The sequence below is a fragment of the Bos javanicus genome, chromosome X (genome assembly GCF_032452875.1).
Source record: "Bos javanicus breed banteng chromosome X, ARS-OSU_banteng_1.0, whole genome shotgun sequence".
Classification (NCBI taxonomy): Eukaryota; Metazoa; Chordata; class Mammalia; order Artiodactyla; family Bovidae; genus Bos; species Bos javanicus.
Window position 1 is genome coordinate 96380548 of NC_083897.1, and position 72089 is coordinate 96452636.

The 72089-nt window shown below is 39.9% G+C and overlaps 1 protein-coding gene across 3 annotated transcripts; it reads right to left on the reverse strand.

The window, feature by feature from the left end:
• Positions 1-31469: 31469 nt before the first annotated feature.
• Positions 31470-36610, reverse strand: LOC133243406 (spindlin-2). 3 transcript variants are annotated; one of them, XM_061410281.1, is made up of 2 exons: positions 36521-36610; positions 31470-35854 (listed from the first exon to the last, which is right to left on the reverse strand). In XM_061410281.1, the coding sequence occupies exon 2, from the start codon at positions 35830-35832 to the stop codon at positions 35056-35058; it is 777 nt and encodes a 258-aa protein (XP_061266265.1). In that variant the 5' UTR covers positions 35833-35854; positions 36521-36610; the 3' UTR covers positions 31470-35055. The 3 variants fall into 3 exon arrangements, with proteins under 3 accessions (XP_061266265.1, XP_061266266.1, XP_061266267.1); XM_061410282.1 differs by having other exon boundaries at positions 31470-35834; positions 36521-36602; XM_061410283.1 differs by having other exon boundaries at positions 36484-36560.
• Between the last annotated feature and the right edge of the window lie 35479 nt (positions 36611-72089).

The following is a 72089-nucleotide window of genomic DNA, read 5'->3' on the forward strand; positions in this document are numbered from 1 at the left end:
AATTCTTTATTACTCCTTTAATTTTCATATTTATAACATACTACTACCTTGCAAAAAAGATCCTATTTTTAAAGCAAATTTCATATATATATATATATATATATATATGTATGTATATATATTTTATAATTTTTGTGATTGATTTTGTTTTCTATTTTTAATATTGTATTTTTGAGAGTCTAACTACTCTATATTTTTTTACCTTTGCTTTTTGGTATTTGTTATCAATTTTGTACCTTTAAGAATCTAATCTTCAGTATCCATTTTCACTTTAGGGGTGTTATTACTGGCTTGATTGCCCTCTCCCTTTTTGACTCTCCCTTTTCTCCCCCAAGTAACCTCTATCTCCTCCATCCCCTTTATCTTGTCTACTTAACCCTGTGAATCTCTCTGGGTGTTCTGGGCTGTGGAGAACACTGAGGGAACTGATTACTGGCTAGAGTGGTCTCTCCCTCTTTGACTCCCCCTTTTCTCTCCTGGTCACCTCTATCTCCTTCCTCCCTCTTCTCTTCGACATGTAACTATTTGAACCTCTCTGGGTGTTCCTTGCTGTGGAGAATTGTTTCACCATTAACCTAGATGCTTTATCATCTGTGCTGTATGGATGGAGAAGTCTTGAGGCTACTGTAAGAATAAGACTGGAAGCCAGAGGCAGCAGGCTTAACTCCAAAACTTGAGAATATCAGAGAACTCTTGATTCCAGGGAACATTAATCGACAAGAACTCACCCAAAAGCCTCCATTCCTACACTGAAACCAAGCTCCACCCAAGAGCCAACAAGTTTCAAAACAAGACATACCATGCTGGAGAATATCCAGCAAAGCAGGAACACAGCCCTGAGCATTAAAAGGCTGCCCAAAGCCATGCCAAACCCATAGACACGACAAAACTCACTACTGGACACTTCATGGCACTTCAGAGAGAAGAGAACCATTTCCACCCAGCAGGACACAAACGTAAGCTCTCCTAACCAGGAAACCTTGACAAACCACTAGTTTAACTCCACCCACAGGGAGAACAATAAAAAGGAACCACAAACGTCCTGCATACAGAAAGGGCACTCCAAACACAGCAATCTAAACAAAATGAAAAGTTGCAGAAACATTCAGCAGGTAAAGGAACATGATAAGTGGCCACCAAACCAAAAAAAAAAAAAAGAGAGAGAGAGAGACAGAGAGAGAGATGGAGAGTCTACCTGAAAAAGAATTCAGAATAATGAGAGCAAAGATGATCCAAAATTTTGAAACAAAATGGAGTTACAGATAAATAGACTAGAGACAAGGATTGAGAAGATGCAAGAAGTGTTTAACAAGGACCTAAAAGAAATAAAAAAGAGTGAATCAATAATGAAAAATGCAATAACTGAGATCAAAAGCACTCTGGAGGGAACCAACAGTAAAATAATTAAGGCAGAAGCTAGGATAATGGAGATTGAAGATAGAATGGTGGAAATAAATGAAGTAGACAGGAAAAAGAAAAAAAAAGTATTAAAAGAAATGAAGACAACCTCAGAGACCTCTGGACAATGTTAAACACCCAAACATAACCTCAGAGACCTCTGGGACAATGTTAAACACCCAAACATTCAAATCATAGGAGTCCCAGAAGAAGACAAAAAGAAAGGGCTTGAGAAAATGCATGAGTAGATAATAGTTGAAAACATCCCTAAAATGGGAAAGGAAATAGGCACCCAAGTCCAAGAAACCCCGAGAGTCCCAAACAGCATAAACCTAAGGCAAAACACCCAAGACACATATTAATCAAACTAGTGAAGATCAAACACAAAGAACAAATATTAAAAGCAGCAAGGGAAAAACAACAAAAGATACACAGGGGTATTTCCATAAGGATAACAGCTGATCTTTCAATAGAAACTCTTCAGGCCAGAAGGGAATGGCAGGACATACTTAAAGTAATGAAAGAGAAAAACTTATAACTCAGATTACTATACCCAGCACGGATCTCATTCAAATATGAAGGAGAAATCAAAAGCTTTACAGACAAGCAAAAACTGAGAGAATTCCGTGCCACCAAACCAGATCTTTAACAAATGCTAAAGGATCTTCTCTAGACAGGAAGCACAGAAAAGGTTTATAAACTCAAACCCAAAACAACAAAGTAAATGGCAACAGGATCATACTTATCAATAATTACCTTAAATATAAATGGGTTGAATGCCCCAACCAAAAGACAAAGACTAGCTGAATGGATACAAAATCAAGACCCCTATTTATGCTGTTTACAAGAGACCCACCCAAACCAAGGGACACATAGAGACTGAAAGTGAAGGGCTGGAAAAAGATATTTCATGCAAATGGAGACCAAAAGAAAGAAGGAGTAGCAATACTCATATCAGATAAAATAGACTTTGAAATAAAGTCAGTGATATGAGACAAAGAAAGACACTACCTAATGATCAAAGGATCAATCCAAGAAGAAGATATAACAATTATAAATATATATGCACCCAACATAGGAGCCAGAGAAGGTGATGGCACCCCACTCCAGCACTCTTGCCTGGAAAATCCCATGGACAGAGGAGCCTGGTAGGCTGCAGTCCATGGGGTCGCAAAGAGTCGGACACGACTGAGCGACTTCACTTTCACTTTTCACTTTCCTGCATTGGAGAAGGAAATGGCAACCCACTCCAGTGTTCTTGCCTGGAGAATCCCAGGGATGGGGGAGCCTGGTAGGCTGCCGTCTATGGGGTTGCACAGAGTCAGACACGACTGAAGCGACTTAGCAGCAGCAGCAGCAACATAGGAGCATCACAATATGTAAGGCAAATGCTAACAAGTATGAAAGGGGAAATTAACAGTAACACAATAATAGTGGGAGACTTTAATACCCCGCTCACACCTATGTGAGACTTTAATACCCGACTCACACCTATGTGATCTATGGATAGATCAGCCAAACAGAAAATTAGCAAGGAAACACAAACTTTAAATGATACAGTGAACTGGTTAGACCTAATTGATATCTATAAGACACTTCACCCCAAGACAATGAATTTCCCCTTTTTCTCAACTGCACATGGAATCTTCTCCAGGATAGACCACATCCTGGGCCATAAATATAGCCTTGGTAAGTTCAAAAAAACTGAAATAATTTCAAACATCTTTTCCTATCACAATGTGCTAAGATTAGACGTCCACTAAAGGGAAAAATCTATTAAAAATACAAACATATGGAGGCAAAACAACACGCTTCTGAATTACCAACAAATCACAGAATAAAAAAGTAAATCAAAATATGCATAGAAATGAATGAAAATGAAAACACGACAATGCACAACCTATGGGATTCAGTAAAAGCAGTGCTAGGGGGAGAAGGTTTGTAGCAATACAAGCTTACCTCAAGAAATAAGAGAAAAATCAAATGAACAGGCTCACCTAAAGCAATTAGAAAAAGAAGAAATGAAGAACCCCAGGGTTAGTAGAAGTAAAGAAATCATAAAAATTAAAGCAGAAATAAGGGGAAAAGAAAGGAGACTATAGCAAAAATCAACAAAACTAAAAGCTGGTTCCTTGAGAAGATAAGTAAAATAGACAAACCGTTACCCAGACTAATGGTTTCATGAAAAAAAAGGAGAAGAATCAAATCAACAAGATTAGAAAAGAAAATGGAGAAATCACAAAAGACAACACAGAAATATGAAGGATCATAAGAGACTACTATTAGCCACCATATGCCAATAAAATGGACAACTTGGAAGAAATGGATGAATTCTTAGGAAAGTATAACCTTTTAAAGCTACACGAGGAAGAATTAAAAAATTTTAACAGAACCATCACAAGCACAGAAATCAAAACTGCAATAAAAAATCTTTCAACAACCAGAAGCCCAGGACCAGATGGTTTCACAGGTTAATTCTACTAAAAATTTAGAGAAGAACTAAAATGCCTATCCTATCAAACTCTTCCAGAAAATTTCAGAGGAAAGTAAACTCCTAAACTCATTCTATGAGGCCACCATCACCCTAATACCAAAACCAGACAAAGAGCCCACAAAAAAGGAAAACTACAGGCCAATATCACTGATGAACATAAATGCACAAAACCTCAAAAAAAAAAAAAAAAAAAAAACACCAAGCAGAATCCAACAACATATTAAAAAGATCATACATTATGACCAAGTGGGCTTTAACCCCAGGGATGCAAGGATTCTTTAATATTCACAAATCAATCAATGTGATACTTCACATTAACAAATTGAAAGATAAAAACCATATGATTATCTCAATAGATGCAGAGAAAGCCTTTGACAAAAATCCACACCCATTTATGATAAAAACTCTCCAGAAGGAGGCATAGAAGAAACATAACTCAACATAGTAAAAACCGTATATAATAAACCCACAGCAAACATGATCCTCAATGGTGAAAAATTGAAAGCATTTCCCCTAAAGTCAGGAACAAGACAAGGGTGCCCACTCTCAGCACCACTATTCAACATAGTTTTGGAATTTTTAGCAATAGCAATCAGAGAAGAAAAATAAATAAAAGGATTCCAGATTTGAAAAGAAGAAGTAAAGCTCTCACTATTTGCAGATGACATGATCCTCTACATAGAAAACCCTAAAGACACCACCAGAAAATAATAGCAAATGAAGCAACTGACAAAGAATTAATCTCAAAAATATACAAGCAGGTCATGCAGCTCAACACCCCAAAAATAAATGACCCAGTCCAAAAGTGGGCCAAAGAACTAAACAGACATTTTTCCAAAGAAGACATACGGATGGCTAACAAAAACATGAAAAGATGCTCAACATCACTCATTATCAGAGAAATGCAAATCAAAACCACAATGAGGTACCATCTCATGTTGGTCAGAGTGGCTGCTATCCAAAAGTCTACAAACAATAAATGATGGACAGGGTGTGGAGAAAAGGGAACCCTCTTACACTGTTGGTGGGAATGCAAACTAGTACAGCCACTATGGAGAACAGTGTGAAGATTCCTTAAAAAACTGGAAATAGAACTGTCATACAACTTAGCAATCCCACTACTGGGCATAGATATGAGGAAACCAGAATTGAAAGAGACACATATACCCCAATGTTCATCACAGTACTGTTTACAATAACTAGGACATGGAAGCAACCTAGATGTCCATTGGCAGATGAATGGATAAGAAACTTTGCTACATATACACAATGGATATTACTCAGCTATTAAAAAGAATGCACTTGAATCAATTCTACTGATGTGGGTGAAACTGGAGCCTGTTATACAGAGTGAAGTAAGTCAGAAAGAAAGACAACAATACAGTATATTAACACACATATATATGAAATTTACAAAGATGGTAATGGCCACCCTATGTGTGAGACGGCAAAAGAGACACAGAGATAATGGACAAACTTTTGGACTCTGTGGGAGAAGGCCAGGGTGAGATGATTTTATAGAACAACACTGAAACATGTATATTACCATATGTGAAATAGATGACCAGTCCAAGTTTGATGCATGAAACAGGGCACTCAAAGCCGGTGCACTGGGTCAACCCAGAGGGATGGAATTGGGGGGTGATAGGAGGGGACTTTGGGCAGGGGGACACATGTACACCTGTGGCTGATTCATGTCAATGTATGGCAAAAACAACCACAATATTGTAATTAGCCTCCAAATAAAATAGCCAAAATGATTTTTAAAAAAAGAATATTGGAGTGTGTGTATAGCTTCAAATTATGATTTTCCCCAGATATATGTCCAGTAGTAGGATTACAAGGTCATATGTTAGCCCTGTTTTTAGATTTTAAGTAACCTCCATATTGTTATCCATAGTGGCTGTACCAATTTACTTTCCCACCACACTGTAGGAGGGTTTTCTTTTCTCCACACCCTCTCTAGCAGTTATTGTTTGTAGATATTTTAATGATGGCAATTCTTAATGGTGTGAGGTGATACCTCATTGCAGTTTTATTTGCACTTCTGTAATAATTAGTGACAAATTTCCTCTTCTTGGGCTCTAAAATCACTGCAGATGGTGACTGCAGCCAGACAATCAGATTACTTCTTGGCAGAAAAGCTGTGACAAACCTAGACAGTGTGTTGAAAAGCAGAGACATGACTTTGCCGACAAAGGTCTGTATAGTCTGGGCTATGGTCTTCCCAGTGGTCACCTATGGTTTTGAGAGCTGGACCATAAAAAAGGCAGAATGTGAAAGAATTGATGCCTTTGTGGCTCTGGAGAAGACTCCTGAGAGTTCCTTGGACAGCAAGGAGCTCAAACCAATCAATCTTAAGGGAAATCAACCCAAAATACTCATTGGAAGGACTAATGCTGAAGCTGATGCTCCAGTATTTTGGTCACCTGATGAGAACAGCTGACTCACTGGAAATGTCCCTGATGCTGGGATAGATTGATGGCAGAAGGGGAAAAGGGCATAAGATGATGAGATGGATGGATGGCATCACCATTGCAATGGACATGAACTTGGGCAAACTTCGGGAAATGATGAGGGACAGGGAGGCCTGAGTTGCTGCATTCCATGAAGTCTCAAAGAGTTGGACACGACTGAGTGGCTGAACAAAACAAAGCAATGATTAGTGATGCTGAGCAGAGCATCTTTCCTCGTGATTCTTGGCCATCTGTATGTTTTCTTTTCAGAAATGTTTAAATTTTCTATCCATTATTTATTGTATTGTTTGTTTGATATTGAGCTACATGAACTGTTTGTAAATTTCAGAGGTTAATTCCTTGTTGATTGCTTAATTTGTAAATATTTTCTCCCAGTCTGTGGGTTGTCCTTCTGTTTTATGATTTTTTTTTTGCCCATATTTTAAGTTTGATTAAATGCTTTTTTTTTTAATTTTTGTTTTTACTTTCATTATTCTAAGAGGTAAAACAAAAAAGATATCACTGCAATTAATGTCAGAGTGTGTTCTACCTATGTTTTCTTCTAAGAGTTTTATAGTATCCAGCCCTACATTTCAGTCTCTAATCCATTATGAGTTATTTTTGTGTATGGTTTTAGAGAGTGTTCTAATTTCTTTCTTTTACATGCATCTGTCCGGTTTTCCCACCATCACTCATTGAAGAGATTATCTTTTGTCTATTATATATTCGTGGCTCCTTTGTCATGTTAGTTGACCTTATGGGTGTGGGTTTATCTCTGGACTTTCTATTCTGTTCAATTGGTCTATATTTCTGTTTTTGTGCCATTATCATATACTATTTGGATTACTGTAGGTTTGTAGTATAGTTTTAATTCAGAGGGCCTGATCACTCCAGGCCTTTTCTTTTCAAGATTGCTTTGGCTGTTCATAATCTTTTGCATTTCCATACAAATTGTAAAATTTTTTGGCTCTAATTCCGTGAAAAATGCCATTGGTAGTTTGATAGGGATTTCATTGAATCTGTAGATTAGTTTGAGTTGTACAGTCATTTTGACAACATTGATTAGAACATGGTATGTCTCTCCACCTGTTTGTGTGATCCTTGAATTCTTCACTAATATCTTATAATTTTCTGAGTACATGACTTTTGCCTCCTTAGGTAGGTTTGTTCCTAGGTATTTTATTCTTTTTCATGTGATGGTAAAAGGAATTTTTCCTTAATTTCTCTTTCTGATTTTTTATTGTTAGTGTATAGGAATGGAAGTTACTTCTGAGCTTTGATTCTGTATCCTGCAACATTACAAAATTAATTCATGAGCTTTAATAGCTTTGTGATAGCATTTTTAGGATTTTCTATGTAAAGTATCAGCTGCAGTGACAGTTTCACGTCTTTCTTCCACTGTGGATTACTTTTAGTTCCTTTTCTTCTCTGATTGCTGTGGGTAATACTTTCAAAACTATGTTGAATAAAACTGACAATAGTGGTTATCTTTGTCTTTTTCTTATGCTAAAGAAAACAGTTTCAGGTTTTCATCATTGAGAATGATATTTTCTGTGGATTTGTCATATATTGTCATTATTATGTTAAGATATGTTCTCTCTATGCCTACATTCTCAAGAGTTTGTATCATAATTTTGAATTTTACCAAAAACTTTTTCTGCATCTATTGAGATAATCATATGAAATTTATACTTCAGTTTGTTAATATGGTGCAGCACATTGATTGATTTCCACATAATAAAGAATCCTTGCTTCCCTGAGATAAATCCCATTTGATCATGGTGTATAATGCTTTTAATGTATTGTTGGATTTGGATTCCTAATATTTTGTTGAGGGTTTCTGTGTCTATGTTCCCCAGTGATATTGGCCTGAAATTTACTTTTTTTTTTATTTTTTATTTTTTTTATAATTTTAAAATTAACCTCCTCCCTCCTCCCTCCCCATACCATCCCTCTGGGTCGTCCCAACTCCTACAGCTCAACTCCAGAAAAATAAATGACCCAATCAAAAAATGGGCCAAAGATCTAAATAGACATTTCTCCAAAGAAGACATACAGATGGCTAACAAACACATGAAAAGATGCTCAACATCACTCATTATCAGAGAAATGCAAATCAAAACCACTATGAGATACCATTTCACACCAGTCAGAATGGCTGCGATCCAAAAGTCTACAAATAATAAATGCTGGAGAGGGTGTGGAGAAAAGGGAACCCCCTTACACTGTTGGTGGGAATGCAAACTAGTACAGCCACTATGGAGAACAGTGTGGAGATTCCTTAAAAAACTGGAAATAGAACTGCCTTATGATCCAGCAATCCCACTACTGGGCATACACACTGAGGAAACCAGAAGGGAAAGAGACACGTGTACCCCAATGTTCATCACAGCACTGTTTATAATAGCCAGGACATGGAAGCAACCTAGATGTCCATCAACAGATGAATGGATAAGAAAGCAGTGGTACATATACACAATGGAGTATTACTCAGCCATTAAAAAGAATACATTTGAATCAGTTCTAATGAGGTGGATGAAACTGGAGCCTATTATACAGAGTGAAGTAAGCCAGAAGGAAAAACACCAATACAGTATACTAACGCATATATATGGAATTTAGAAAGATGGTAATGATAACCCTGTATATGAGACAGCAAAAGAGACACTGATGTATAGAACAGTCTTATGGACTCTGTGGGAGAGGGAGAGGGTGGGAAGATTTGGGAGAATGGCATTGAAACATGTGAAATGTCATGTATGAAACGAGATGCCAGTCCAGGTTCAATGCACGATGCTGGATGCTTGGGGCTGGTGCACTGAAATTTACTTTTTGGTTGTTTATTTGTATGGTTTTGATAATAGGGTGATGTTGGCTTCATAGAATGTGCTTTGATATGATCTTTTCTCTGCAATATTTTGGAATAGTTACAAAGTAATGGTGATAACTCTTCTTTAGATGTTTGAGAGAATTTATTTGTGAAGCTGTCTGGTTCTAGACTTTTGTTTGTTTGAAATATTTAAATTCCAGTTTCATATTCACTACTGTGATTGATCTGTTTCTATTTTCTATTTCATCCTGGTTCAGTCTTAGAAGAAGATTGTACCTTTCCAAGAACTTGCTCATTTCTTCTAGGTTGTCTATTTTGTTGTATTGTTGCTTGTAGTAATCTTTTATGATCTTCTGTATTTCTTTGGTATCTGTTGAAGCTTCTCTGTTTTAGTTTCAAATTCAATTCATCTGAGTCCTCTCCCTCCTTTCTTCATAAATCTAGCTAAAGGTTTATTATTATTTTTTTATCTTCCCAAAGAATCAGATGTTTAGTTTCATTGGTCTTTGCTATTGGTTCCTTCATTTCTATTTCATTTATTTAAGCTCTTGTCACTATGATTTTCTTCCTTTTACTACCTTTGTTTTTTGTTTCTTCTTTTTTTTTTTTGTTTCTAGTCGCTTTTAGGTATAAGGTTAGGTTATTTTCGATTTTTCTTTTTTACTGAGGTAAAATTATATTGTATTTTTTCCTGAGGTAAAATTTCCTCTTAGAATTTCCTTTGCTGCATCCCATGGGTTTTGGATTGCTGTGCTTTCAATTTCCTTTGTCTCTAGGTTTAAAAAATATGTTCTTTTTGATTTTGATAGTGATCCATTTGTTTTTTAGTAGAATATTGTTTAGCCTCCATGTTCTTGACTTTTTTACATTTATTTTTTGTAGTGAATTTCTAGTCTCATAGAATTGTATATGGAAAAGATGCTTGATTTGATTTCAATTTTCTTAAGTTTACAAAGGCTTGAACTGTGGCCCAGCATGTGATCAGTCCTAGAGAATGTTCCATATGCACTTGCGTAGAATATAAATTCTGCTGCTTTTGGATTGAATGCTGTATAAATAAGAATTAAATTTATGTCTTGTAATTTGTCATTTAAGGCCTGTTTTTCCTCATTGTCTATGTGGATGGTCTCCATTGTTGTATGTGAGGTGTTGAAGATGCCCTCTATTATTGTGTTACTGTTGATTTCTCTTCTTATGGCTCTTAGTGATTGTCTAATATATTGAGTGCTCTGATGTTGGATGCATATATATGCACAATTGTTATATCTTCTTTTGGTAGTGTCCTTCTTGTCTCTTGTAACAGTCTTCATTTTAAAGCCTATTTTGTCTCATAGTTATGCCAGCTTTCTTTTAATTTCCACTTGCATGGAATATCTATTTCCATTCTCTCATTTTTGGTCTGTATATGTCCCTATATCTGAAGTGCTTCTCCTGTAGACAGCATATATATGGATCTTGTTTTGCTATCTATTCAACCATCTGTGTCTTTTGCTTGAAACATGTACTTTATTTACAATTAAGGTATTTATTCATCTTGTTTGGGACTCTCTCTGCTTCCCAGACCTGAGTGTTTCCTTTCTCATGTTAGCCTAGTTTTTGGCTATAATATCTTCAAATATTTTTTCAGGTGCTTTCTTTTTCTCTTCGCCTCAGATCCCTATAATGTGAAGGTTGTTGCATTTAATGTTGTCCCAGAGGTCGTAGAAACTGTCTTAATTTTTTGTCACGGGCGGAGTACCTCACTCTGGGGGCAAGCCGGTTACTCCAATTTTTTTCATTCTTCTTCCTTTATTCTATTCTGTGGCAGTGTTTTCTACTACTCTGTCTTCCGGCTCACTTATTTTTTCTTCTGGCTCAGTAATTCTGCTATCAATTCCTTCTAGTGAATTTTCATTTCAGCTACTGTATTGTTCAACTCTGTTTGTTCTTTAAATCTTCTGTCTCCCTGTTAAACATTTCATGTATATTGTTGATCTATGCCTCCGTTCTTCTTCTGAGATTTGGATCATCTTTACTATCATACTTTGTATTCTTTTTCAGGTAGATTGTATATCTCATCTTCATTTAGTTGTTCTTTTGGGTTTGCATCTTTTTCCTTCATTTTCAACATATTTATCTGTCATCTCATTTTATAACTTTCCATGTTTGTGGTCTTCTTTCCCAAGCTGAAGAATCACAGTTCTTGCTTTTGGTGTCTGCCCCATGGTGGATGAAGTTGGTCCATGGGTTTTTGTAGGCTTCCTGATGGAAAGGAATGGTAAATGTCCTATGGTGTGTAGAGCTGGATCTTATCCCTCTGAAGGATAGGGTCCTGTCAAGTGGTGTGTTTTGAGGTGTTTGTGAGCTCAGTATGACTTTATGAAGCCTGTCTTCTGATGGTTGGTGCTGTGTTCTTATCTTTGTTGTTTGTCCTGAGGCTTTCCAGCCTGAAACTGCAGGTCGTTGGGTGGGGCCAAATCTGGGTCCTGAAATGCAGGCCTCTGGGAAAACTTGCTCTGATCAGTATTTCCTGGGGCTTTTACTACCAGTTTCCTTGCCCCTACATTGAGCTACAGTCAACCTTTGCCTTCCCAGAAGACATTCCAAGACCCCAAGTAGATTTAACCTGGGTTCCTTTAGAATACTGTTTTGTCCTGGGTCCCAGTGGATGTGAGATCTTGTGTGCACCCTTGAAGAATTGAGTGTGTGTTTCCCCCATTCTTGTGGAGCTCCCACACTCATGCCCTGCTGATTTTCAAGGCTAAATGCTCTGTGGGTTCTTCTTCCCAATGCAAGACTCTCATGCTATCTTGAAGGGATACTTTTATGGGGAAAGTCCCTCTATAGCCTGTGTGGGATTTATATTTTTGGTGTGAGGGTTGCTTTTAGTATAGATGTCTGCCACCTCTTTCCTCAGTGTATGCTGGCAGTTATCCCTGGGTAGAACCTGTAATTGATGTTATGGTGACTAGAAACTGCACTCTACATTGGGCAGGGCATCCTCTTTCCTCTGTGGTTGTCACTGCTCTGTCAGAGGTTTGGTTTGCTCCCTAGTCATTGCAGTAGGGTCCCCAGATCTGTTTCTTAGCTGTTTATCTGATTTGTGGTGTGAGGTAGGTGGGATTTTAGTACCCCTACTTAGAGGGAAGCCACTGTATTCCTCCCATGGATCTGTTACCTGTGGGTGTGTTCTGTTGTGTCATCTTTAACCTGTTGTATAAGCTCTCAGATTACAGTGTTGTTGGCACTGCTTTTGGTCCCAGCTTAACTGTGGGTTTGCTGGCAATTGGCCCTGATGTTTCTCAGATGTTGTTTTTACCCAGCCACCAGCACAGATCCACTGAAGTCAGATTCAAGAGTTGCAGTAATATGAATCTGGACCTGCTGTGGGCACTATGTGGGCAGCTTAGACTCTGGCCTGACACAACTCCTGCATGTATGTGGCCACAAAGTCTACAAGTGCTAAAACTAGGCCTATCTTGCTACAAGAGCACTCATTATCTGTTTAGATGTTTTGTCAGCTCTGAGTTTACAAACCCAGTTGTGGGGATGTCAATTCACAATCTGTGTAGCTGTGAGAAGATACTTCAGGTTTTCTTCCTTAGTTGCATAGCCCCTGAGGCTCCACTATATTTTGAACATCACCTCCACATGAGGGTGCCCACAGGGTTCTGCTTCTAAGGCTTCCCCAAAGCACATGAGTCCACCTCAGTGAGGATGGGGCATGGAGACAGTGGCAGCCAGAGTTGCAAGAATGCCCACCATGGCAGGGAAAGTGTGCAGGGGAGAAGGTGGTGGTCAGCAGGGTCACAGAAACACTTGCTGTGGCCAGGACATGGTGTGGAGGAGGAGGTTGTGTTCATCAGCATCACAGGAGCCCCCAGTGGGGATGGGTTTTGTTGTGTAGCCAGCCCTGGTGGGTACGGGTCACATGGGAAGGGTGGTGGACAAGGGAGCAAAAGAGCTGGCCCTGGCAGGAGCCCTTTCTTGTTCATCCTATCCAAAAAGCTGGGATTTGCATGTGGAGGAAAAATGGCATCACCCCTATTGTGCTTTACTCCACAATGACTCTTTACTTCTATGGAAGTTCAAGTTTTCTCCACAAGCATTCCCAATTGTGGATTTTCTCACTCCCATCTCCTCAGGCTGTCTCCTTACATCTCCAGGAGTCCTCTTCTAGGGTTTGTTCTCCAGACCTCATGTTTTAACATCCACTCCCTGTCTGCAGCAGTGGACACACGTCTTAGGATAGGGCATGTAGGGTTGTGGCATGAACCATCTGTGTACATCTCACTCTGTCCTGCTTGCCACAGACCATTTGCCGTGCTCTCCTCCAATAGCCCCCAAAGTTCCTCTTCTGTTCCAAATGATCTCCCTACTGGTGAAGGTGCTTCGCCAGATGTGAGAACTTTTTTTCTCCTTCAGCTCTCTCTCCACGGGCACAGGTCCTTTCCCGCTTCCTGTCCTCTTCCTTTTCTCGTCTTCTTTCTTTCATCTTACCCAGTTATACAGGGATTCTTTTTATTCTTTTAGGTATCCAAGGTCCTCTGTTAGGGTTATGCCAGAGCTCTGTGGGAATTGCCCCATTTGTAGACGTGTTTTTGTTACATTTGAGGCAGAGATGGAACTCCATGTCCTCCTACTCCTCCATGCTCTTGACTCAATCAAATACATTTTAAAAACCCTGCAACTTCCAAAACTATGTTGAATAGTAATGGTGAAAGTGGGCACCCTTGTCTTGTTCCTGACTTTAGAGGAAATGCTTTCAATTTTTCACCATTGAGATAATGTTTGCTGTGGGTTTGTCATATATAGCTTTTATTATGTTGAGGTATGTTCCTTCTATTCCTGCTTTCTGGAGAGTTCTTATCATAAATCGATGTTGAATTTTGTCAAAGGCTTTCTCTGCATCTATTGAGATAATCATATGGTTTTTGTTTTTCAATTTGTTAATGTGGTGTATTACATTGATTGATTTGCGGATATTGAAGAATCCTTGCATCCCTGGGATAAAGCCCACTTGGTCGACCCAGAGGGAGGGTAGGGGAGGGAGGAGGGAGGAGGGTTCAGGATGGGGAATGCAGGTATACCTGTGGTGGATTCATTTCGATATTTGGCAAAACTAATACAATATTGTAAAGTTTAAAAATAAAATAAAAAAACCCTGCAACTGTACTCTCCTCTCCTCACGATTATTTTTGATATTATATTTTACATCTAATTTTTTTGTGTATCCCTTAACTACTTACTGTGAATATAGATTCTTGTACTATTTTTTTCTTTTAACCTCCCTACTAGCTTTGTGTGTTGATGACTTCCTACCTTTACTGTATGCTTGCCTTTACTGATGAGCTTTTTCATTTTGTAATTTTCTTGTTTCTAGTTGTGGTCTTTCACTTTCACCTAAAGAAGTTCCTTTAACATTTGTTATAAAGTCAGTTTGGTGGTGCTGAACTCTTTTAGTTTTTGCTTGTCTGTAAAGCTGTATATTTCTCCATAAAATCTCAACAAAAGCTTTGCTAGGTAGAGTATTGTTGGTTGTAGGCTTTTCCATTTCATCAGTTTAAATATATCATGCACTGTTTTCTGGTTTGCAGAGTTTCTCCTGACATATCAGCTGGAGTTCCTTTTTCTGTTTTACCCTTGTTGTTTGTAATATTCTCTTTTATCTTTCATTTTTGTCATTTTAATTAAAATGTGTCTTTGTGTGTTCCTCTTAGTTCAAACCTTATGGGGCTCTCTGAGCTTGTGGACTTGAGTTACTTCCCCCATCCACCCCCAGGTTAGGGAGGTGTTCAAATATGTCTTCAAATATTTTCTCAGGCCTTTTCTCTTTTCTTTCTGGGACCCCCTATTATGCAAATATTAGTGAACCTGATGCTTTTCCAAAAGTCTCTTAACATTTCCTTAATTTTTTCGTTTATTTTTCTGTTCAAGTGCAGTGATTTCCACTACTCTGTCTTACACTTCACTGATCCATTCCTTTGTTTTGTTTAGTCTACTATTGATCCCTCATAGTGTATTTTTAATTTCAATTATTGCATTCATGTCTGTTTGTTCTTTGTATTTTCTATCTCTTTGTTTAAAAACCTCTTAACTTTTTGCTCTGTGTAACCAGTTTTCTCCTTAGTTCTTTGATCATCTTTCTGATCACTACCCTGAACACTTTCCTAGGTAGGTTGCCTATCTCCACTTCCCTTAGTTCCTCTTCTGGGGTTTTGTCTATTTCCTTCATGTGGAACATAGTGCTCTGCCACCTCTCTTTGTCTAAGTTACTATTTGTATTTTTATGTATATTAGTTATGTTTTTTGATAAGTAGATTAGCTTGTTTAAGAGACATCCTATGCATTCCAGCAGTTTACTCCCCCGCTTGTCATTCAGCTGTAAACTTGAGGGATTCCTCATAAGAGGGCCGCATGGGTTTGTGGCAGGCTGACTATCTGCACAGTCTGGTAGGCTTGGTTGGCACCTAACATGGTTGGTTGCCAGGCTTTGCTTTATGTGGTTGCTGCCAGCTACTGTTTCAGGGTCAGGTCACAAGAAGGCTGCCTGCAGAAACCTAGGGGGCCCTTGGTCTAGTGCTGGATCCCTGATGTGTGGATTCTGGGTCTTAAAACTCCAGGGCTATTGTCCTCCCACTGGTGGGTGAAGTCAGATCCTTGGGTTAGTGCTGAACAACTAGCAGACAGAGCCAATTCCTGGCTGCAGAGCCTAGGAATCCCAGAGCTTGTTTCAGAGAGTTGGTTTAGGAGGTGGTATCTAACAGTTAGATATGTGATCTGGTGTGTCCCAAAGCCTGCATTGGTCTGCTAATGGGCTGGCCAGGGTCCCTCTGGTCCTAAAGTAGGTTTGACCTCTATAGGAGTCCTGGGTTTGCAGCCTACCATATGATGGTTTTCTTGCATCTGGTATTGCCCCCTGGCAGGTGAGGCTCATGAAGAGTTCCTGAGTTCCTGCCCACTGGTGGGTAGAGCTGGGTATTAACCCTCTGGTGGCCATGGCTATGGCTATGGACATGTCTAGAGGCAGCTGTGGGCTCAGAAATCCCTTAGCCAGTGCGTCTGCTAATGGTTGAGACAGTATCCCTGCCTTTTTAGCTGAATGGCCTGAGATGTTCCAACACTGGCACTTATAGGCTCTAGGGTGGGGCCAGGTTTTGGTGCTAATGAGCTGGAGGGATGATATCAAAATGGAAGCATCTAGCACCAGTGTTTATATGGTAGAATGTTCCAAAATATGGCTGACACCAGTGTTTACGTCCCCAGGGTATGCCGCAGCTAGCCCCCTACCAACACTTTTCTGGGAGACTCCCTAAGCCCAACAGGCAGATATGGCTCAGGCTCATATTAAATTACTGCTTTTGCCATGAGTCTTGGTGCATTTGAGATTCTGTATGTACCTTTTAGCTGTAAAAAGAAAAGAAGTGAAAAGCAAAGGAGAAAAGGAAAGATACAAACATCTGAATTCAGAGTTCCGAGGAATAGCAAGAAGAGATAAGAAAGCCTTCTTCAGAGATCAATGCAAATAAATAGAGGAAAACAACAGAATGGGAAAGATTAGGGATCTCTTCAAGAAAATCAGAGATACCAAAGGAACATTTCATGCAAAGATGAGCTCGATAAAGGACAGAAATGGTATGGACCTAACAGAAGCAGAAGATATTAAGAAGAGATGGCAAGAATACACAGAAGAACTGTACAAAAAAGATCTTCATGACCCAGATAATCATGATGGTGTGATCACTGACCTAGAGCCAGACATCCTGGAATGTGAAGTCAAGTGGGCCTTAGAAACCATCACTACGAACAAAGCTAGTGGAGGTGATGGAATTCCAGTTGAGCTACTTCAGATCCTGGAAGATGATGCTGCAAAAGTGCTGCACTCAATATGCCAGCAAATTTGGAAAACTCAGCAGTGGCCACAGGAATGGAAAAGGTCAGTTTTCATTCCAATCCCAAAGAAAGGCAATGCCAAAGAATGCTCAAACTACCACACTATTGCACTCATCTCACACGCTAGTAAAGTAATGCTCAAAATTCTCCAAGCCAGGCTTCAGCAATATGTGAACCGTGAACTTCCTGATGTTCAAGCTGGGTTTAGAAAAGGCAGAGGAACCAGAGATCAAATTGCCAACATCTGCTGGATCATGGAAAAAGCAAGAGAGTTCCAGAAAAACATCTATTTCTGCTTTATTGACTATGCCAAAGCCTTTGACTGTGTAGATCACAATAAACTGTGGAAAATTCTGAAAGAGATGGGAATACCAGAACACCTGACTTGCCTCTTGAAAAATTTGTAAGCAGGTCAGGAAGCAACAGTTAGAACTGGACATGGAACAACAGACTGGTTCCAAATAGGTAAAGGAGTTCGTCAAGGCTGTATATTGTCACCCTGCTTATTTAACTTCTATGCAGAGTATATCATGAGAAACTCTGGACTGGAAGAAACACAAGCTGGAATCAAGATTGATGGGAGAAATATCAATAACCTCAGATATGCAGATGACACCACCCTTATGGCAGAAAGTGAAGAGGAATTCAAAAGCCTCTTGATGAAAGTGAAAGTGGAGAGTGAAAAAGTTGGCTTAAAGCTCAACATTCAGAAAACGAAGATCATGGCATCTGGTCCCACCACTTCATGGGAAATAGATGGGGAAACAGTGGAAATAGTGTCAGACTTTATTTTTCTGGGCTCCAAAATCACTGCAGATGGTGACTGCAGCCATGAAATTAAAAGACGCTTACTCCTTGGAAGCAAAGTTATGATCAACCTAGATAGCATATTCAAAAGCAGAGACATTACTTTGCCAACAAAGGTTCGTCTAGTCAAGGTTATCGTTTTTCCTGTGGTCACGTATGGATGTGAGAGTTGGACTGTGAAGAAGGCTGAGCGCCGAAGAATTGATGCTTTTGAACTGTGGTGTTGGAGAAGACTCTTGAGAGTCCCTTGGACTGCAAGGAGATCCAAGCAGTCCATTCTGAAGGAGATCAGCCCTGTGATTTCTTTGGAAGGAATGACACTAAAGCTGAAACTCCAGTACTTTGGGCACCTCATGCGAAGAGTTGACTCATTGGAAAAGACTCTGATGCTGGGAGGGATTGGGGGCAGAAGAAGGGGACGACAGAGGATGAGATGGCTGGATGGCATCACTGACTCGATGGACATGAGTCTGAGTGACCTCCTGGAGCTGGTGATGTACAGGGAGGCCTGGCATGCTACGATTCATGGGGTCAGAAAGAGTCGGACACGACTGAGCGACTGATCTGATCTACCTTTTAAGAATGAAGTCTCTATTTCCCTCATTCCTATGAGACTTTGAAAATTAAGCCCCACTGGACTTCAAAACCAAATGCTCTGTGGGCTTGTCTTCCCAGTGCAGGACCCCCGGACTGGGGAGACTAATGTAGGATTGAGTAATCCCACTCCTATTGGAATACCTCTGAAATATAATTATTCTTCACTTTGTAGGTCACCCACATGGGGTATGGAACTTGATTATAGTGTGAGTCCACCGCTCCTACCTGTGTCCTTTTGGTTTCATCTTTATGCTTTTACTTGTATATCTTTTCTGGTAAGTTCTAGTTCTTTTCATTGATGGTTATGAAAATATCTGTGATTTTGGTGTGCTTATGAGAGGAGGTGAGCTCAGGATCTTTCTACTCCACCATCTTGGCTGATCTGTTCTGTTCACTTACTCGGTCGTGTCTGACTCTTTGTGACCCCATGAATCACAGCACACCAGGCCTCCCTGTCCATCACCAGCTCCCAGAGTTGACCCAAACTCATGTCCATTGAGTCAATGATGCCATCCAACCATCTCATCCTCTGTCGTCCCCTTCTCCTCCTGCCTTCAATCTTTCCCATCATCAGGGTCTTTCAAATGAGTCAGCTCTTTGCATCAGGTGGCCAAAGTTTGGAGTTTCAGCTTCAACATCCATCCTTCCCGTGAACACCCAGGACTAATCTCCTTTAGGATGGACTGGTTGGATCTCCTTACAGTCGAAGGGACTCCCAAGACTCTTCTCCAACACCACAGTTCAAAAGCATCAATTCTTTAGCACTCAGCTTTCTTTACAGTCCAACTGTCACATCCATACATGACTACTGGAAAAACCATAGCCTTGACTAGATGGACCTTTGTTGACAAAGTAATGTCTCTGCTTTTTAAAAAGCTTTCCAGATTGGTCATAACTTTCCTTCCAAGTAGTAAGTGTCTTTTAACTTCATGGCTGCAGTTACCATCTGCAGTGATTTGGGAGCCCCAAAAATAAAGTCAGCCACTGTTTCCACTGTTTCCCTATCTATTTGCCATGAAGTGATGAGATTGATATCCCCCTCTAAATATTTTTTAAATAGCTGATTTATGTCTTTAAGTCCAATCGCTGCCCTTCCTCAGAGACAGTGTATACTGATTACTCTTTTACTTATTGTGGTATATAATTTCTTGTTTTTTTTTTTTTTTTTACATGTTTTGTATTTTTGTTTGAGAACTGGACTTTTTTTCTTTTTAAAAATTATTTATTTGTTAATTGAAGGATAATTGCTTTACAGAATTTGTTGTTTTCTGTCAAACACCAACATGAATCAGCCATGGATGTGCATATGTCCCCTCCCTCTTGAGTCTCCCTCCCATATCCCTCCCCATCCCACTCCTCTAGGTGGATATAGAGCCCCTGTTTAAGTCCCTGAGACATACAGCAACTTCCCATTGGCTATGAACTGAAAAAGTTCAGTTTTCATTCCACTTTCAAAGAAAGGCAATGCCAATGAATGTTCAAACTACTGTACAGTTGTGCTCATCTCACAGCTCAGTTGGTAAAGAATCTGCATTGCAGGAGACCCCGGTTCGATTCCTGGGTCAGAAAGAGCCACTGGAGAAGGGTTAGGCTACCCACTCCAGTATTCTGCTGGGAGAATTCCAAGGACTGTATAGTCCACGGGGTTGCAAAGAGTCGAACACGACTGAGCAACTTTCACTTTCACATGCTAGCAAAGTAATGCTCAAAATCCTTCAAGCCAAGCTTCAACAGTACACGAACCAAGAATTCCAGATTGTCAAGCTGGATTTGGAAAAGGCAGAGGAACCAGAGATCAAATGGCCAACATCAGTTGGATCATAGAAAAAGCAAGAGAGTTCCAGAAAAAAACACCTTCTTCTGCTTCATTGACTATGCTAAAGCCTTTGACTGTGTGGATCACAACAAACTGTGGAAAATTCTTCAAGAGACAGGAATATTAGACCACCTTACCTGCCTCCTGAGAAATCTGTATGCAGGTCAAGAAGCAATGGTTAGAACTGGACATGGAACAATGGACTGGTTCTAAATTGGGACAGGAATATGTTAAGGCAATATACTGTGACCCTGCTAATTTAACTTATATGCAAAGTATATCATGTGAAATACTGGGCTGGATGAAGCACAAGCTGGAATCAAGATTGCCAGGAGAAATATCAATAACCTCAGATATGCAGAAGACACCATCCTTATGGCAGAAAGTGAAGAGGAACTATAAAGAGCCTCTTGATTAAAGTGAAAGAGGAGAGTGAAAAAGCTGGCTTAAAACTCAGCATTCGAAAAACAAAGATCATGGCATCCAGTCCCATCACTTCATGGCAAATAGATGGGGAAACAATGGAAACAGTAAGAGACTATATTTTCCTGGGCTCCAAAATCATTGAAGTTGGTGATTGCAGCCATGCAGTTAAAAGACACTTGCTCCTCGGAAGAAAAGCTATGCCCAAACTAGATAGCATATTAAAAATAGAGACATTCCTTTGCTGACAAAAGTCCATCTAGTTAAAACTATGGTTTCTCCAGTAGTCATGTATGGATGTGAGATTTGGACCATAAAGAAAGCTGAGTGCTGAAGAATTGATGCTTCCAAACTGTGGTGTTGGAGAAGATTCTTGCGAGTTCCTTGGACTGTAAGGAGATCAATTCAGTCAATCCCAAAGGAAATCAGTCCTGAATATTCTCTGGAGGGACTGATGCCGAAGCTGAAGCTCCAATATTTTGGTCACCTGATGTGAAGAGTCGACTCATTTGAAAAGATCCTGATGCTGGGACAGATTGAATGCAGGAGGAGAAGGGGACAACAGAGGGTGAGATGGTTGGATGGCATCACTGACTCGATGAACATGAGTTTGAATAAGCTCTGGGACTTGGTGATGGACAGGGAAGTGTGACGTGCTGCAGTCCGTGGGGTCACAGAGTTGGACATGACTGAGTAACTGAACTGAACTGATCTATTTTACATATGGTAATGTAAGTTTCCATGTTACTTTCTCCATACATCTCACCCTTTCCTCCCCACTCCCCATGTCCATAAGTCTATTCTCTATGTTTCTCCATTGCTGCCTTGCAAATAAATTCATCAGTACCATCTTTCTAGATGCCATATATATGCATTAGTATACTATATTTATCTTTCTCTCTATGACTTACTTCACTCTGTATAATAGGCTCCAGGTTTATCCACCTCATTAGAACTGACTTAAGCAGCTCATACATCTCAATACCAGAAAAACAAGCCAATCAAAAAGTGGGAAAAAGACTTGAAAAGGCATTTCTCCAAAGAAAACATACAGATGGCTAACAAACACATGAAAAGATGCTCATTATTAGAGAAATGCAGACCAAAACTACAGTGAAATATCGCCTCACACTGGTCAGAATGACCATAATCAAATAGTCTACAAACAATAAATTCTGGAGAGGGTCTGGAGAAAGGGATCCCTTTTGCACTGTTGGTGGGAATGTACATTGATACAGCCACTATGGAAGATGGTATAGAAATTCCTTAAAAAACTAGGAATAAAAACACCATATGGTTTTATCAATAAAACCAACAATCCCACTTCTAGGCATATACCGCAAGGAAACCAAAATTGAAAATGACACATGTACCTCAATGTTCACTGCAGCACTATTTACAATAGCTAGAACATGGAAACAACCTAGATGTCCACTGACAGATGAATGGATAAAGAAGTTGTGGTACATACACACAGTGGAACATTACTCAGCCATAAAAAGGAATGCATTTGAGAACTGGATATTTAATATAACATAATATGACAATGTTAGAATTCTTTCTCCCCCATCCTAGGTCTGTTTTATTGCTGTTTAATAGTTGTTTGTTTCATGACTTTTCTGAGCTAATTCTGTAATATTTCTACTTTTTCATGTATGTCTACTGAAGTCTCAAATTCAATGAGCTTTGCAGTCAACAGATAATCTGTCAGTAAATTCCTTAATCACTTGTTATAAATAAGTCTTGCAGGCACTTTTTGTATGTTGGGGTATGTAGAACCAAGCACTTTAACACTGTCTTATTTTTCATTTATTATTTTCAGAGAGCCTAAAGTCCACCATAAAATGAGAGTTTAGGGGAATAATGTCTTTTCTGATCATGCACAAAGCCTGACACATAAAGGTGGCCTTCCATATACCCAGGAATATGTCAGAGATTTTCAAAGCCCCTAAGGATACGTTGTTTCTTATTTCTCTTGAGCTATTTTGCCTAGCGATTGCCTCAAATTTTTATCCATTGTTTTAGGCAGCTATCCTATTAAAAAGCTGAGCAAATGTTTTTCATACTCCCCTAAAAGCTATTCAGTGCAGTTCAGTTCATCTGACTCTTTGCGACCCCATGAATCGCAGCACACCAGGCCTCCCTGTCCACCACCAATTCCCAGAGTCCACTCAAGCCCATGTCCATTGAGTTGGTGATGTCATCCAGCCTTCTCATCCTCTGTCGTCCCCTTTTCCTCCTGCCCCCAATCCCTCCCAGCATCAGAGTTTTTTCCAATGAGTCAACTCTTTTCATGAGATGGCCAAAGTACTGGAGTTTCAGCTTTAGCATCGTTCCTTCCAAAGAACATCCAGGGCTGATCTCCTTCAGAATGGACTGGTTGGATCTCCTTGCAGTCCAAGGGACTCTCAAGAGTCTTCTCCAACACCACAGTTTAAAAGCATCAATTCTTCGGCGCTCAGCTTTCTTCACAGTCCAACTCTCACAGGCATACATGACCACTGGAAAAACCATAGCCTTGACTAGATGGACCACTGTTGGTAGAGTAATATCTCTGCTTTTCAACATGCTATCTAGGTTAGTCATAACTTTCCTTCCAAGGAGTAAACGTCTTTTAATTTCATGGCTGCAGTCACCATTTTCAGTGACTTTGGAGCCCAAAAAATAAAGTCTGACACTGTTTCCCCATCTATTACCCATGAAGGGACGGGACCAGATGCCATGATCTTAGTTTTCTGAATGTTGAGCTTTAAGCCAACTTTTTCACCCTCCTCTTTAAGTTTTATCAAGAGGCTTTTTAGTTCCTCTTCACCTTCTGCCATAAGGGTGGTGTCATCTGCATATCTGAGGTTATTGATATTTCTCCTGGCAATCTTGATTCCAGCTTGTGCTTCTTCCATTCCAGCGTTTCTCATGATGTCCTCTGCATATAAGTTAAATAAGCAGGGTGACAATATACAGCTTGATGTACTCCTTTTCCTATTTGGAACCAGTCTGTTGTTCCATGTCCAGTTCTAACTGTTGCTTCCTGACCTGCATACAGATTTCTCAAGAGGCAGGTCAGGTGGTCTGGTATTCCCATCTCTTTCAGAATTTTCCACAGTTTATTATGATCCACACAGTCAAAGGCTTTGGCATAGTCAATAAAGCAGAAATAGATGTTTTCCTGGAACTCTCTTGCTTTTTCCATGATCCAGTGGATGTTGGCAATTTGATCTCTGATTCCTCTGCCTTGTCTAAAACCAGCTTTAACATCTGGAAGTTCACAGTTCATATATTGCTAAAGCCTGGCTTGGAGAATTTTGAGCATTACTTTACTAGTGTGTGAGATGAGTGCAATTGTGCAGTAGTTTGAGCATTCTTTGGCATTGCCTTTCTTTGGGATTGGAATGAAAACTGACCTTTTCCATTCCTGTGGCCACTGCTGAGTTTTCCAAATTTGCTGGCATATTGAGTGCAGCACTTTCACAGCATCATCTTCCAGGATTTGAAGTAGCTCAACTGGAATTCCATCACCTCCACTAGCTTTGTTCGTAGTGATGGTTTCTAAGGCCTACTTGACTTCATATTCCAGGATATCTGGCTCTAGGTGAGTGATCACATCATCGTGATTATCTGAGTTGTGAAGCTCTTTTTTGTACAGTTATTCTGTGTATTCTTGCCACCTCTTCTTTTTATCTTCTGCTTCTGTTAGGTCCATACCATCCCTGTCCTTTATCGAGCCAATCTTTGCATGAAATGTTTCCTTGGTATGTGTAATTTTCTTGAAGAGATCTCTAGTGTTTCCAATTCTGTTGTTTTCCTCTATTTCTTCACTGAGGAAGGCTTTCTTATCTCTTCTTGCTATTCTTTGGAACTCTGCATTCAGATGCTTATATCTTTCCTTTTCTCCTTTGCTTTTTGCTTCTTTTCTTTTCATAGCTATTTGTAAGGCCTCCCCAGACAGCAATTTTGCTTTTTTGCATTTCATTTCCATGGGCATGGTCTTGATCCCTGTCTCCTGTACAATGTCACGAACCTCCATCCTTAGTTCATCAGGCACTCTATCTATCAGACCTGGTCCCTTAAATCTATTTCTCACTTCCACTGTATAATCATAAGGGATTTGATTTAGGTCGTACCTGAATGGTCTAGGGGTTTTCCCTACTTTCTTCAATTTAAGCCTGCATTTGGCAATAAGAAGCTCATGATCTGAGCCACAGTCAGCTCCCAGTCTTGTTTTTGCTGACTGGATAGAGCTTCTCCATCTTTGGCTGCAAAGAATATAATCAATCTGATTTCAGTGTTGACCATCTGGTGATGTCCATGTGTAGAGTCTTCTCTTGTGTTGTTGGAAGAAGGTGTTTGCTATGACCAGTGCTTTCTCTTGGCAAAACTCTTTTAGCCTTTGCCGTGCTTCAGTCCGTATTCCAAGGCCAAAGGTGCCTGTTACTCCAGGTGTTTCTTGACTTCCTACTTTTGCATTCCAGTCCCCTATAATGAAAAGGACATTCTTTTTTTGGGTGTTAGTTCTAAAAGGTCTTGGAAGTCTTCATAGAACCGTTCAACTTCCGCTTCTTCAGTGTTACTGGTGGGGGTATAGACTTGGATTACTGTGATATTGAATGATTTGCCTTGGAAACGAACAGAGATCATTCTGTCATTTTTGAGTTTGCATCCAAGTACTGCATTTCAGACTCTTTTGTTGACCATGATGGCTACTCAATTTCTTCTAAGGGATTCCTGCCCGCAGTAGTAGATATAATGGTCATCTGAGTTAAATTCACCCATTCCAGTCCACTTTAGTTCGCTGATTCCTAGAATGTTGACGTTCACTCTTGCCATCTCCTGTTTGACCACTTCCAATTTGCCTTAATTCATGGACCTAACATTCCAGGTTCCTATGCAATATTGCTCTTACAGCATCAGACCTTGATTCTATCACCAGTCACATCCACAACTGGGTATTGTTTTTGCTTTGGCTCTATCCCTTCATTCTTTCTGGAGTTATTTCTCCACTGATCTCCAGTAGCATATTGGGCATCTACTGACCCGGGGAGTTCCTCTTTCAGTATCCTATCATTTTGCCTTTTCATACTGTTCATGGGGTTCTCAAGGCAAGAATACTGAAGTTGTTTACCATTCCCTTCTCCAGTGGACTGCATTCTGTCAGACCTCTCCACCATGACCTGCCCATCTTGGTTGGCCCCACAGGGCATGCCTTAATTTCACTGAGTTAGACAAGGCTATGGTCCTAGTGTGATTAGATTGACTAGTTTTCTGTGGTTATGGTTTCAGTGTGTCTGCCTTCTGATGCTCTCTTGCAACACCTACCATCTTCATTGGGTTTCTCTTACCTTGAATGTGGGGTATCTCTTCACGGATGCTCCAGCAAGGTGCAGCTGCTGCTCCTTACCTTGGATTAGGGGTATCTCCTCACCACCGCCCCTCCTGACCTTGAATGTGGAGTAGCTCCTCTAGGCCCTCCTGCGCCCACGCAGCCACTTCTCCTTGAATGTGGGGTTGCTCCTCTCGGCCACCGCCACTGACCTCGGACGTGGGGTGGCTGCTCCTGCAGTGTCACAGCCTGGCACTCTCGGCCACTGCCCCTGACCTCGTACGTGGGGTAGCTCCTCTCGGCCGCACTTGTGTGCCGTCGCAGCCACCCGTGCTTTTAGTATTTAGTATCCAATACTAAAAGCTGTTAGTATAGGATAATTTTGAGTGAGGTAGAATAAGAACAAGTCTTTTGACTGACATCTTCAATGGTACCACCAAACAAGTCAAATTATGTCTTTTTTTTTGGGAAGCTCCAATAGGACTTCTCTAGCGGCTCAGCTGGTAAAGAACCTGCCTGCCAATGCAGAAGATGGAAGAGATACAGGTTCAATGCCTGGCTCGGGAAAATCCCCTGGAGAAGGAAATGGCAACCCACTCCAATATTCTAGCCTGGGAAATCCTTCAGACAGAGGAGCCTGGTGGGCTACAGTCCATGAGGTTGCAAAGAGTTGAACACAACTGAGTTACTGAACAACAGTAACATTGTTAACTTACTGTATGAATTTCCCTATCTAGATATCCCTTATGAATGGAATTAATAGTATTTATCCTTTTCTGTCTGGCTTTTTTCACTTAGCATAGTTTTTTATGGTTCATTATCATCACAGTGTGTATGAGAACTTTATGCCCATTTCTTATTGAGTAATATTAATATTTCATTATAAGTATATATTATTCATCTTAGTCAATTCAAGCTCCTATAACAATAAAGTGTGCATCATATAAACAACAGAAACTTCTTGTAGTTCTGTTGGCTGTAAGTCCAAGGAACTGAGCATGGAACTCAGTATGGTTGGATTCTGGCGAGGGTTCTTTTCTAGGTCTATTATTTTCATTCATATGTGTGCTACTATGCTCTTAGTATATGGTTACTTCTACAAAAAAAAAAAAAAAAAAAGCCTGCATTGTCTTGAATGTTTTGGAAATTTTATTAATGTTAACTATCTGCAACAGGTGTATATTGCTTCCCTTTGTTAGTGATTCCAATTGGATAGTCATCAGTCCCAGAGACTTAATCTCAAAGGGGTCATTACATTTGTGGGGCCCCAAAGGTAGAGTATGACACAGTTTGTTGGACAATATCCATAGCAGGGCACTGTTTTGGGCCACATTTAAAAATGCTGATGTGTGAGTACCTGATATAAAGAGCCAAACACAATACCCAAGCAATCAGTTTTCAATATCCAAAGGATCCAGTTAGGTACTGGGCCTCCTTTTTGGTGGGGAAGGGGGAAAAAGACAATCTTTCTTTGACTATTTGAAGAACTAAGTATTATAAATCTGGCTCACATAGTACTGAGAAACATTACTTGATAAACAGACTCTTGAAATTTGTTGGGGATTTTTAACCACTCTGTCTAGCTTGGGCTGTGAAGACAAAGGCTTCTGACTATCAACCATCAAGATATCATGTATTTAGAAATTTTTGAAAATCAGAATGTAGAAACACTTGTGACATACTCAATTTTGGCAAATGCCAGTGGAGTTTAAGTAACCCTGAAAGAGTACAAGAAAAATATATTGGAGACCTTTTCACCTGAATGTCAAAAGATCTTGATCTTCAGATGCCAGTAGTATGGGAAAGAAAATGTTGTCAACATTTAAAAGTGTATCATGTACCATTAGCCTGTGTAATGGATTTAAGTAGAGTCACATTGTCTGCAACAGTTTAGAGTATAGGAGAAATAGGTGAATTTGACAATAGTCCCCTCTAAGCTTGAAGCTTTTTTTGCACACAGCTGTCCTTAAACTTCTAACCACATGTGCTTCCTTCAATTCCTTAAATCTTGGCTGTGAATTTTTTCCTCTTGGGATGCACCCAGAAGGAGACAGGGAGGTTGGTGGGAAAATGATTTATGTGCCTCACCAATACTGCTCTATGGCTGAATCTCATTTGACCCCCATGGGACAGGGAAATACAAGTATCTGTTTCCACTATATATTCCATATATATATATATATATTCCATATATATATATATAGATAATACCTAGAGTGCACAGAATTGGCCCCAAAGTTTTCACTCTCAAGGTCATACTGTCTTCCTTGTTGCACTTTAAACCCAGTCCAATTTTCATTAGCTCATTTTTATATTTCTTCCACAGGTCTAGGTAAAATAGTGACTTGAGTGTCCATATCTAACAGGTCCAATGAAGTTTGACTCTTTCCCTTCCCTCAGATTTTCCATACTTCACATACTCAGAGAGGTCCATGTGAACTTTGACCCCACTGGGGACAAGGCTCCTTCAGCTCTCATCCTGCAACTGCTTCCCTAATTCCACCTCATTAAAAGACGGAGGACTATTTACGCATAATTTATTTGTACATTCAACATCAGTTGTCATAAAGTACCCTCAAATTCCATTAGTTGGCTCTTGAGGTCCTCATTCCTCCTCTTGCAGAAACCATGTCTCTGTCAGTATTTTATCCTCATTACTGTAATTATCAAGAGTGAAGATTATGAAGTTGAAAAACATCCATTTCTGCTTTATTGACTATGCCAAAGCCTTTGCGCTTGTGGATCACAATAAATCGTGGAAAATTCTGAAAAAGATGGGAATACTAGACCCCCTGACCTGCCTCTTGAGAAATCTGTATGCAGGCCAGGAAGCAACAGTTAGAACTGGACATAGAAGAACAGACTGGTTCCAAATAGGAAAAGGAGTACGTCAAGGCTGTATATTGTCACCCTGCTTATTTAACTTATATGCAGAGTACATCAGGAGAAACGCTGGTCTGGATAAAGCACAAGCTGGAATCAAGATTGCTGGGAGAAATATCAATAACCTCAGGTATGCAGATGACACCAATCTTATGGCAGGAAGTGAAAAAGAACTAAAGAGCCTCTTGATGAAAGTGAAAGAGGAGAGTGAAAAAGTTGGCTTAAAACTCAACATTCGGAAAACAAAGATCATGGCATCTGGTCCCATCACTTCATGGGAAATAGATGGGGAAACAGTAGAAACAGTGTCAGACTTAATTTTTGGGGGCTCCAAAATCACTACAGATGGTGACTGCAGCCATGAAATTAAGACGCTTGCTGCTTGGAAGGAAAGTTATGACAAACCTAGACAGCATATTAAAAAGAAGAAACATTGCCAACAAAGGTCTGTCTAGTCAAGGCTATGGTTTTTCCAGTAGTCTTGTATGGATGTGAGAGTTGGACTATAAGTAAAGCTGAGCGCCAAAGAATTGATGCTTTTGAACTGTGGTGTTGGAGAAGACTCTTGCGAGTCCCTTGGACTACAAGGAGATCCAACCAGTCCATCGTAAAGGAGATCAGTTCTGAATGTTCATTGGAAGAACTGATATTGAAGCTGAAACTCCAATACTTTGGCCACCTGATGTGAAGAGCTGACTCATTGGAAAAGACCCTGATGCTGGGAAAGATTGAAGGCAAGAGGAGAAGGGGACGACAGAGGATGAGATGGTTGGATGGCATCACTGACTCAATGGAAATGAGTTTGAGTAAACTCTGGGAGTTGGTGTTGGACAGGGAGGCTTGGCGTGCTGTGGTCCATGGGGTCGTGAAGAGTTGTACATGACTGAGCGACTGAACTGAAGTGAACCCTATTTGTGAGCTAACAAGTTACCTGACACAGTTTCTTGGGTGCCAGTAGACTATATGGGATTTTTGTTCATAGACAAAGGATAGTTTATTACTCACATTAATAAAAATAGTCTGAGTATCTGTGTTTTTACCCTATAAGCCTGAGTCCCACTCCCTACAGGGTGATGAAGAATGGTTACATGACACATACATATAAATTAAGTTGCATTACAAAGGAGGAAACCTCAGTTTGGGATCCTTAAACTTTTATAATAGGCAGTAAGCATCCCTTTCCATCTGGTCCCATCACTTCATGGGAAATAGACGGGGAAACAGTGGAAACAGTGTCAGACTTTATTTTTTTGGGCTCCAAAATCACTGCAGATGGTGACTGCAGCCATGAAATTAAAAGACGCTTACTCCTTGGAAGCAAAGTTATGACCAACCTAGATAGCATATTCAAAAGCAGAGACATTACTTTGCCAACAAAGGTTCATCTAGTCAAGGCTATGGTTTTTCCTGTGGTCATGTGTGGATGTGAGAGTTGGACTGTGAAGAAGGCTGAGTGCTGAAGAATTGATGCTTTTTAACTGTGGTGTTGAAAAAGACTCTTGAGAGTCCCTTGGACTGCAAGGAGATCCAACCAGTCCATTCTGAAGGAGATCAGCCCTGGGATTTCTTTGGAAGGAATGATGCTAAAGCTGAAACTCCAGTACTTTGGCCACCTCATGTGAAGAGTTGACTCATTGGAAAAGACTCTGATGCTGGGAGGGATTGGGGGCAGGAGGAGAAGGGGACGACAGAGGATGAGGTGGCTGGATGGCATCACTGACTCAATGGACGTGAGTCTGGGTGATCTCCGGGAGTTGGTAATGGACAGGGAGGCCTGGCATGCTGCAATTCATGGGGTCGCAAAGAGTCGGACACGACTGAGTGACTGAACTGAACTCAATTGATCCCTTTCCTTTGCTCTTAAGAGACGTTATCTTCATTTTATTGGAGTAAGCATTCCTGCCCTTTGTTCCAGAGAAAATCACTACCTTCCGAAGACTCTATACAGTCCTGCTTTTTACTTCAGATGGAGATCCTATTCTGTTTTTGAAAGCTGTTTACCGTTCAAACATCTCTCAAAAAATACCTCAAAACAAAGAATTTTCAGTGTTTTGCTCACCAGATGCATAGTAACATGTGAGATACATGCAGAATTGTCTTTCAACAATGTATAAGAATGAAACTGTTGGCATTGCAACATCTTCTATTTAGGCTATCACTAGATAATGGCAGATTTCTCTCTGACAAACTCTCACCTAGAATGTATGGATCTCCCACTTCTTTAACTGGTCAATGAATATTTTCAAACTTCATGTGTTGCTGATCTAATGTATATGAGATCATGTTACTTTTTCATTTTCCTAGGTTACTGATGAGATCCATATAGTTAACAAATATTTATTACACACTTACAGTATGCCAGGCACTCTTTTAAGGAAGAAAAATCATGCACTTTCAGGGTTTACATTCTGGTAGGGAAACAATAAATATATTAACTAAGTAAACTATATATTATGTTAGCAGATGGCTTATTATGGACAAGATACAATAAGTTAATGGGGAACTGATTAAGGAAATGTGTGTTTATTGACTGTGATCTACTTGTGATTGCCTAGTTTTCCAAGTTTTCTATAGGCTGTAATATTTCCTCAAGGAATACATTTTTATTTAATTCACTTTAACTATCACAGTCTGTAACATAATCTCTCTGACTCCACTTTTAATATGATGATTTTGATATTAGGGGCATCTATATCTTCAAATAATCAAAAGTTTCAAACTTTTCCTTCATCACTGTGCATTTTTTGCATGTAAAATAAATCTTTCCCATTTCTATAAGAAAAAAAACTGAACATTCACTTCTTATTCTAAAAGTTTTATAAATATTACCTTCTAAATTTAAGTAATAACATTTATATCCATGAAGAATTTGTGTGTAGGATGTGATGAAGGGATTTAAGCTTATTTTTTGTCATATGAAAAACAGATTAATGCAGCATCATTTATTGAATAAAATGTCTTTTTATCATTTATCTGAACTACCACCTCTATTATGATTCAAATTTCCTGTATGTAAATCTGTTTTAAGGTTGCTCTTCTGTTTCACTAGTATATGTGATCTCCCTTTTCCCAAACTTGACCACAAACAGATTACACTCCAGAGTCTCCAGAATGATCCTATGAAAAATATAAAACAAATCATACCCAGTCTCTGGTAGAAATACTAGAATGACTCCCTACCACGCTTACTGGAAAAGCCAAATTCCATTCTAGGACCTTCAAAACTCTAAGCTATCTGTTTTGGGATCCTATCACCTCTTTGAAACCACTTCCTGATATTTTCTACCTTGCTCATTCAGCTTCAGCCACACTGGTAACCTCAGTGTTATTTGAACATGACAGTCCTACTCCTGCCTTGTGAGCTCAGCATTTGCTGTACCTCTGCCTGGAATGCTCCTTCCCCAGACAGCCACAGGGCCAGTTCTCTTATTGTCTTTAGGCCTTTACTCAAAAGCTATCTTCTAAGTGAAGCCCTCTCTTAGTTCATATTCTATCCAACTTCAGCCTCCCTGGGACTTCCATAGCCCATTCTTTACTTCTCTATTTAACATTATCATTTTGAAAATAATTTATCCTTTTATTTTATCTTGACTACTCTCTCCCACACTACAATGAAAGTTCCATAAGGGTAAGATTATTTTATTTGTCTCATTTATTTACTACCATAGGTTCCTGTGTCTAGAAGACTGACTGGCTGAGAGCCCACCTGAAGTAAGTAATGGTGAGATGAAGATAAAGCAAATAAATTAAAAAGCAAAGGCAGTCAGAGTAAGCCAAAGAGGAGCTTAGCAGTTTCCCCTGGGTCTAACCCCAAAGTGACCAATGCAAATGCTTCCAGGGGACATCTGGGCATTTCATTACAGTGAGGCAGGCCATCTGGGGGCATGGCCCACTTGAGAGGACATTCTGAGTTTAAAATGGGCTGAGGCCTTCCTCAGAGTCAACTGCTTGTGTCCTTGTTGGAATGTGGCCCTAACCCTTGGTCTATTGTTTTGTTTTTTAAGGTAAGCCAGAAATGTGGATTTTTGAAATGTGAAATCCCCCAAATGTCTATATAGCTAATTTTAAAATGGAGAATGATAAAAACATGAAGATCAACCAAAATATGACAGTGGGCTGAAACTGGCCCATGAGTGGCCTGCAGGTGTTTGCTAGACTGAATTATGTGATGAATGAAAGAAAATCTACCCATGCTCTGGTGAGGTGGGCTCGCCTTGTGTAGTTCTTGAGGCAAACAGCTTCAGGTCATGTTGGGTGGAGAGAATGAACTGGAATTACCAACTTCTTTCCACTCTGGGAAGCTCCCTTCCTTCCCCTCTGCCTGCTATGCCTGGAGTTACTGGGCAGAAGAGAGACAGCAGCACTGTTTCTTTGAGGGCAGTGAAGAATGTAGAGTGGGAAAACCAGAGAGAGTTTTGAAGGGAACATCCACAGCTGGACTGGGGGAAGGAAAGGAAGAGAGAAGGACAAAGACCCATGTATTGGGACACCATACCTCAGAGGGAATTTATTGGGAGTTACCACACCCTCTTCCCACCAACCACCTATGTGGCACTATACAGTCGAAGGACTTTGTTATACAAAGTCACATCTCCCTGCTCAACTGCCCATGCCACCTATCTCACCTGAAAATAGAACTGCACACATTTCTAGTACAGTTCCCCATGTGCTTAAAGTGGGCAAGACTAGTCAGGAGGTACACGTGAAGAGTCAGTAGGCATTCTTTTTGTTGGGCTATTGCCAGAATGGGGTTTCTGGAGGCAGCAGATCTCCATCTGGTGAAGCACTGAGGGGAGATACCTGTGGTTTCAGGCAGCTGCTGAGAGAAGCATGGACAGTCAAGTGTCCATGCCCTGGAGAGAAGTCTCCCCATGCCTCCCCATGCCCTGGACAGAAGCATTAAGCTCAATCCTCTGTAAGGAGGCAAGGTATAGTTCAGGAAGTTGAAGAATAGTGAGATGAGTGCAGTATCTGGGTTGAGCAAGTTTCATTTTTTCTGGATAAAATGCCTTCCAAATGCAAGGTGGCACATCTCTTAAGTTCTGAGAACTCCACTGACTTGTTCCCCCCAAAATCATTTATTCAGTGTAGAGGAAGTGAACCAAGAACTTCAGGTCTGAGATTTACTGCCCCTGGGTCCTCTGGAAAATATGAGGTAACTGCCTACAGCCCCCTGCTGTGGAGCACCATGCTAGTGTGTTTAGGTTGAGGGCTGGGCTCTGCTCAGCAGGTGTGGCATGAACTCCCTGATATAATAAAAGTCTTTTATGTGTAAACTTGGCTCCTGCTTAAATTCTGAGACATTTCTGTCAAAATTTCCCTCTAGAGAAGCTCCAATCCATCTGGTTTCTTTGTTGCCACATTCTTTGTGCACAGAGCTAAAGAGGGCAACTTGGATACTGCCAGAAGTGCTATTTTTCTTGGGTCTTCCAATCTCTCATGGACCCCACACCTCATGCCATTTTCTCTATTTTCACTCCCTCTGTGGAAGGAGGAGAATTCTCCTTCCTTAGTGTTCCTCCCCTTCTAGAGTATCCTTTTAGCTTCTCCTCAGATCTCTGCCAACTTTATCTTTGTCTCCCTTGCCCTGAACTTCTTCTAAATGTATTTGTGTCCCTCTTTACTCAATTTATCCTGGTTTCCTCTCAACCCCAAGATTTCACTCTCTGTTATTCTTCAACGCCCCCCAGTTGGCTGCCTCCCCCTCTTAGGTTATCCCTCCCCCTAGAAGCCTCTCCATTTCTGACCCCTTCCCATATCCTTTCTTAAGCAGCCATCTCTCTTCCTTTCCCCCACAATCCATCTCTAGTTCCTTCTCCTCTCCTCTCCTTAGACAAGACCAGCTAAGTCCTGTTCCATTTTTAGATGACTGATTATGATACTAGCTGAACTTTATTCACAGCCTGAATTTACACTTGTTCCTTCCTTTCATGTCCCCTCAACCAAACACACCCAACCTTTTCACCATGACAAATTCCTTACACACAGCATGTCATAGCTACATAAACTTATATTTTTTTAGAACAAAACAACAGTTTTGCTGGCAATGATGATGGGTTATTAGGGACCCCTATACTTTCAGTACACTGAAAAGCAACATATTTTGTGTTTCTCCAAATCATATATTTGCCTACATATACGTGACAATGTTTACCCTAACCATTAAGACTTTTTCACCAAATCATAGACATAGATATGGAAATCATCATCAAACTTAATGAAGTACACAGAAGGTTTGGCTTTAACTTGGTGAATGACTTTGCCTGTCCTTTTGGAGCCATCTTCTTTGGTATATTCTACATGTTTACCTATGAGGCCATCTATAACTCCTTCTGGCTCTCTCTCTTTTGGAGAAGACTTACTTGACTCTGGCATGATATGGAGGTCACCTTCTTTATAATCATCTAAAAGCTGGTACATGTACAAAACAGGATCTTTCTCATAGGTAATATAAAACCACGCTTTCATGATGGGTGCTTGAGCTAAGACCATCCCCCTCCATCCATCCTTAGAACCATGTTCACCCTCAAACATATGTTCAACAGCTTTACCAATTATGGTATTTGCAAGGTGCACATCTCTGACTCGAGAAAATGGCACTTTATCAGGAAGGATTTTAAGCTTTAAAATCCTTTTATCTCTGTGAAGTTCCAGTCCATAGACACAGTCAATTCCATCATATTTCACCAGATAAAGAGAGGGATTTATAGGCACCTGATCCAGAACGGTTCCTTTCCACTGGGTGATGGGCTCATCACCTTCCTTCCATCCATGTGAAATTCTGCAGCCCACGATGTTCCTGCGCGTCTGGGAGGAAGGTCTGCCCCTCTGTTTCTTTTGAGAAATCTTTTTCTTCCTCATACTTGCAGACAAGGTGTGGTCATCAACAATTTCCCTGGTTTGCTGCCTTGCAGTTGCCTTTTTGTGAGGTGTCTTCATACCTGCAAGGGGAGGAAAGAGGCTAGGGAGAAACATTTAGTGTACTGTAGTGTGAAATTTTATTTCTCTGCATTGCAAATTCCCTGGGCATCAGGTATATGTATTGCCATCCAAGTTATTGGATGTCCAGCAGAGATGCTGGCTATCAAAATATTATTGGATGTTTGCCTGCAGTGTCCTCCTTCCAAACTTATTTGGCTGTGCTGAAGGGTTGGAAAGGTGATAGTTTTGGTTGTTGAGCCCCCAGCAAGAGGGAGCAGGCTCCTTTGGTTAATACCTCTGTTGCCATCTTAGACTCCCCATATCAAATACAAATATTCATCATTTATTAGCTCCCACTCATTCTCTCCATTTAGATTAACATAGTACCCTTTCCCCCTGCTCACTATCATTTGCTCTTCATCTGTCTTGCCTCCCATCCCCATTCCTTCTGCCTGTTGTTCAACTCTCCTTCATATCTCTTCCTGGTCTACCCCATTTTTCCGCTGGGTGCCCAGAACAAATCTCTTTCTCTTTCTGGGGCCACCTTTATTACCACCCAGGTGCTCTTCGGCTCTACTTCTCCCCACCCCCCATCCCCAAATCACCTTTCTCAGTCTCCCTCAACTTCCATTCCAGCACAGAACCCAAATTTTCCCTCTTGGCACCCACCAACCCGCATCCTCCGATTCTCTAGTCCAGCGCCCACCTCCCCAAGTCGGGGGACCGCAGGTCTCACGTGTCCAAATCGGACACCTCACTGCTGCCTCCGCTGTGAACCTGTGGTGAAAGAGGATCAGCAGGCGACGAGTTCGGAGTTTGCAAGAGCTGGGAGGGAAGGATCCTTAGGCGAGGAGCGTGTCTAGGAAGACAGCTGGGCTGACGAAGAGGATGGCGGCAGTGTCTCCAACACTGGGCTCGCGGGCCCTCCACCTCCTTGACGGTGACGGCCTCTCTGCCACATCGGGATCCCAGAAGCCGCTGCCGCAGCCGCAGTCTCCTCCCTCTTACCATCGCGCAGCTTCCTGCCAGGAGAGAGGCCGCCCCTTCCTCCCAAACACTGCCACCCTCCCCGCCTCCTCCACTCTCAGGCCCACCTCTGCCCTGTGCCTGGGAGGTGTTTCTATCTCCCGGCTCCACGCCTTGCCAAAATCTGGAGGCGCCTTGCTAAACCCACAACGCCCCACCCCAACCAGCTTTGCGTTCTGTCTCCAGATCAGGGGCCCCCATTTTCCCCACCCTACCCCTACCGCAGTGCCCGTGCCCCATCTGTTTTTCCATTTTCCAAGAATTTCCCTTCTCTTTCCCTCCTGTGCCCTTCCCGATGTTAGTCTCTATATACGGAAAATGGCGTTTCTTGCCGTTTAAGGGGATTTGAGAAAGGGCGAGAGAAATGAGCTTGTGCTTATCTGCGTCTTGATAAAATCTCTAGGGAATTTTTACTCTCTGGTCATTTCCAGACTTCTTGAAAATATGTATTTTTTCCCTTTTCTTCTTTTTCACAGATTGAAAAGAATTGCATGTACTATGTGGACTCTGTAAAATTCAGAAGGTTCACTTGAAGAAAATAATCTACCCTAAAACCACTATAAATCTCATTACCCAGGGCTTCAAGCAAAATATGAACCCTCTATTTCTTTCACCTTTTTTTTCTACTCTTTTAGAGATCTAGGGTCATTTTGCAGATTCAATTCTTAAAAATTCTTTGTAATATCATTTTTATGGTATTTTGAAAATACAGTGTATATAGCAATATTACAAGTAATAAGTACTCTCCATTAAAATTTTACCTGTTTTTATTGAAGCATTTTAAAATTAAAATATTATCAATAAAATGTAATTTTTTTATTCTTTAATCCTGATCCTATTCTCTTCTTCCTCTCTAACGCTAAAAATCATCATTCAAATTTTGCATATCTTAACCATCTTTATATTCATACCTATATTATTTACAACAGATATTATTCATTTTGTTTTTCATATTTATTTTTAAAATGTCCATTATGAAGGATAATTATTTACTCCATACTGTAAGTGGAAGAGAATAATTCTCTTTCAGTGGCCCACAAGACATTTCTGGGAGATGGCTATGGGTTCTTATGACCCAACTATATATATGTACTGTCCAACTGGTAAGAATATGACATCTCTACAGTTTGTAAAACTAACCAATCATGTACTTAGTTGAACAAGCTTATTTAGCACTTCCTTTTAAAAGTATATGTATGTATCCACTGTTACAGATATTCAAGAAAATGTTTTGGCTATTTTTTTCTTAAAAAAGCCTTGTCATCAAGCCTGAAACAGAACTCTGATATGTCTAATAATTTAATTTCGCTGAGTTTTATTTTGAACATAAGTTTAATCATGAGTATATTATTATTATTTTTTTGCATCTTGCTTTTGTTACTCAATATTTTGTTTTTAAATTTCTCCCTCTTATATCTCTAACATTCCTTGTTATCTTCAACTCTATTACAGAGTATATATATATAACATTTTTGTCATCCATTTAACAATATAGTCAAGCATCCATTCTCTTGATGGTCATTTAATTCATTTCAACATTTCATTATTACAAACAATGATACAATGAATAGTTTCCTGGACTTGTTCCAGAGTTTCTGCAGTGTATACAGTGGAAAAAGAAATACTGAGTTGTAGGTATAAGCAATTCAAAATTCCAAAATATTGCCGAATTCTTGCATTAATTCACTGAACCAAATTATGGTATAATCAGCATTGTAGGTATTCCATCTTCTCCACATTCTAGTCAACTCTTGATATTTTCATATTTTTAATTTGTGCCAAATTAGTGAGTAAGGATTGGTAGCTCAGTGCTTTAGTCTATTTATTTCTGATTAGTGAGTTTCAACTTATTTTCCTGTGGGTTCTTTTTGCCATTCAGTAGTCCTATTGTGTGTTTCTCTTCATATCTTTCTTTTAAATTGTCTATCTTTCTAAAATTTACTTTTATATTTTTGATTCTAAAATTATCCAGTTTCATATATATTTTATATGTATTTTTATTTACACATAAAATATTGGCATCCATTCCCCTTTTAAATCATTAGACTATTGCAAATAAATATTTACAACATTCACAGTCACTGTGGCTCTATGTATGCCCCAGATTGTTATCTCTGTTATGAGTTTGCTGATTTGCCTTCTCTACTTATATACCCATAGAAAATATATTTTGCATATCATTTAATGTAACTACTGTTAATTTTGAGAAAATTTTGTGTACCATTAAAAAAGAAAATGACCACAATTAAACTATAATAAGCTATGAATTAACAGATATATGGCACATTTAGAGATGTTAAGATGTGAAAAATAAAAATGTAAGAAAGGAAAAATATAAGGAAAGTAAAGGGAAATAGTAAATGCTATTTTTTTCCTCCACAAATATGTGTAAATCTTGGTCTTAGATGAAATATGGTACTATTGGTAAATTTTTAAGCATAAATTATGCCATATTGTTTATATTTTCTAGAACTTATTTTTGCACTAAGCAATGTGTTTTAGGCTTATATCACCAGAAGAACATGGTTCCAATTTTTCCCATCTCAAAAATACCCTTTTCTGATTTCACTTACTGTTTCAGCTACCACCTCATATTTCTACTCTCTTTTGCAACAAAACTCCTGAAGGTGTTTCCTATCCATTGTCTTCAATGTTTTCCTCTCATTGTCTCTAAAACCTACTCCTACTCTAGTCTGGTTCCCCTGTTCACTCCCCCAGCACTCCATTAAAACTGTTCTTGTTAAGAGTCATCAATGACCACCAATTTTCATTTATTAATCTCCATCTTACTTTACCGGGCTTCTGTGGTGGCTGAGACTGTAAGAGAATCTGCCTTCAATGAGATCCCCTGGATAAGGGAATGGCAACCCATTCCAGTATTCTTGCCTGGGAAAAAACCCATGGACAGAAGAGCCTGGTGGGCTACAGTCCATGGAAACACAAAGAGTCTGACACAAATGAGTGACTTTCACTTTCATTTTACATCTTACTTTATCTATCAGTGGCCTTTGATCATTCCGTCTTCTTTACAAAACTATTTCCTACACTAAGGATCTCACACTCCCCAGGTTTTTCTGGTAACTCACTGGCTACCTCTTATAAATTCACCTTTATAAATAAGTTCCTTCTTATCAGGCGCATCTCTTAATGTTATTGTTTCCCAAATCAATCAGTAGATACCTTCTCTATCCACGTTCTCTTCTTTGGTGATCTCATCCAGGGTTATGGCTTTAAATGCCATCAAGAAGTTGAAAAGTCTCAAATTAATATATCTTGTCTGACCTCTCTTTGCACTCCAGACTTGTAAATCCAGTTACTTAATAGACATTTTCATGGGGCTAACAAAGTCAATACATTCATGCTAAGAGTCTTATATTTCCCCTAAAACCTGCTTCACCTGCAGTTGTATCACCCCATTGCAGTAAATGGCAACTCCATCTTTCCCTATTCAAAGGCTACTAACTAAACGTCATTTTTTTTTCACAGCCCATATTTAACTCATCATGATTATGTTGTCCCTACTTTCAAAATTTGTCTAAAGTCTTACCATATTTACCAATTCACTACTACTATCTTAATTTTAGCCATCCTCACTTCATGATTAGCTTATAGTAAACTGGTTGCTTGTGCTTTTGTTCTTTAATAGTCTGATCACATTTCACTCAGAAGAAAAGTAAAAATACAAAGAGTTTCTTACAAGACTATATTTGATCCAGTCTTCCCCCCCCCGTCTGTTATATCTCTTTCTGATATTTTCTACCATTCTCACTGATAACACTGAATATAAAATTTCTATGTTTATAGGTTGTAATCGATTCAGCAATTCTAAATGTTCAACCTATCATCTAACTGTGCTCCTTCTACACTGGAATCATTAGTACTCCTTGAACAAACAAAATGTTCTCCAACATTCAGGTTTTTGTGTTTGCATTCTCATTTAAAGTTCTTTTTCACTATCTATAGTCACAATGGGAGCCACATTGAAGACTTAGTTTAAAATTCTTGTCCCAATGCTCCCAGTTCTCCTTATCTTTATTAACTCTTTCCCATACTGCTTGTATTAATCAATATATGCTTACTGCCTCTACAAATACCATCCAAATCTTAGTAGTGCAATATTAAAAAATAATTTTTCACACATGAAACAGTACAATGCAGGCATTTCTAGTCAGTGGGCAGCTTTCTTGGAATTGGTAATTCAAAGAAGAAAGCATCTTGAGCTCATCATACTTATAATTTTCTGATTCTCAGAGCCAGATCTTCTCTATCCAGCTTTCCAAGAAACAAAGAGAAAGAGTTTTCTAGAGCAGTGCTAATACAAATATAAACATAAGTCCAATGTGCAAGGGAGCTAAGAATGCACAATGGAGACAAGATTGTCTCTTCAATAAATGGTGCAGGGAAAATTGGATATCCAAATACCGAAGAATGGGTTTCCCTGGTGGCTCAGCTGGTAAAGAGTCCACTTGTAATGTGGGAGACCTGGGTTCATTCCTTAGGTTGGGAAGATTCCCTGGAGAAGGGAATGGTTACCCACTCCAGTATTTTGGCCTAGAGAAATCCATGGAAAGAGGAACCTGAGAGGGTACAGTCCATGGGGTTGCAAAGAGTCAGACATTACTCAATGACTTTCACTTTCACTTTCATGTCAAAGAATGACACTGAATCCCAGTCTTACACTTTTAAGAAAAATGAACTAAAAACAGATTAATGACTTAAATATGAGACCTGATACCATAAAATTCCTAGAAGAAAACACACAGAGAAACTTCATTTTTTTTTTTTTTGGATATGACACCCAAAGCAGAAGCAACAAAAGCAAAAGTCACATGGGACTACATCAGACTGAAAATCTGCACAGCAAAGGTAACAATCAATACAATGAGAAGGCAACCTACATAATGGCAATAAGTATTTTCAAGCCACATATCTGATAAAGGGTTAATCTCAAATATATATAAAGAACTCATACAACTCAGTAACAAGCAAAAAAACACCAGAATCCTATATTAAAAGTCAGCAAAAGAACTGAACAGTTTTCCAAAGAATTCTTCAAATGGCCAATAGGGATATGAAAAACTCATCAACATCACTAATTTTCAGTGAAATGCCGATCAAAGCCCATGAAATATCACCTCACACCTGTTAGAATTGTTATTATAAAAAAGACAAGAGATAGGGCAGTCCCAAGATGGCAGAGAAATAGGAAAGGGAGACGATGTTCTCACCCATAAATTCATCAAAAGACCATCTGAAGGTTGAGAAACTTCCACAAAACAACAATGCTGGCAGAGGACACCAGGAACCCAGAAAGGCAGCCCAATCTCTTCGAAAGGAGTCTTGAGGCTATTGTAAGAGAAGGACTGAAAGCCAGAGGCAGTAGGCTTAACTCCAAAACCATAGAACATCCGAGAACTCCTGACTCCAGAGAACATTAATAGACAGGAGCCCACCCAAAGTCTCCATACCTACACTGAAACCAAGTTCCACCCAACAGCCAACAAGTTCCAATGCAAGACGCACCACAATAATTCTCCAAGAAAACAGGAACACAAATGTGAACATTAAAAGACATAAACCAAAGCCATGCTAAACCCATAAACACCCTGTCAAATTCACCACAGGACACTTCATTGCACTCCAGAGGGAAGAGATCCAGCCCCACCCACCAGAACACAGATCCAAGCTCCCCCAATGAGCAAACCTTGAAAAGCCACTGCTCCAACCCCACCTACAGGGAGCAGACTCCACAATCAAAAGGAACCGTGAACTTCCAGCCTGCAGAAAGGGCACTCCAAACACAGAAATCTAAACAAAATGAAAAGGCAGTGAAATATTCAGCAGATGAAGGAACATGATAAAAACCCACCAAACTAAATTAAAAAAGAGGAGAGAGGGAGTCTACAGAATAATGACAGTAAAGATGATCCAAATCTTGAAAAAAAAAAAAAAAACAAAAAATAAAGTTGCAGACAAGGATTGAGAAGATGCAAAAAATGTTTAACAAGGACCTAGAAGAAATAAAGAAGAGACAATCAATAATGAGCGATCTAATAACTGAGATTAAAAGCACTCTGGAGGGAACCCACAGTAGAATAACTGAGGCAGAAGACAGGATCAGTGAGGTGGAAAATAGAATGGTGGAAATAAATGAAGCAGAGAGGAGAAAAGAAAAAAAGTAATAAAAGAAATGAGGACAACCTCAGAGACCTCTGGGACAATGTTAAACAACCCAACATTCAAATCATAGGTGTCCCAGAGGAAGAAGACAAAATGAAAGGGCATGAGAAATACTTGAGGAGATAACAGTCAAAACCTTCCCTAAAATGGGGAAGGAAGTAGCCACCAAATTCCAAGAAACTCAGGGAGTCCCAAACAGGATAAATTCAAAGCAAAACACCCCAAGACACATATGCACATAAGCAAAAACATATGGAGGCTAAACAACACACTACTGAATAACCAATAGATCACAGAAGAAATCAAAAGGAAATAAAAATATCAACCTAAATGTAAGTTGCTCAGTCGTGTCTAAATCTTTGCAAGCCCATGGACTATACAATCAATGGAATTCTCTAGGGCAGAATACTGGAAAGGGTAGCTGTTCCCTTCTCCAGGGATCTTCCCCACCCAGGCATAGAATCCAGGTCTCTGCATTGAAGGCAGATTTTTTAAACAGCTGAGCCAAAATAGTGCAGAGAAACAAGTGAAAATTAAAACACAACAATCCCAAACCTATGAGATTCAGCAAAAGCCATGCTAAGAGGGAGGTTCATTACAATACAAGCCTAAATCTAGAAACAAGAGGAACATCAAATAAATAACCTAACTTTACACCTAAAGCAACTAGAAAAAGAACAGAAAAAACTCAAAGTGGGTAGAAGGAAAGAAATCATAAAAATCAGATCAGAAATAAATTAAAAAGAATGGAGACTATAGCAAAAATCAGCAAAACTAAAAGCTGGTTCTTTGAGAAGATAAATGAAATAGAAAAACCATTAGCCAGACTCATCAAGAAAGGAGAAGAATCAAATCAATAAAATTAGAAATGAAAATGGAGAAATCACAACAGACAACACAGAAATACAAAAGATCATGAGAAACTACTATGAGCAATTATATGCCAATAAAATTGACAACTTGGAAGAAACACACAGATTCTTAGAAAAGTATAACCGTCCATAGCAGAACCATGAAGAATTAGAAAATCTTAACAGACATATCACAAGCACGGAAATAGAAACTGTAATAAAAAATCTTCCAACAAACAAAAGCCCAGAATCAGAAGGATTCACAGGTGAATTCTACCAAAAATTTAGAGAAGAGCTAACACTTATTCTACTCAAATTCCTCCAGAAAGTTGCAGAGGAAGATAAACTCCCAAGCTCATCCTATGAAGCCACCATTACCATAATACCAAAACCAGACAAAGATGCCACACACACAAACACGAAACCTACAGGCCAATATCACTGATGAACATAGATGCAAAAAACTTAAAAAAAAAAAAAAGTCTAGCAAACAGAATCCAACAGCATATTTAAAAGATCATACATCATGATCAAATGGGCTTTTTCCAAAGGATGTAAGGATTGTTCAATATTCATAAATCAATCAATGCAATACATCATATTAACAAATTGAAAGATAGAAGCCATATGATTACCTCAAGAGAAAGTCTTTGAAAAAATTCAACACGCATTTATGATAAAAACTCTCCAGAAAGCAGGAATAAAAGGAACATATCTCAAAATAATAAAAGCCATATATGACAAACCCACAGCAGACATTATCCTCAATAGTGAAAAATTGAAAGTATTTCTTCTAAAATCAGGAACAAGACAAGGGTGCCCTCTTTCACCACTTCTATTGAACATAGGTTTGGAAGTCCTAACCATGGCAGTAAGAGAAGAAAAAGAAATAAAAGGAATTCAGATTGGAAAAGAAGAAGTAAAATTCTCTATCTGCAGATAACATGATCCTCTATATAGAAAACCCAAAGATACCATCAGAAAACTATTAGAACTAAGTAACAAATGTGGTAGAGTTGCAGGATATAAAGTTAATACACATAAATCTCTTTTAGTCCTATACACTAACAATGAAAGAAGAGAGAGAAATTAAGGAAACAATCCCGTTCAACACTGCAACAGAAAGAAAAAAATACTTAGGAATTCAGTTCAGTTCAATTCAGTCACTCAGTCGTGTCCGACTTTTTGCAACCCCATGAATTGCAGCACACCAGGCCTCCCTGTCCGTCACCAACTCCCAGAGTTCACCCAAACCCATGTCCATCGAGTAGGTGATGCCATCCAGCCATCTCATCCTCTGTCGTCCCCTTTTCCTCCTGCCCCCAATCCCTCCCAGCATCAGGGTCTTTTCCAATGAGTCAACTCTTCACATGAGGTGGCCAAAGTACTGGAGTTTCAGCTTTAGCATCAGTCCTTCCAATGAACACCCAGGACTGATCTTTAGAATGGACTGGTTGGATCTCCTTGCAGTCCAAGAGACTCTCAAGAGTCTTCTCCAACACCACAGTTCAAAAGCATCAATTCTTTGGTGCTCAGCTTTCTTCACAGTCCAACTCTCACATCCATACATGACCACTGGAAAAACCATAGCCTTGACTAGACGGACCTTTGTTGGCAAAGTAATGTCTCTGCTTTTGAATATGCTATCTAGGTTGGTCATAACTTTTCTTCCAAGGAGTAAGCGTCTTTTAATTTCATGGCTACAATCACCATCTGCAGTGATTTTGAATCCCCCCAAAATAAAGTCTGACACTGTTTCCACTGTTTCCCCATCTATTTGCTATGAACTGATGACACCAGATGTCATGATCTTCGTTTTCTGAATGTTGAGCTTTAAGCGAACTCTTTCACTCTCCTCTTTCACTTTCATCAAGAGGCTTTTTAGTTCCTCTTCACTTTCTGCCATAAGGGTGGTGTCATCTGCATATCTGAGGTTATTGATATTTCTCCTGTCAATCTTGATTCCAGCTTGTGCTTCTTCCAGCCCAGCGTTTCTCATTATGTACTCTGCATATAAGTTAAATAAGCAGTAAATTTATCTAAAGAAATAAAAAGACATATATATAGAAAACTATAAAACACTGATGAAAAATATCAAAGATGAAACAAATAGATGGAGAAATATACCAATTTCTGGGATTGGAAGAATGAATACAGTGAAAAAGAGTATACTACACAAAGCAATCTATGGATTAAATGCAATCCTTATCAAACTACCAATGGTGGTTTTCACAGAACTCGAACAAATAATTTCATAATTTGTATGGAAACACAAAAAAATCTCAAATAGCCAAAGCAATCTTAAGAACGAAGAATGGAACTGGAGGAATCAAGCTTCCTGACTTCAGACTATACTACAAAGCTACTGTCATCAAGACAGTATGATACTTGCACAAAGCAGAAAGATTGATCAGTGGAACAAAATAGAAAGCCCAGAGACAAATCCACACACCTGTGGACACCTTATCTGTGACAAAGGAGGCAAAAATATACAATGGACAAGAGAGAATCTCTTTAACAAGTGGTGCTGGGAAACTGGTCAACCACCTGTAAAAGACTGGAGTTAGAACACTTTCTAACACAAAAATAAACTTAAAATGGATTAAAATTCTAAATGTAAAACCAGAAACTATAAAACTCTTAGAGGAAAACATAGGCAGAGCACTCTCTGACATAAATCACAGCCAGATCCTCTATGACCAACCTCCCAGAGTAATGTAAATGAAAACAAAAATATACAAATGGTACCCAATTAAACTTAAAATCTTTTGCACAATAAAGGAGAGTGTAAGCAAGCCAAAAAGGCAGCCTTCAGAATGGGAGAAAATAATAGCAAAAGAAAACATTGGCAAAGAATTAATCTCCAAAATATACAAACAGCTTATGCAGCTCAATATTAGAAAAATTAACGCCCTAATCCAAAAGTAGGCCAAAGAACTTAACAGACATTTCTCCAAAGAAGACATACAGATGGCTAATAAACACATGGAAAGATGCTCAATATCACTCATTATTAGAAAAATGCAAATCAAAACCACAGTGAGGTACCATCTCACACAGTTCAGAATGGCTTCCTTCAAAAATCTACAAACAGTAAATGCTGGAGAGGGTGTGGAGGAAAAGGAACCCTCTTACACTATTGGTGTGAATGTAAACTAGTACAGCCACTATGGAGAACAGTGTGGAGTTTCCTTAAAACTGGATATAGAACTGCCATATGACCCAGGAATACCACTGTTGGGCATACACACTGAGGAAACCAGAATTGAAAGACACACATGTACCCCAATGTTCATTGCAGCACTGTTTACAATAGCTAGGACTAGGAAGCAACCTAGATGTCCATTGGCAGATGAATGGATGAGGAAGTTGTGGTACATATACACAATGGAATATTACTCAACATTAAAAATAATGCATTTGAGTCAGTTGTAATGAGTTGGATGAAACTGGAGCCTATTTTACAGAGTGAAATAAGTCAGAAAGAGAAACACAAATACTGAATATTAGCGCATGTATATGGAATTTAGAAAGACAGTAACAATGACCCTACATGCAAGACAGCAAAAGAGACACGTATGTAAAGTACCCGCTTTTGAATTATGTCAGATAAGGCAAGGATGGGATAATTTGAAAGAATATCATTGAAACATATATATTACCATATGTAAAATAGATGATCAGTGCAAGTTCGATGCATGAAGCAGGGCACTCAAAGCCAGTGCTCTGGGACAACCCAGAGGGATGGGGTGGGGAGGAAGGTGGGAGCGGTGTTCAGGATAGGGGGACACATGTGCACCCATGGCTGATTCATGTTGATGTATGGGAAAAAAAAACATCACAATGCTGTACAGTAATTGGCCTCTAATTCAATTAAAAATTAATTTGAAAGAAAGACAAGAGATAACAAGTGCTGGCATTAATGTGGGCAAAGGGGAATATTTGTATACTGTTGATGGGAAGATGTTGGGAGCAGGAGCTCCGCCCGTGGCAAAGGTCATGAGGAAGGAGGCTCGGCATACAGAAAGGCGGGATCGAGCCTCAGGAGTCTCCCTGGAAATTCTCGAGCATCTACCCCCAAAACCAGAGTCTGCCCACTTTCTGCGTTGTGTTCTCACCTACACCTCTGACTTTATGGGGGGCTGTCCCCAACTACCTCTCTCTGAAAAAAGAGTTAACTTACAGCTCCAGTTAATAATTCCTGGGTGTGACAGTGTTTCAACCTACAAACTCCTTTGGAAGTCCTCTAGCCTGCCTGAATAGGTTTTTCCGGCCACATGTGATTGTTCAGAGCCTCCCAACTGTGAGAGGCATGAGATGTTCTAAACTGTCTAAATACTGATTCCTTTGAGCAGTTAAAAGATTGATTAGAAATTGTATTGGTGAAGGGTTTTTCACTTGTTGGGCCAATGTTTGCTGCTAAGTCTCCATATCCCTTACCTGCTGTGTCCCTGGCAGTGTATTGATTAATATAATTGGTGTAAGTAGTAGCTTTAATGTTTGTAACCTTGGACCCTTGAGTTAATTCTTTTTCTTGTTATAGCCCTCCACACCTTTGCCCTATAGGAAAGCAACTTTATCTAATGCTTTTGTAGGGTGACGCCTGACTTTAGAGAAAAATAAGTTTTCTGAAGAAAGGGTCTTAAAATGTTAACAGGCCTCCGGGCCAGAAGATGATGCAAATCACCTAAACTTTTGCATATGATAAGTTTGCAGGAAGAAAGCCTGGCTTACTACATGACTCTACCCCTTCCCCCATTATCCTCTATGCATAACTTAAGGTATAAAAACTACTTTGGAAAATAAAGTGCGGGCCTTGTTCACTAAAGCTTGGTCTCCCCATGTCGTTCTTTCTCTCACCTTCTGGCTGAATTATTCATCCTCTTTTCTCCACTAAATTTTCTCACTGAGCTATCCTTATTCTATTACTCTTTATATCTTTAATTAACGTTTAATTAAGCAATTGTTTCCTGATCCTCACTGATGCCATCCCCACTTCGAATTCCTTGGATCCACCAGGGCTGGACCCTGGCAGGAATATAAGTAGGTATAACCACCATTACAAAATATGGTGGGTCCTCAAAAAATTAAACTTGGAGCTATCATATACTTTAGCTATTACACTTTTGAGTATATATTTCAAAGGGAGGAAACAAGTTGTTGGAGAGATATATTATTCCTGTGTTTATTGAAACATTATTCACAATAGCCAAGTAATGAAAACATTCTAAGTGTCCATCAACAGATGAATGTATAATGAAGTTATAAAATGAAATAGTGTTAAGCTATGAACAAAGGAAATCCTGGCATTTACAACAAAATGGATGGACCTTGAGGGCATTATGCTAAGTGAAATTAAAGAAAGACAAATACTGTGTGAGTCCACTTATATATGGAACCTAAGAAACCCATTAAAAACAGAGAACAGATGGGTGGTTGTTAGGTTTGAGGGATGAGATGTGAGTAGAGGAAATGACTGAAGGTGGTCAAAGGGTACAAACTTCCAGTTATAAGATTAATAAGATTAGGGAATTTAATGTACAGCATGGTAAGTAGAGTTGAATATGTTGTACATGTATCTGAAAGCTGTTGAAGTAGATTTGAAAAGTTCTCACCACATATATAAAAACATGTTAACTATGTGAGGTTATGAATGTATTAACAAACCTTATTGCATATTATTTTGCAATATGTACACATATAAGAAGTCATCTTAACTTATACAATGTTATATGTCAATTGCATCTCAGCAAAGCTTGAAAAAAAAGATGTCACATATATTTTAGCATTTATCAATTATCACATTAAAAAGGAAAAGGAAATAGGTAAAAGCTAATTTTAGTAATGCACTTAGCCCAAGATACTTCAAAAATTACAACTTTAAAATACAATCAATATAAACATTATTAATGAGATATTTAAAGATATTTTTCATACAAAGTTTTCAGAGTCTAGTGTGTATGTTGCACTCATAACACATCTCAATTCACCCTAGCCATTTTTAAGTGCTCAATAGCCATATTTGGTTAAAGGAAATTGTATTGGTTGACATGTTGTTCAGTTGCTAAGTAATGTCCAACTCTTTGTGACCCCATGGACTGCAGTACCCCAGGCTCCTGTTTCCTCCACTATCTCCAGAATTTGCCAAAATTCATATCTGTTGAATTGGTGATGACATTCAACCACCTCATCCTCTGTCATCTTCTCTTTATTCCTTCAATCTTTCCTGGTATCAGGGTCTTTTCCGATGAGCTGGCTGTTCACATTAGGTAGCTGTTCACATCAGTATTTGAGCTTCAGCATCAGTCCTTCCAATGAATACTGAGGGTTGATTTCCTTTAGGATTGACTGGTTTGATCTCCTTGCTGTCTGAGGGACTCTGGAGAGTTCGAAAGCATCAGTTCTTCCATGCTTTGCCTTCTTTATGGTCCAGGTGTCACATCTATACATGACTACTGGAAAGACCATAGCTTTGACTATACGGACCTTTGTCAGCAAAGTGATGTCGTTGCTTTTTTAACACACTGTCTAGGTTTGTCATAGCTTTTCTTCCAAGAAGCAATAGTCTTCTAATTTAATGACCGCAGCCACCGTCTGCCATGATTTCCGAGCCCAAGAAGAGGAAATCTGTTGCTGCTTCCACCTTTTCCCTTTCTATTTGCCATGAAGTGATGGAACTTGATGTCATGATCATAGTTTTTTTTTTTTTTTAATATTGAGCTCTAAGCCATCTTTTTCACTCTCCTCTTCCTTTCTCATCAAGAGGTTCTTTAGTTCCTCTTTGTTTTCTGCCATGTGGGTATCATCCACATATCTGAGGTTGTTGGTATTTCTCCTAGCAATCTTGATTCCAGCTTGTAACTCATCCAGCTCAATATTTCTCATGAAGTACTCTGCATATAAGTTAAATAAACAGGGTGATAATAATCAGCCTTGTCATACTCCTTTCTGAATCCTCAACCAGTGAGTTGTTCCATACAAGATTCCATCTCTTCTTTTATTTTTTTAAATTATTTTAATTGGAGGATAATTAATTTATAATATTGTGATGTTTTTTGCCATACATCAACATGAATCAGCCACAGGTGCACATATGTCCCCTATTTTGAACACTTCTTCCACCTCCCTCTCCTACCCATCCCTCTGGGTTGTCCTAGAGCACCGGCTTTGAGTGCCCTGCTTTATGCATTGAACTTGCACTGGTCATCTGTTTTACATATGACAATGTACATGTTTCAGTGCTATTCTCTCAAGTCATCTCACCCTCACCTTCTCCCACAGAGGCCAAAAGTCTGTTCTTGGCATCTATGTTTCTTTTGCTCCCTTGCATATAAGATTGTCATTACTGTCTTTCTAAATTCCATATACGTGCATCAATATCCAGTATTGGTGTTTCTTTTTCTGACTTACTTCACTCTGTAAAATAGGCTCCAGTTTTATCCATCACATTACAACTGACTCAAATTGTTCCATTTTATAGCTAAGTAACATTTCATTGTGTATATGTACCACAACTTCGTTATCCATTGATCTGCTGATGGACATCTAGGTAGCTTCCATGTCCTAGCTACTGTAGACAGTGCTGCAATGAACATTGGGGTACATGTGTCTCTTTCAGTTCTGGTTTCCTCAGTGTGTATGCCCAGCAGTGGGATTCTTGGGTCACATGGCAATTCTATTCCAGTTTTTAAAGGAATATCCACACTGTTCTCCAGTTAGCATTCCCACCAACAGTGTAAGAGGGTTCCCTTTTCTACAGACCCTCTCCAGCATTTATTGTTTGTAGACTTTTTGATGGTGGCTATTCTGACTGGCGTGAGATGATACCTCATTTTGGTCTTGGTTTGTATTTTTCTAATAATGAATGATATTGATTATCTTTTCATGTGTAATTATTAGCCATCAGTTGTGCTGCAGAGAGAGAGAGGGACACTGCAGATGAACCCTGCTGGCATTTGTGTGCAGTGCTCACAGTGGATGCACCACACTGTGTTTGTCACAGCCCAAGGTGGCATGTACTTCGTGGGTCCACACTCCTCATGCTCCAGGATGCTCCATAATGACACTGTCCCACGTGGGCCTTGCAGTTCACTCACTTCCCAGTTCTAAGCCACTCAGGTTCTTGGGTGCACTGCAAGGGCACTGACCCAGATGGACTGTGTGTTTTGTGCCCTTCCCAGGTCCAAGTTGTTCAGGCAACTGGGTGCTTGGCGAGTGTACTATCCCAAGTGAGCTGTGCATCTTATGCATCTCCCCATTCCTGGCCACTTGGTTTCCCAGGTGCACCATGAGGGCACAGTCCAGGAGTGCCATGTGTGTCCTCTGGGGAGCTAATCTCAGGCTGTGACCCTCTTACCCAATGTGAACTGTTCAGGATCCCAGGAAGACATGGTTAGCAACTGGGAACCTGTGCAAAGTTTGGCAGAAGCTTCGGTCTCTGGGGCCCAGATTGCAGTGGCCCCTTGTCTTCCAGCTCTGTCTCATGTACACCTGTCTCTCTGCCTCTGGGGAGGGAGGGCCCTAAAGGACAGCTGTCTTGCTCTCCATTGGTATTTGCTAGGGCACAATCCTTTGTTCTGTGAGCATGTCAGGGTCTTAGAACCTTTAATGGGAAAGGTCCTTTTATCTATTTATTTATTTATTTTTTTAATCTCTTTAGTGATCCCATGGTTTGGGTTGCTATGTCACATTAGCCCCCTCAGATTGTCCTCACGGCATTCAAGCCCAGTCCTTACCGTAGGGACAGACAGTGTAGCCTGTGCCTCTGCTCCCAGCCCCCACTGGCTGCTCACAGACATTAGCATTTGTGCCTCTCCTCTGCTGATAGTTGCAGTTAGGCATGTAGTCTATGGGTGTTTTTTTTTTTTGGGGGGGGGGGGTTATGTTGCCCTCTGAGGTTTCAAAGCTCCCCATTGACATGTCTATGAGAGGATTTCTTATCGTGTGGAAACTTCTCTTCCTTCATGACTCCCTCCCCAGGACAGGTATCCATCCCTAAATATTTTGCCTCTGCTTTCATCTTATATATTTTGTCCTACCTCCTTCCAAAGAGATTGGGCTGCCTTTCTGGGTATCTGGTGTCCTCTGATAGCATTCTGTTTTGTGGAAGTTGCTCCACATTGAAATGATCTTTTGATGAAATTGTGGGAGAGAAAGTGGTCTCTCTATCCTAATCCTCTACTATCTTGGGACCGCCCCCCACCCTGACTGTTGCTTCTTAACTGGCATACAGGTTTCTCAGGAGACAGGTAAGATAGTCTGGTATTCTTATTTCTTTAAGAGTTTTCCACAGTTTGTTATGATCCACACAGTCAAAGGCCTTAGCATACTTACTGAATCAGAGGTAGATTTTTTTTTTTTCTGGAGTTCCCCTGCTTTTTCTATGATCTAGCAAATATTGGCAAATTGATCTCTGGATCCTCTGCCTTTTCTAAGCCCAGCTTGAATTTCTCTGTTCAAATAATGCAGAAGCCTAGCATGCAAGATTTTGAGTATAACCTTACGAGCATCAGAGATGAGTGCAATTGTCCTGTGGTTTGAACATTCTTTAGTACTGTCCTTCTTGGGAATTTGGATGTGGATTGTTTCCAGTCCTGTGGCCACTGCTGGGTTTTCCAAATGTACTGACATACTGAGTGCAGCATCATCTTTTAGGATTTTAAAAAGCTTTGTCGGATTTCCATCACTTCCACTATCTTTATTGACAGCAGTTCTTCCTAAGGCCCACTTGAATTCACACTCCAGGATGTCTGGCTCTGGGTGAGTGACCACACCATCATGGTTATCTGGGGCACTAAGATATTTTATATATAGTTATTCTGTGAATTCATTCCATCTCTTCTTCATCTCTTCTGTTTCTATTATATCTTTACAATTTTTGCCTTTTATTGTGCCAATCTTTGGATGAAATGTTCCTTTGATCTTTCCAGTTTTCTTTAAGAGATCTCTATTCATCTCCTTTGTATTGTTTTCCTATATTTCCTTGCAGTGCTCATTGAAGAAGGCCTTCTTGTCTCTCCTTTCTATTCTCTGGAACTTTGCATTAAACTATGAGCCATGCCGTGTAGGGCCAACAAAGATGGACGGGTCATGGTGGAGAGTTCTGGAAAAATATGGTCCACTGGAGAAGGGAATCACAAACCACTTCAGTATTCTTGCCTTGAGAACCCCATGAACAGTATGAAAAGGCAAAAAGATAGGACACTGAAAGATGAACTCCCCAGGTCGATACGTGCCCAATATGCTACTGGAGATCAGTGGAGAAATGACTCCAGAAAGAATGAAGAGACTGAGACAAAGTAAAAACAACACCCAGTTGTGGATGTGACTGGTGATAGAAGCAAAGTCTGATGCTGTAAAGAACAGTATTGCATAGGGACCTGGAAAGTTAGGTCATGAATCAAGGCAAATTGGAAGTGGTCAAACAGGAGATGACAAGAGTGGACACCGACATTTTAGGAATCAGTGAGCTAAAATGGACTGCAGTGCATGAATTTAACTCAGAAGACCATTATATCTACTATTGTGGGCAAGAATCCCTTAGAAGAAATGGAGTACCCATCATAGTTAACAAAAGAGTCTGAAATGCAATACTTGGATGCAATCTCAAAAACAACAGAATGATCTCTGTTCGTTTCCAGAGCAAACCATTCAATATCACAGTAATCCAAGTCTATACCCCAACTGGTAAGGCTGAAGAAGCTGAAGTTGAACAGTTCGATGAAGACCTACAAGACCTTCTAGAACTAACACCCCCAAAAGATGCGCTTTTCATTATAGAGGACTGGAATGAAAAAGTAGGAAGTCAAGAAACACCTGGAATAACAGGCAAATTTGGCCTTGGAGTACAGAATGAAGAAAGGCAAAGGCTAACAGAGTTTTGCCAAGAGAATGCACAGCACACACCCTCTTCTAACAACACAGGAGAAGACTCTACACATGGACATCAGCAAATGGTCAATACCGAAATCTGATTATATTCTTTGCAGGCAAAGATGGAAAAACTCTATACAGTCAGTAAAAACAAGACCAGGAGCTGACTGTAGCTCAGATAATGAAGTCCTTATTGCCACATTCAGACTTAAATTGAAGAAAGTAGGGACACCCCCTAAACCATTCAGGTATGATCTAAATCAAATCCCTTACAATTATACAGTGGAAGAGACAAATAGATTCAAGGGATTAGATCTGCTAGAGTGCCTGATGAACTATGGATGGGAATTCATGACATTGTACAGGAGACAAGGATAAAGACCACCCCCAAGAAAAAGAAGTGGAAAAAATAAAAATGGCTGTCTGAGGAGGCCTTACAAATAGCTGTGGAAAGAAGAGAGGTGAAAAGCAAAGGAGAAAAGGAAAGATATACACATTTGAATGCAGAGGTCCAAAGAATAGCAGAGAGAAGAACACTTTCCTCAGTGCTCAGTGCAAATAAATAGAGCAAAACAATAGAATGGGAAAGACTAGAGATCTCTTCAAGAAAATTAGAGGTACCAAGGGAATATTTCATGCAAAGATGGGCTCAATAAAGGACAGAAATAGTATGGACTTAACAGAAGCAGAGGATATTAAGAACAGGTGGTAAGAATACACAGAAGAACTATACAAAAAAGATCTTCATGATCCGGATAACCATGATGGTATGATCATTCACCTAGAGCCAGACATCCTGGAATGTGAAGTCAAGTGGGCCTTAGGAAGCATGACTATGAACAAAGCTAGTGAAGGTGGGGCGGTCCTATGATGGCAGAGGAATAGGACGGGAAGATCACTTTATCCCCCACAAATTCATCAACAGAACATTTTAACGCTGAGCAAATTCCACAAAACAGCTTCTGAATGCTGTCAGAGGACATCAGGCATACAGAAAGGCAGCCCACTGTATTCAAAAGGAAGCTGGAAAAAATATAAAGGATAAAAAGAGAGACAAAAGAGGTAGGGATGGAGATCCGTCACAGGAAGTGAGCCTTAAAAAAGAGAGAAGTCTCCAAACACCAGGAAACACTCTCACCAGCGAGTCTGTGGGGAGCTTTGGAACCTCAGAGGGTGATATAACAGGGAGGAAAAATAAATAAATAATTAAAATCCACAGATTACATACCTAAAAGCAACTCCCAGGGGAGAAGCAGCCAGGATGCTTGCATCTGCCACTAGCAAGCGGAGACTGGACAGGGAGGCTCGGGCTGCATTGCTTAGGGTAAGGATCAGGCCTGAATGCCCCAAGGGCAATCTGAGGGCACTAACTAGAGATAGCAACCCAGACTGTGGTATAGCTATCGTGTGAAAAGCCCTAACCTAAGACACCAAGAGGCCCGCTCACAGAACAAAGCACTGCGCAGAGCTAGCCACCTGCGGACGGGCACTTCCCCAACTAGAGACAGGCAGGTGAGGGCAGCCAGAGCCAGAAGGGGGCAATCACGGCCCCAGAGAAGCATCATTTACCAAACTGCAAGCAGGCTTCGTTGCTAACCAAGACTCGTTGGGATTCTGGACAGTCGACATCTGCCGGGAGGGTCACAGCCAGAGATCAGCTCCCCAGGAGAGACACATGGCACACCTGAGAAGGCGCACTGGTTGTACACCCAGAAAACCGAGCAGCAGGGACGGGGATGGTGATGAGTCACAGTGACTGTGCTCACCAAGCACTTGGTCATTTGAGCTGCTCAGACCAGGGAAGGGCACAAAATGCAGGCCCATTCAAGTCTGCACCTTTGTGGAGTACCTGAGAACCTGAATCTAAATGGCTTAGACCTGGGAAGTACACTCAATCCAGGGCCTGCCTCAGACAGTTCCCAGCAGGGCAACCTAGAGCCTGAGAGCAGTGTAGACTGGGAAAGCACACATGCCATGAGCTGCGGCAAACACAGTGTGGCTGAGACACTGGGAGCACTCCCCACAGACACTAGTGATATTTGTTTGCAGTGTTCCTCCCTCCCCACGACTGAATAAGTGAGCCTAAAAAAGTAACCACCACCGCCCCCTTGTGTCAGGGCAGAAATTAGACACTGAAGAGGCCAGCAAACAGAAGAAGCTAAAATAAACAGAGGGAACCACTTTGGAAGCGACAGGTGCAGTAGATTAAAACCCTGCAGTTAGCACCAACCACATAGGAAGGGGCCTATAGATCTTGAGAAGAGTAAGCTGGATCAAGGAACTATCTGAAAATGAATTGAGCCCACACTGTCCAAAACAACACCAGAGAAAGTCTTAGATATATTTTTACTATTATTATTTTTAAATTAATTTTTTAAATTTTTAAGTCCTCTACTACTCCTTTAATTTTCATTTTTATAAACTATTACTTTGCAAAAAAAAAGACCCAATCTTTAAAGTAAACTTTATATATATATATAATATATATATATATATATATAATTTTTGTGACTTTGTTTTTTCCTTTAATATTGTATTTTTTTAAATTTTATTTTTAAACTTTACATAATTGTATTAGTTTTGATTTCTATTCTTTGCTTTTTGATATTTGTTATCAATTTTGTACATTTAAGTACCCAATCTTCAGGATCCATTTTTACTAGGGATCAAGATTACTAGCTGGACTGCTGTCTCCCCCTTTGGACTCTCCTTTTTCTCCACCAGGTCACATCTATTTCCTCCCTCCCTTTTCTCTTCTCTACCCAGCTCTGTGAATCTTTTTGTGTGTTCCGGGCTGTGGAGAACACCTAGGGAACTGATTACTGGCTGGATCTGTCTCTCTCCTTTTGATTCCCCTTTTATCCTCCTGGACACCTCTGTCTCCTTCCCCCCTCTTCTGTACTCTGTGTAACTCCATGAACATCTCTGAGGGGTCCAGACTGTGGAGAACACATAGGGAAGTGTTTACTGGCTAGCTGGCTCTCTCCCCTTTTGATTCCCCCTCTTCTCCTCCTGGTCACCTCTATCTCCCTCCTCCCTCTTCTCTTCCCTATGCAACTCTGTGTACCTCTCTGGATGTCCCTCACTGTGGAGAAACTTTTCATCATTAATGTAGATGTTTTACCATCAGTGCTGTATAGATGGAGCAGTCTTGAGGCTACTGTAAAAATAAGACTGAAAACTAGAGGCAGGAGGCTTAAGTCCAAATCCTGAGAACATCAGAGATCTCCTGACTCAAGGGAACATTAATTGATAGGAGCTCATCAAACGCTTCCATACCTTCACTGGAACCAAGCATGACCCAAGGGACAACAAGTTCCAGAGCAAGACATACCATGCAAATTCTCCAACAACACAGGAACATAGCCCTGAGCTTCAATATATAGGCTGCCCAGAGTCACACCAAACCTATTGACATCTCAAAACTCATTACTGGACACTTCAGTGCACTCCAGAGAGAACATATCCAGCTCCACCCACTAGAACACCAAAAAAAGCTTTCTTAACCAGGAAGCTTTGACAAGCCACCCATCCAACCCCACCCATAGCAAGGAACCTCCACAATAAAGAGGAACCACAAACTGCCAGAATATGGAAAGGCCACCCCAAACACAGCAATATAAACAAGATCAAAAAGCAGAGAAATACCCAGCAGGTAAAGGAACAGGATAAATCCTCACCAAATCAAACAAAAGAGGAAGAGACAGGGCATCTACCTGATAAAGAATTCCAGATAATGATAGTGAAAATGATCCAAAATCTTGAAAACAAAATGGAGTTACATATAAATACCATGGAGACAAGGATCGAGAAGATGCAAGAAAGTTTTAACAAGGACCTAGAAGAAATAAAAAAGAGTCAATATATAATGAATAATGCAATAAATGAGATCAAAAAACTCTGGAGGAAACCAACAGTAGAATATCAGAGACAGAAGATGGGATTAGTAAGGTAGAAGATAGAATGGTAGAAATAAATGAAACAGAGCAGAAAAAAGAAAAAAGAATTAAAAGAAATGAGGACAACCTCAGAGACCTCTGGAACAATGATAAACACCCCAACATTCGAATTATAGGAGTCCCAGAAGAAGAAGACAAAATGAAAGGCCCTGAGAAAATATTTGAGGAGATAATAGTTGAAAACTTCCTTAAAATTGGGAAGGAAATAGTCCCCCAAGTCCAAAAAAAACCATAAAGTCCCAGACAAAATAAATAATTTAATTCTACACCTAAAGCAACTAGAAAAGGAAGAAATGAAGAACCCCAGGGTTAGTAGAGGAAACAAATCTTAAATATTAGGGCAGAAATAAATGCAAAAGAAACAAAAAGAGACCATAGCAAAAATCAACAAAGCCAAAAGCTGGTTGTTTGAGAAGATAAATAAAACTGACAAACCATTAGCCAGACTCATCAAGAAACAGAGGGAGAAAAATCAAATCAACAAAATTAGAAATGAAAATGAAGAGATAACAACAGACAACACAGAAATCAAAGGATCATAAGAGAATACTATCAGCAACCATATGCCAATAGAATGGACAACATGGAAGAAATGGACAAATTCTTAGAAAAGTACAACTTTCCAAAACTGAACCAGGAAGAAATGGAAAATCTTAACAGACCCATCACAAGTATGGAAATGGAAACTGTAATCAGAAATCTTCTAGCAAACAAAAGCCCAGGACCAGAAGGCTTCTCAGTTGAATTTTACCAAAACTTTAGAGAAGAGATAACACCTATCCTACTCAAACTCTTCCAGAAAATTGTAGAGGAAGGAAAACTGTCAGTCTGATTCTATGAGGCCACCATCACCCTAATACAAAAACCTGACAAAGATGTCATGAAAAAAGAAAACTACAGGTCAATATCACTGGTGAACATAGATGCAAAAATCCTTTACAAAATTCTAGCAAACAGAATCCAACAACATATTAAAAAGATCGTACATCATGACCAAGTGGGCTTTATCCCAGGCATGCACGGATTCTTCAATATCCTCAAATCAATCAATGCAATACACCACATTCAGAAATTGAAAGATAAAAACCATATGATTTTCTAAATAGATGCAGAGAAAGTCTTTGACAAAATTCAACATACATTTATGATTAAAAAAACCCTCTATAAAGCAGGAATAGAAAGAACATACCTCAACATAATAAAATCTATATATGACAAACCCACAGCAAACATTAACTTCAATGGTGAACAATTGAAATCATTTCCCATAAAGTCAGGAATGACACAAGGGTGCCCACTCTCACTACTACTATTCAACATCGTTTTGGAAGTTTTGGCCACAACAATCAGAAAAGAAAAAGAAATAAAAGGAATCCAGATTGGAAAAGAAGAAGTAAAACTCTCACTGTTTGCAGATGACATGATGCTCTACATAGAAAATTCTAAAGACTCCACCAGAAAATTACTAGAGCTAAGGCTGTATATTGTCACCCTGCTTATTTAACTTATATGCAGCGTACATCATGAGAAACGCTGGAATGGAAGAAGCACAAACTGGAATCAAGATTGCTGGGAGAAATATCAATAACCTCAGATATGCAGATGACACCACCCTTATGGCAGAAAGTGAAGAGGAACTAAAAAGCCTCTTGAGGAAGGTGAAAGAGGAGAGTGAAGAAGTTGGCTTAAAATTCAACATTAAGAAAACGAAGATCATGGCATCTGGTCCAATCACTTCATGGGAAATAGATGGGGAAACAGTGTCAGACTTTATTTTTGGGGTTCCAAAATCACTGCAGATGGTGACTGCAGCCATGAAATTAAAAGATGCTTACTCCTTGGAAGCAAAGTTATGACCAACCTAGATAGCATATTCAAAAGCAGAGACATTACTTTGCAAACAAACGTCCGTTTAGTCAAGATTATGGTTTTTCCAGTGGTCATGTATGGATGTGAGAGTTGGACTGTGAAGAAAGCTGAGCACTGAAGAATTGATGCTTTTGAACTGTGGTGTTGAAAAAGACTCTTGAGAGTCCCTTGGACTGCAAGGAGATCCAACCAGTCCATTCTGAAGGAGATCAGCCCTGAGATTTCTTTGGGAGGAATGATGCTAAAGCTGAAACTCCAGTACTTTGGCCACCTCATGCGAAGAGTTGACTAATTGCAAAAGACTCTGATGCTGGGAGGGATTGGAGGCAGGAGGAGAAGGGGATGACAGAGGATGAGATGGCTGGATGGCATCACTGACTCGATGGACGTGAGTCTGAGTGAATTCCGGGAGTTGGTGATGGACAAGGAGGCCTGGCGTGCTGCAATTCATGGGGTTGCAAAGAGTCAGAAACGACTGAGCGACTGAACTGAACTGAACTGAATACTCCGTTGTGTACATATACCACAGCTTTCTTATCCATTCATCTGGTGATGGACATTCCATGTCCTGGCTATTATAAACAGTGCTGCAATTAACATTGGGGTACACATGTATCTTTCAATTATGGTTTCCTCAGTGTGTATGCCCAGTAGTGGGATTGCTGGGTCATAAGGCAATTCTACTACCAGTTTTTAAAGAAATCTCCACACTGTTCTCCATAGTGGATGTACTAGTTTGCATTCCCACCAGCAGTGTAAGAGACTTCCCTTTTCTCCACACCCTCTCCAGCATTTATTGCTTGTAGACTTTTGGATTGCAGAAATTCTGACTGGCATGAAATGGTACCTCATGGTGCTTTTGATTTGCATTTTTCTGATAATGAGTGATGTTGAGCATCTATTCATGTGTTTGTTAGCCATCTGTATGTCTTCTTTGGAGAAATGTCTGTTTAGTTCTTTGACCCATTTTTTGATTAGGTCGTTTATTTTTCTGGAATTGAGCTGCAGGAGTTCCTTGTATATTTTTGAGATTAGTCCTTTGTCAGTTACTTCATTTGCCATTATTTTCTCCCATTCTGAAGGCTGTCTTTTCACCTTGCTTATAGTTTCCTTTGTTGTGCAGAAGCTTTTGATTTGAATTAGGTCTAATTTGTTTATTTTTGCTTTTATTTCCAATATTCTGGGAGATAGGTCATAGAAGATCCTGCTGTGATTTATGTCGGAGAGTGTTTTGCCTATGTTATCCTCTAGGAGTTTTATAGTTTCAGGTCTTAAATTTAGATCTTTAATCCATTTTGAGTTTATTTTTATGTATGGTGTTAGAAAGTGTTCTAGTTTCATTCTTTTACAAGTGGTTGATCAGTTTTCCCAGCACCACTTGTTAAAGAGATTGTCTTTTCTCCATTGTATATTCTTGCCTCCTTTGTCAAAGATAAGGTGTCCATAGGTGCGTGGATTTATCTCTGGGCTTTCTATTTTGTTCCATTGGTCTGTATTTCTGTCTTTTTGCCAGTACCATACTGTCTTGATATCTTGCTTTGTAGTAGAGCCTGAAGTCAGGCAGGTTGATTCCTCCACTTCCATTCTTCTTTCTCAAGATTGCTTTGGCTATTAGAGATTGTTTGTATTTCCATACAAATTGTGAAATTATTTGTTCTAACTCTGTGAAAAATACCATTGGTAGCTTGATAGGGATTGCATTGAATCTATAGATTGCTTTGGGTAGTATACTCATTTTCACTATATTGATTCATCCGATTCATGAACATGGCATTTTTCTCCATCTATTAGTGTCCTCTTTGATTTCTTTCACCAGTGGTTCATAGTTTTCTCTATAGAGGTCTTTAGTTTCTTTAGGTAGATATATTACTAAGTATTTTATTCTTTTTGTTGCAATGGTGAATGGAATTGTTTCCTTAATTTCTCTTCCTATTCTCTCATTATTAGTGTGTATGAATGCAAGGGATTTCTGTGTGTTGATTTCATATCCTGCAGCTTTACTATATTCATTGATTAGTTCTAGTAATTTTCTGAAGGAGTCTTTAGGGTTTTCTATGTAGAAGATCATGTCATCTGCAAACAGAGAGAGTCTTACTACCTCTTTTCCAATTTGGATTCTTTTTATTTCTTTTTCTGCTCTGATTGCTGTGGCCAAAACTTCCAAAACTATTTTGAATAGTAGTGGTGAGAGTGGGCACCCTTGTCTTGTTCATGACTTTAGGGGAGATGCTTTCAATTTTTCACCATTGAGGATAATGTTTGCTGTGGGTTTGTCATATATAGCTTTTATTATGTTGAGGAATGTTCCTTCTTATCCTGCTTTCTGGAGAGTTTTTTTTTTTTTTATCATAAATGGATGTTGAATTTTGTCAAAGGCTTTCTCTACATCTATTGCAGAAAGTGAAGAGGAACTAAAAAGCCTCTTGAGGAAGGTGAAAGTGGAGAGTGAAAAAGTTGCTTAAAGCTCAACACTCAGAAAACAAAGATCATGCATCCGGTCCCATCACTTCATGGGAAATAGATGGGGAAACAGTGGAAACAGTGTTAGACTTTATTTTTTGGGGCTCCAAAATCACTGCAGATGGTGACTGTAGCCATGAAATTGAAAGACCTTACTCCTTGGAAGGAAATTTATGACCAAACTAGATAGCATACTGAAAAGCAGAGACATTACTTTGCCAACAAAGATCCATCTAGTCAAGGCCATTGGATGTGAGAGTTGGACTGTGAAGAAAGCTGAGTGCTGAAGAATTAATGCTTTTGAACTGTGGTGTTGGAGAAGACTATTGAGAGCCCCTTGGACTGCAAGGAGATCCAACCAGTCCATTCTGAAGGAGATCAGCCCTGGGATTTCTTTGGAAGGAATGATGCTAAAGCTGAAACTCCAGTACTTTGGCCACCTCATGCGAAGAGTTGACTCATTGGAAAAGACTCTGATGCTAGGAGGGATTGGGGGCAGGAGGAGAAGGGGATGACAGAGGATGAGATGGCTGGATGGCATCACTGACTCGATGGACGTGAGTCTGAGTGAATTCCGGGAGTTGTTGATGGACAGGGAGGCCTAGTGTGCTGTGATTCATGGGGTTGCAAAGAGTCGGACATGACTGAGCGACTGAACTGAACTGATTGAGATGATCCTATGGCTTTTATTTTTCAATTTGTTAATGTGGTGTTTTACATTGATTGATTTGTGGATATTGAAGAATCCTTGCATCCCTGGGATAAAGCCCAGGGATGTGTTAATGTGTTGTTGGATTTTGATTGCTACAATTTTGTTAAGGATTTTTGCATCTGTGTTCATCAGTGATATTGGCCTGTAGTTTTCTTTTTTTATAGCATCTTTGTCAGGTTTTGGTATTAGGGTGATGGTGGCCTCATAGAATGAGTTTGGAAGTTTACCTTCCTCTGCAATTTTCTGGAAGAGTTTGAGTAGGGTGAGTATTAGCTCTTGTCTAAATTTTTGGTAGAATTCAGCTGTGAAACCATCTGGACCTAGGCTTTTATTTGCTGGAAGATTTCTGATTAAAGTTTCAATTTCTGTGCTTGTGATGGGTCTGTTAAGATTTTCTATTTCCTCCTGGTTCAATTTTGGAAAGTTGTACTTTTCTAAGAATTTGTCCATTTCTTCCATGTTGTCCATTCTATTGGCATATGGTTGCTGATAGTAGTCTCTTATGATCCTTTGTATTTCTGTGTTGTCTATTGTGATCTCTCCATTTTCATTTTTAATTTTGTTGATTTGATTTTTCTCCCTTTGTTTCTTGATGAGTCTGGCTAATGGTTTGTCAATTTTATTTATCCTTTCAAAGAACCAGCTTTTGGCTTTGTTGATTTTTGCTACAGTCTCTTTTGTTTCTTTTCCATTTATTTCTACCCTAATTTTTAAAATTTGTTTTCTTTTTACTATCCCTGGGTTTCTTCATTTCTTCCTTTTTGGGTTGCTTTAGGTGTAGAGTTAGGTTTTTTATTTGACTTTTTTCTTGTTTCTTGAGGTATGCCTGTATTGCTATGAACCTTCTCCTTAGCACTGCTTTTACAGTGTCCCACAGGTTTTGGGTTGTTGTGTTTTCATTTTCATTCGTTTTTATGCATATTTTGATTTCTTTTTTGATTTCTTCTGTGATTTGTTGGTTATTCAGCAGTGTGTTTTTCAGCCTCCATATGTTGGAGTTTTTAATAGTTTTTCCCCTGTAATTGAGATCTAATCTTACTGCGTTATGGTCAGAAAAGATGATTGGAGTGATTTCAATTTTTTTGAATTTACCAAGGCTAGATTTATGACCCAGGATGTGATCTATCCTGGAGAAGGTTCCGTGTGCACTGGAGAAAAAGTTGAAATTCATTATTTTGAGTTGAAATGTCCTATAGATATCAGTTAGGTCTAACTGGTCAATTGTATCTTTTAAAGTTTGTGTTTCCTTGTTAATTTTCTTGTTAGTTGATCTATCCATAGGTGTGAGTGGGGTATTAAAGTATCCCACTATTGTTATGTTATTGTTATTTCCCCCTTTCATACTTGTTAGCATTTGTCTTACATATTGTGGTGAACCTATATCGGGTGCATATATATTAATGATTGTTATACCTTCCTCTTGGATTGATTCTTTGATCATTATGTAGTGTCCTTCTTTGTCTTTTTTCACAGCCTTTGTTTTAAAGTCTATTTTATCTGATATGAGTATTGCTACTCCTGCTTTCTTTTGGTCTCTGTTTGCGTGGAATATCTTTTTCCAGCCCTTTACTTTCAGTCTGTATGTGTCCCTTGTTTTGAGGTGGGTCTCTTGTAGACAGCAGATATAGGGGTCTTGTTTTTGTATCCATTCAGCCAGTCTTTGTATTTTGGTTGGGGCATTCAACCCATTTACGTTTAAGGTAATTATTGATAAGTATGATCCCCTTGCCATTTACTTTATTGTTTTGGGTTCGAGTTTATACACCCTTGTTGTGTTTCCTGTCTCAAGTTTACACACCCTTATTGTGTTTCCTGTCTAGAGAAGATCCTTTAGCATTTGTTGGAGAGCTAGTTTGGTCATGCTGAATTCTCTCAGCTTTTGCTTGTCTGTAAGGCTTTTGATTTCTCCTTCATATTTGAATGAGATCCTTGCTGGGTACAGTAATCTGGGCTGTAGGTTATTTTCTTTCATCACTTTAAGTATGTCCTGCCATTCCCTCCTGGCCTGAAGAGTTTCTCTTGAAAGATCAGTTGCTATCCTTATGGGAATTCCCTTGTGTGTTATTTGTTGTTTTTCCATTGCTGTTTTTAATATTTGTTCTTTGTGTTTGATCTTTGTTAATTTGATTAATATGTGTCTTGTGGTGTTTCTCCTTGGGTTTATCCTGTTTGGGACTCTCTGGTTTTCTTGGACTTGGGTGATTATTTCCTTCCCTATTTTAGGGAAGTTTTCAACTATTATCTCCTCAAGTATTTTCTCATAGTCTTTCGTTTTGTCTTCTTCTTCTGGGACTCCTATCATTCGAATGTTGGGGTGTTTAACATGGTCCTGGAGATCTCTGAGTTTGTCCTTATTTCTTTTCATTCATTTTTGTTTTTTCCTCTCTGATTCATTTATTTCTACTAGTCTATCTTCTACTTCACTAATCCTTTTTTTTTAATTTTTATTTTGGAATTTTTTATCCAATCAGTTCATTTTTTTTAATTTTATTTTATTTTTAAACTTTACATAATTGTATTAGTTTTGCCAAATATCAAAATGAATCCGCCACAGGTATACGTGTGTTCCCCATCTTGAACCTTCCTCCCTCCTCCCTCCCCATACCATCCCTCTGGGTCATCCCAGTGCACTAGCCCCAAGCATCCAGTATTGTGCATCGAACCTGGACTGGCAACTCATTTCTTACATGATATTTTACATGTTTCAATGCCATTCTCCCAAATCTTCCCACCCTCTCCCTCTCCCACAGAGTCCATAAGACTGTTTTATACATCAGTGTCTCTTCTGCTGTCTCGTACACCGGGTTATTGTTACCATCTTTCTAAATTCCATATATATGTGTTAGTATACTGTATTGGTATTTTTCCTTCTGGCTTACTTCACTCTGTATAATAGGCTCCAGTTTCATCCACCTCATTAGAACTGATTCAAATGTATTCTTTTTAATGGCTGAGTAATACTCCATTGTGTATGTGTACCACAGCTTTCTTATCCATTCATCTGCTGATGGACATCTAGGTTGCTTCCATGTCCTGGCTATTATAAACAGTGCTGTGATGAACATTGGGGTTACATGTGTCTCTTTCCCTTCTGGTTTCCTCAGTGTGTATGCCCAGCAGTGGGATTGCTGGATCATAAGGCAGTTCTATTTCCATTTTTTAAAGGAATCTTCACACTGTTCTCCATAGTGGCTGTACTAGTTTGCATTCCCACCAACAGTGTAAGAGAGTTCCCTTTTCTCCACACCCTCTCCAGCATTTATTATTTGTAGACTTTTGGATCGCAGCCATTCTGACTGGGACCTAATTAACCTTAAAAGCTTCTGCACATCAAAGGAAACTATTAGCAGGGTGAAAAGACAGGCTTCAGAATGGGAGAAAATAATAGCAAATGAAGCAACTGACAAACAACTAATCTCAAAAATATACAAGCAACTCCTACAGCTCAACTCCAGAAAAATAAATGAGCCAACCAAAAAATGGGCCAAAGAACTAAATAGACATTTCTCCCAAGAAGACATACAGATGGCTAACAAACACATGAAAAGATGCTCAACATCACTCATTATCAGAGAAATGCAAATCAAAACCACTATGAGGTACTTCACTAATCCTATCTTCTGCCTCTGTTATTCTACTATTTGTTCCCTGCAGAGTGTTTTGATCTCATTTATTGCATTATTCATTACATACTGACTCTTTTTTATTTCTTCTAAATAAAGTGAAGTCGCTCAGTCATATCTGACTCTTTGCGACCCCATGGACTTCAGCCTGCCAGGCTCCTCTGTCCATGGGATTTTCCAGGCAACAATACTGGAGTGGGCTGCCATTTCCTTCTCCAGGGGATCTTCCCAACCCAGGGATCAAGCCCAGGTCTCCCGCATTGTAGGCAGATACTTTTACCATCTGAGCCACCAGCGAAGTCCTGTTTCTTCTAGTTCCTTGTTAAACCTTTCTTGGATCTTCTCAATACTTGTCTCCAGGCTATTCATCTGTGATTGCCATTTGTTTTCAAGATTTTGGATCATTTTCACTATCATTATTCGGAATTCTTTATCAGGTAGATTCCCTATCTTCCTCTTTTTTTTTGACTTGGTGGGCATTTATCCTGTTCCTTTACTTGCTGGGTATTCCTCTGTCTCTTCATCTTGTTTATATTGCTGTGTTTGGGGTGGCCTTTCTGTATTCTGGCAGTTTGCAGAGTTCTCTTTATTGTGGAGTTTCCTCACTGTGGGTGGGGTTGAATGGGTGGGTTGTCAATGTTTCCTGGTTAGGGAAGCTTGTGTCCGTGTTCTGGTGGGTGGAGCTGGATTTCTTCTCTCTGGAGTGCAATGAAGTGTCCAGTAATGAGTTATCAGATGTCAGTGTGTTTGGTGTGACTCTGGCCAGCCTGTATATTAAAGCTCAGGGCTGTGTTCCTGTGTTGCTGGAGAATTTGCATGGTATGTCTTGCTCTGGAACTTGTTGGCCCTTGAGTGGTGCTTGGTTTCAATGTAGGTATGGAGGCATTTGATGAGCTCCTATCAATTAATGTTCCCTGGAGTAAGGAATTCTCTGGTGTTCTCAGGATTTGGACTTAAGCCTCCTGCTTTTGGTTTTCAGTCTTATTTTTAGAGTAGCCTCAAGACTTCTCCATCTATACAGCACCGTTGATAAAACATCTGGGTTAAAGATGAAAAGTTTCTCCACAGTGAGGGACATCCAGAGAGGTTCACAGAGTTACATGGAGAAGAGAAGAGGGAGGAGGTAGTTAGAGGTGACCCAAATGAGATGAGGTGGAACCAAAAGAGGAGAGAGCAAGCTAGCCAGTAATCACTTCCTTATATGCACTCCACAGTCTGGACTGCTCAGAGATGTTCACGGATTTATACAGAGAAGACAAGAGTGAGGAAGGAGACAGAGGTGGCCAGGAGGATAAAAAGAGGGGAATCAAAAGGAGAGAGACAGATCCAGCCGGTAATCAGTTCCCTAAGTGTTCTCCACCATCTGGAACACACAGAGATTCACAGAGTTGGGTAGAGAAGAGAAGGATGAGGAAGGAGATAGAGGCGACCTGGTGGAGAAAAAGGAGAGTCCAAAGTGAGAGAGAGCAGTCAAGCCAGTAATCTCGCTTCCAAGTAAAAATGGGTACTGAAGATTGGGTTCTTAAAGGTACAAAATTGATAACAAATATCAAAAAGCAAAGATTAAAAATCGAGAGAAGAGGTTGGATTTTCAAAAATACAATGTTAAAGAACAGAAAAAAAGTCACAAAAATTATAAAACATGTATATATATATATATATATATATATATATATATATATATATGAAATTTGCTTTAAAAAACAGGGTCTCTCTTTTTTTTGCAAAGTAATAGTAGGTCATAAAAATTAAAATTAAAGGAGTAATAGAGGACTTAATTTTTTTTTAATTAAAAATAATAGTAAAAATATATCTAAGACTTTCTCTGGTTTTGTTGTGGGCAGTGCCGGGTCAGTTCATTTTCGGCTAGTTCCTTGGTCTGGCTTATATTTCTCAAGAGCTATAGTCCCCTTCCTATGTATTCAATACTAACTACAGGGTTTTAATCTATTGCACTTGTCACTTCCAAGACGGTTCCCTCTGTTTTAGGTTCTTCTGTTTGCTGGTCTCCTCAGTGTCTGATTTCCTCCCTGACACAAGGGGGCAGTGGTGGACACTTTTTTAGGCTCACTTGTTCAGTCGCGCTGTGGGGAGGGAGGGACACTGCAAATAACACTGGCATGTGCTTGCAGTGTCTCAGCCACACTGGGCCTGCCCCTACTCATGGCCCGGGAGCCCTCCCTGCCCATACTGCTCAGGTTGTAGGTTGCTCCACCAGGAACCGTCCAAGACAGGCCCTGGGCTGCATGCACCTCCCACGTCTAAGATGCTCAGGTTCAGGTACTCGCGTAGTCCTCAGAGGCGCAGAATCGGTTGGGCCTGCATTTTGTGCCCTTCCCAGGTCCAAGCAGCTCAGGTGACCAGGTGTTTGGCGAGTGCGGTTGCTGCGACTTATCGCCTCCCCCATCACTGCCACTTGGTTTTCTGGGTGTACAACTGGTGCACTTCTCAGGAGGATGTTGACCATCCAGAACACCAAGAAGTCTTGGTTAGCAAAGAAGCCTGCTTGCAGTTTGGTAGATAATGCCTCTCTGGGGCTGCGACTGCCCCCTTCTGGCTCTGGCTGCCTGTCACTGGAGGGGGATGGTCTGCAGCTGGCTATCTCTGTTCAGTCTTCTGTTCTGTGAGTGGACCTGATGGTGTCTTAGGTTAGGGCTTTTTGTGTGGTATCTATCCTACAGTCTGGCTTGCTAGCCCAAGTTAGTTCCCTCAGATTGCCCTCATTCAGGCCCGGTCCTTACTCTAAGCAATACAGCCCGTGCCTCCGTGCCCAGCCCCTTTTTGCTAGTGGTGGGTGCAGGCGTCTGTGCTGCTTCTCTGCTGGGGGAGTTACTGTTGGGCTCGTAATCTGTGGGTTTTATTTACTTATTTATTTGTCCTCCCAGTTATGTTGCCCTCTGAGGTTCTAAGGCTCACCACAGACTCAGCAGTGAGAATGTTTCCTGGTGTGTGGAAACTTCTCTCTTTTTAAGACTCCCTTCCCGGGACGGAGCTCATCTTGACCTCTTTTGTCTCTCTTTATGTCTTTTATATTTTTTCCTACCTCCTTTCGAAGACAATGGGCTGCTTTTCTGGGTGCCTGATGTCCTCTGCCGACATTCAGAAGTTGTTTTGTGGAATTTACTTATGGTTTAAATGTTCTTTTGTTGAATTTTTGGGGAGAAAGTGGTCTTCCAGTCCTATTCCTCTGCCATCTTAGGACCGCCTCCCTTTTCACTCTTATATTGACTCTATATCCTGCAAATTTGCAAAACTCACTTACTGGTTCCAGGAGCTCTTTTGCAGACATTTTTGGATTTTATACATAGATAATTCCTGTCTGAAGAGAGAGTGTTGGTTCTTATGTACAAGTATGTAGGCCTTTTTCTTTTGATTTTTTTTAAAATTTTATTTTATTTTTAAACTTTACATAATTGTATTAGTTTTGCCAAATATCAAAATGAATCCACCACAGGTATACATGTGTTCCCCATCCTGAACCCTCCTCCCTCCTCCCTCCCCATACCATCCCTCTGGGTCATCCCAGTGCCCTAGCCCCAAGCATCCAGTATCGTGCATCGAACCTGGACTGGCATCTCGTTTCATATATAATATTTTACATGTTTCAATGCCATTCTCCCAAATCTTCCCACCCTCTCCCTCTCCCACAGAGTCCATAAGACTGTTCTATACATCAGTGTCTCTTTTGCTGTCTCGTACACAGGGTTATTGTTACCCTCTTTCTAAATTCCATATATATGCGTTAGTATACTGTATTGGTGTTTTTCCTTCTGACTTACTTCACTCTGTATAGTAGGCTCCAGTTTCATCCACCTCATTAGAATTAATTCAAATGTATTCTTTTTAATGGCTGAGTAATACTCCATTGTGTATATGTATCACAGCTTTCTTATCCATTCATCTGCTGATGGACATCTAGGTTGCTTCCATGTCCTGGCTATTATAAACAGTGCTGTGATGAACATTGGGGTACACGTGTCTCTTTCCCTTCTGGTTTCCTCAGTGTGTATGCCCAGCAGTGGGATTGCTGGATCATTTAATTGAAGGATAATTGCTTTACAGAATTTTATTGCTGTCAAGCTTCAGCATGAATCAGCCATAGGTATACATATATCCCCTTCCTCTTGAAACTCTTTCCTATCTCCCTCCCCATCCCACCCCTCTAGGTGGATACAGAGCCTCTGTTTGAGTTCCCTGAGGCATACAGCAAATTCCCATTGGATGTCTATTTTACATACGGTAATGTAAGTTTCCATGTTACTCTCTCCATACAAATCAACCTCTCTTTCCCTCCCTCCGTGTCCATAAGTCTGTTCTCTTTGTCTGTTTCTGCATTGTTGCCCTGCAAATAAATTCTCTAGTACCATCTTTCTAGGTTCCATGTAGATGAGTTAGTAATATATTTATCTATCTCTTTGGGCATTACTTCACTCTGTATAATAGGCTCTAGGTTCGTCCACCTCATTAGAACTGACTCAAATGTGTCCCTTTTCATGACTGAGTGATATTCCATTGTGTATATGTACCACTAGTTCTTTATCCATTAATCTGTTGATGGACATCTAGGTTGCTTCCATGTTCTAGCTATTGTAAATAGTGCTTCAGCGAACATTGGGGTATATGTGTCTTTTTCAATTTTGATTTCCTCAGGGTATATGCCTAGGAATGGGATTGCTGGGTCACATGTTGGTTTTATTCCTAGTTTTCTAAAAGGGATCTCCAT

Excerpts from the sequence above, each read along its gene's own strand:
- LOC133243406 (XM_061410281.1), bottom strand. The coding sequence starts at position 35,832 with ATGAAGACACCTCACAAAAAGGCAACTGCAAGGCAGCAAACCAGGGAA.